Source organism: Paroedura picta, chromosome 4, assembly GCF_049243985.1.
Source record: "Paroedura picta isolate Pp20150507F chromosome 4, Ppicta_v3.0, whole genome shotgun sequence".
Classification (NCBI taxonomy): Eukaryota; Metazoa; Chordata; class Lepidosauria; order Squamata; family Gekkonidae; genus Paroedura; species Paroedura picta.
The window spans coordinates 17452863-17524951 of NC_135372.1; positions in this window are offsets into that span (position 1 = coordinate 17452863).

The window sequence follows — 72089 nt, forward strand, 5'->3', positions numbered from 1 at the left end:
CCATTTAAATTTTTCTCTAACAGGTCTAACACTTCCGAAAAACCAATACAACGCCCACCCGGAACAATATATAAAGCTAAACGATCCGTTCACTGGGCACTTATCCGTACAAAAATCCCTATTGTTTTACCTGTTTTTACAAGGAAATAAAATGTGAAAAAAATATTTCTACATCCCATGGCCTTTCCCAACCATTTAAATTTTTCTCTTACAGGTCTAACACTTCCGAAAAACCAATACAACGCACACCCGGAACAATATATAAAGCTAAACGAACCGTTCACTGGGCACTTATCTGTACGAAAATCCCTATTGATTTACCTGTTTTTACAAGGAAATAAAATGTGAAAAAAATATTTCTACATCCCATGGCCATTCCCAACCATTTAAATTTTTCTCTTACAGGTCTAACACTTCAGAAGAACCAATACAACACCTACCCGGAACAATATATAAAGCTAAACGAACCGTTCACTGGGTAGTTACACGTACGAAAATCCCTATTGATTTACCTGTTTTTACAAGGAAATAAAATGTGAAAAAAATATTTCTACATCCCATGGCCTTTCCCAACCATTTAAATTTTTCTCTTACAGGTCTAACACTTCCGAAACACCAATACAACGCCCACCCGGAACAATATATAAAGCTAAACGAACCGTTCACTGGGCACTTATCTGTACGAAAATCCCTATTGATTTAGCTGTTTTTACAAGGAAATAAAATGTGAAAAAAAATATTTCTACATCCCATGGCCATTCCCAACCATTTAAATTTTTCTCTTACAGGTCTAACACTTCCGAAAAACCTATACAACGCTCACCCGGAACAATATATAAAGCTAAACGAACCGTTCACTGGGCACTTATCTGTACGAAAATCCCTATTGATTTACCTGTTTTTACAAGGAAATAAAATGTGAAAAAAATATTTCTACATCCCATGGCCTTTCCCAACCATTTAAATTTTTCTCTAACAGGTCTAACACTTCCGAAAAACCAATACAACGCCCACCCGGAACAATATATAAAGCTAAACGATCCGTTCACTGGGCACTTATCCGTACAAAAATCCCTATTGTTTTACCTGTTTTTACAAGGAAATAAAATGTGAAAAAAATATTTCTACATCCCATGGCCTTTCCCAACCATTTAAATTTTTCTCTTACAGGTCTAACACTTCCGAAAAACCAATACAACGCACACCCGGAACAATATATAAAGCTAAACGAACCGTTCACTGGGCACTTATCTGTACGAAAATCCCTATTGATTTACCTGTTTTTACAAGGAAATAAAATGTGAAAAAAATATTTCTACATCCCATGGCCATTCCCAACCATTTAAATTTTTCTCTTACAGGTCTAACACTTCCGAAAAACCAATACAACGCCCACCCGGAACAATATATAAAGCTAAACGAACCGTTCACTGGGCACTTATCTGTACGAAAATCCCTATTGATTTACCTGTTTTTACAAGGAAATAAAATGTGAAAAAAATATTTCTACATCCCATGGCCTTTCCCAACCATTTAAATTTTTCTCTAACAGGTCTAACACTTCCGAAAAACCAATACAACGCCCACCCGGAACAATATATAAAGCTAAACGATCCGTTCACTGGGCACTTATCCGTACAAAAATCCCTATTGTTTTACCTGTTTTTACAAGGAAATAAAATGTGAAAAAAATATTTCTACATCCCATGGCCTTTCCCAACCATTTAAATTTTTCTCTTACAGGTCTAACACTTCCGAAAAACCAATACAACGCACACCCGGAACAATATATAAAGCTAAACGAACCGTTCACTGGGCACTTATCTGTACGAAAATCCCTATTGATTTACCTGTTTTTACAAGGAAATAAAATGTGAAAAAAATATTTCTACATCCCATGGCCATTCCCAACCATTTAAATTTTTCTCTTACAGGTCTAACACTTCAGAAGAACCAATACAACACCTACCCGGAACAATATATAAAGCTAAACGAACCGTTCACTGGGTAGTTACACGTACGAAAATCCCTATTGATTTACCTGTTTTTACAAGGAAATAAAATGTGAAAAAAATATTTCTACATCCCATGGCCTTTCCCAACCATTTAAATTTTTCTCTTACAGGTCTAACACTTCCGAAACACCAATACAACGCCCACCCGGAACAATATATAAAGCTAAACGAACCGTTCACTGGGCACTTATCTGTACGAAAATCCCTATTGATTTAGCTGTTTTTACAAGGAAATAAAATGTGAAAAAAAATATTTCTACATCCCATGGCCATTCCCAACCATTTAAATTTTTCTCTTACAGGTCTAACACTTCCGAAAAACCTATACAACGCTCACCCGGAACAATATATAAAGCTAAACGAACCGTTCACTGGGCACTTATCTGTACGAAAATCCCTATTGATTTACCTGTTTTTACAAGGAAATAAAATGTGAAAAAAATATTTCTACATCCCATGGCCTTTCCCAACCATTTAAATTTTTCTCTAACAGGTCTAACACTTCCGAAAAACCAATACAACGCCCACCCGGAACAATATATAAAGCTAAACGATCCGTTCACTGGGCACTTATCCGTACAAAAATCCCTATTGTTTTACCTGTTTTTACAAGGAAATAAAATGTGAAAAAAATATTTCTACATCCCATGGCCTTTCCCAACCATTTAAATTTTTCTCTTACAGGTCTAACACTTCCGAAAAACCAATACAACGCACACCCGGAACAATATATAAAGCTAAACGAACCGTTCACTGGGCACTTATCTGTACGAAAATCCCTATTGATTTACCTGTTTTTACAAGGAAATAAAATGTGAAAAAAATATTTCTACATCCCATGGCCATTCCCAACCATTTAAATTTTTCTCTTACAGGTCTAACACTTCCGAAAAACCAATACAACGCCCACCCGGAACAATATATAAAGCTAAACGAACCGTTCACTGGGTAGTTACACGTACGAAAATCCCTATTGATTTACCTGTTTTTACAAGGAAATAAAATGTGAAAAAAATATTTCTACATCCCATGGCCTTTCCCAACCATTTAAATTTTTCTCTTACAGGTCTAACACTTCCTAAAAACCAATACAACACCCACCTGGAACAATATATAAAGCTAAACGAACCGTTCAATGGACACTTATCCTTACGAAAATCCCTATTGATTTACCTGTATTTACACGGAAATAAAATGTGAAAAAAATATTTCTACATCCCATGGCCTTTCCCAACCATTTAAAATTTTCTCTTACAGGTCTAACACTTCAGAAAAACCAATACAACACCTACCCGGAACAATATATAAAGCTAAACGAACCGTTCACTGGGTAGTTACACGTACGAAAATCCCTATTGATTTACCTGTTTTTACAAGGAAATAAAATGTGAAAAAAATATTTCTACATCCCATGGCCTTTCCCAACCATTTAAATTTTTCTCTAACAGGTCTAACACTTCCGAAAAACCAATACAACGCCCACCCGGAACAATATATAAAGCTAAACGAACCGTTCACTGGGCACTTATCCGTACAAAAATCCCTATTGTTTTACCTGTTTTTACAAGGAAATAAAATGTGAAAAAAATATTTCTACATCCCATGGCCTTTCCCAACCATTTAAATTTTTCTCTAACAGGTCTAACACTTCCGAAAAACCAATACAACGCCCACCCGGAACAATATATAAAGCTAAACGATCCGTTCACTGGGCACTTATCCGTACAAAAATCCCTATTGTTTTACCTGTTTTTACAAGGAAATAAAATGTGAAAAAAATATTTCTACATCCCATGGCCTTTCCCAACCATTTAAATTTTTCTCTTACAGGTCTAACACTTCCGAAAAACCAATACAACGCACACCCGGAACAATATATAAAGCTAAACGAACCGTTCACTGGGCACTTATCTGTACGAAAATCCCTATTGATTTACCTGTTTTTACAAGGAAATAAAATGTGAAAAAAATATTTCTACATCCCATGGCCATTCCCAACCATTTAAATTTTTCTCTTACAGGTCTAACACTTCAGAAGAACCAATACAACACCTACCCGGAACAATATATAAAGCTAAACGAACCGTTCACTGGGTAGTTACACGTACGAAAATCCCTATTGATTTACCTGTTTTTACAAGGAAATAAAATGTGAAAAAAATATTTCTACATCCCATGGCCTTTCCCAACCATTTAAATTTTTCTCTTACAGGTCTAACACTTCCGAAACACCAATACAACGCCCACCCGGAACAATATATAAAGCTAAACGAACCGTTCACTGGGCACTTATCTGTACGAAAATCCCTATTGATTTAGCTGTTTTTACAAGGAAATAAAATGTGAAAAAAAATATTTCTACATCCCATGGCCATTCCCAACCATTTAAATTTTTCTCTTACAGGTCTAACACTTCCGAAAAACCTATACAACGCTCACCCGGAACAATATATAAAGCTAAACGAACCGTTCACTGGGCACTTATCTGTACGAAAATCCCTATTGATTTACCTGTTTTTACAAGGAAATAAAATGTGAAAAAAATATTTCTACATCCCATGGCCTTTCCCAACCATTTAAATTTTTCTCTAACAGGTCTAACACTTCCGAAAAACCAATACAACGCCCACCCGGAACAATATATAAAGCTAAACGATCCGTTCACTGGGCACTTATCCGTACAAAAATCCCTATTGTTTTACCTGTTTTTACAAGGAAATAAAATGTGAAAAAAATATTTCTACATCCCATGGCCTTTCCCAACCATTTAAATTTTTCTCTTACAGGTCTAACACTTCCGAAAAACCAATACAACGCACACCCGGAACAATATATAAAGCTAAACGAACCGTTCACTGGGCACTTATCTGTACGAAAATCCCTATTGATTTACCTGTTTTTACAAGGAAATAAAATGTGAAAAAAATATTTCTACATCCCATGGCCATTCCCAACCATTTAAATTTTTCTCTTACAGGTCTAACACTTCCGAAAAACCAATACAACGCCCACCCGGAACAATATATAAAGCTAAACGAACCGTTCACTGGGTAGTTACACGTACGAAAATCCCTATTGATTTACCTGTTTTTACAAGGAAATAAAATGTGAAAAAAATATTTCTACATCCCATGGCCTTTCCCAACCATTTAAATTTTTCTCTTACAGGTCTAACACTTCCTAAAAACCAATACAACACCCACCTGGAACAATATATAAAGCTAAACGAACCGTTCAATGGACACTTATCCTTACGAAAATCCCTATTGATTTACCTGTATTTACACGGAAATAAAATGTGAAAAAAATATTTCTACATCCCATGGCCTTTCCCAACCATTTAAAATTTTCTCTTACAGGTCTAACACTTCAGAAAAACCAATACAACACCTACCCGGAACAATATATAAAGCTAAACGAACCGTTCACTGGGTAGTTACACGTACGAAAATCCCTATTGATTTACCTGTTTTTACAAGGAAATAAAATGTGAAAAAAATATTTCTACATCCCATGGCCTTTCCCAACCATTTAAATTTTTCTCTAACAGGTCTAACACTTCCGAAAAACCAATACAACGCCCACCCGGAACAATATATAAAGCTAAACGAACCGTTCACTGGGCACTTATCCGTACAAAAATCCCTATTGTTTTACCTGTTTTTACAAGGAAATAAAATGTGAAAAAAATATTTCTACATCCCATGGCCTTTCCCAACCATTTAAATTTTTCTCTTACAGGTCTAACACTTCCGAAAAACCAATACAACACCCACCTGGAACAATATATAAAGCTAAACGAACTGTTCAATGGGCACTTATCCTTACGAAAATCCCTATTGATTTACCAGTTTTTACAAGGAAATAAAATGTGAAAAAAATATTTCTACATCCCATGGCCTTTCCCAGCCATTTAAATTTTTCTCTTACAGGTCTAACACTTCCGAAAAACCAATACAACGCCCACCCGGAACAATATATGAAGCTAAACTAACCGTTTACTGGGTACTTACACGTACGAAAATCCCTATTGATTTACCTGTTTTTACAAGGAAATAAAATGTGGAAAAAATATTTCTACATCCCATGGCCTTTCCCAACCATTTAAATTTTTCTCTTACAGGTCTAACACTTCCGAAAAACCAATACAACGCACACCCGGAACAATATATAAAGCTAAACGAACCGTTCACTGGGCACTTATCTGTACGAAAATCCCTATTGATTTACCTGTTTTTACAAGGAAATAAAATGTGAAAAAAATATTTCTACATCCCATGGCCATTCCCAACCATTTAAATTTTTCTCTTACAGGTCTAACACTTCCGAAAAACCAATACAACGCCCACCCGGAACAATATATAAAGCTAAACGAACCGTTCACTGGGTAGTTACACGTACGAAAATCCCTATTGATTTACCTGTTTTTACAAGGAAATAAAATGTGAAAAAAATATTTCTACATCCCATGGCCTTTCCCAACCATTTAAATTTTTCTCTAACAGGTCTAACACTTCCGAAAAACCAATACAACGCCCACCCGGAACAATATATAAAGCTAAACGAACCGTTCACTGGGTAGTTATCCGTACGAAAATCCCTATTGATTTACCTGTTTTTACAAGGAAATAAAATGTGAAAAAAATATTTCTACATCCCATGGCCTTTCCCAACCATTTAAATTTTTGTCTTACATGTCTAACACTTCCGAAAAACCAATACAACGCCCACCCGGAACAATATATAAAGCTAAACGAACCGTTCACTGGGTACTTACACGTACGTAAATCCCTATTGATTTACCTGTTTTTACAAGGAAATAAAATGTGAAAACAATATTTCTACATCCCATGGCCTTTCCCAACCATTTAAATTTTTCTCTTACAGGTCTAACACTTCCGAAAAACCAATACAACACCCACCTGGAACAATATATAAAGCTAAACGAACCGTTCAATGGACACTTATCCTTACGAAAATCCCTATTGATTTACCTGTATTTACACGGAAATAAAATGTGAATAAAATATTTCTACATCCCATGGCCTTTCCCAACCATTTAAAATTTTCTCTTACAGGTCTAACACTACGGAAAAACCAATACAACGCCTACCCGGAACAATATATAAAGCTAAACGAACCGTTCACTGGGCACTTATCCGTACGAAAATCCCTATTGATTTACCTGTTTTTACAAGGAAATAAAATGTGAAAGAAATATTTCTCCATACCATGGCCTTTCCCAACCATTTAAATTTTTCTCTTACAGGTCTAACACTTCCGAAAAACAAATACAACACCCACCCGGAACAATATATAAAGCTAAACGAACCGTTCACTGGGTATTTATCCATAAGAAAATCCCTATTGATTTACCTGTTTTTACAAGGAAATAAAATGTGAAAAAAATATTTCTACATCCAATGGCCATTCCCAACCATTTAAATTTTTCTCTTACAGGTCTAACACTTCCGAAAAACCAATACAACGCCCACCCGGAACAATATATAAAGCTAAACGAACCGTTCACTGGGTAGTTACACGTACGAAAATCCCTATTGATTTACCTGTTTTTACAAGGAAATAAAATGTGAAAAAAATATTTCTACATCCCATGGCCTTTCCCAACCATTTAAATATTTCTCTTACAGGTCTAACACTTCCGAAAAACCAATACAACGCCCACCCGGAACAATATATAAAGCTAAACGAACCGTTCACTGGGTAGTTACACGTACGAAAATCCCTATTGATTTACCTGTTTTTACAAGGAAATAAAATGTGAAAAAAATATTTCTACATCCCATGGCCTTTCCCAACCATTTAAATATTTCACTTACAGGTCTAACACTTCCGAAAAACCAATACAACGCCCGCCCGGAACAATATATAAAGCTAAATGAACTGTTCACTGGGCACTTATCCGTACGAAAATCCCTATTGATTTACCTGTTTTTACAAGGAAATAAAATGTGAAAAAAATATTTCTACATCCCATGGCCTTTCCCAATCATTTAAATTTTTGTCTTACATGTCTAACACTTCCGAAAAACCAATACAACGCCCACCCGGAACAATATATAAAGCTAAACGAACCGTTCACTGGGCACTTATCTGTACGAAAATCCCTATTGATTTACCTGTTTTTACAAGGAAATAAAATGTGAAAAAAATATTTCTACATCCCATGGCCATTCCCAACCATTTAAAATTTTCTCTTACAGGTCTAACACTTCCGAAAAACCAATACAACGCCCACCCGGAACAATATATAAAGCTAAACGAACCGTTCACTGGGTACTTATACGTACGAAAATCCCTATTGATTTACCTGTTTTTACAAGGAAATAAAATGTGAAAAAAATATTTCTACATCCCATGGCCTTTCCCAATCATTTAAATTTTTGTCTTACATGTCTAACACTTCCGAAAAACCAATACAACGCCCACCCGGAACAATATATAAAGCTAAACGAACCGTTCACTGGGCACTTATCTGTACGAAAATCCCTATTGATTTACCTGTTTTTACAAGGAAATAAAATGTGAAAAAAATATTTCTACATCCCATGGCCTTTCCCAACCATTTAAATTTTTCTCTTACAGGTCTAACACTTCCCAAAAACCAATACAACGCACACCCGGAACAATATATAAAGCTAAACGAACCGTTCACTGGGCACTTATCTGTACGAAAATCCCTATTGATTTACCTGTTTTTACAAGGAAATAAAATGTGAAAAAAATATTTCTACATCCCATGGCCATTCCCAACCATTTAAAATTTTCTCTTACAGGTCTAACACTTCCGAAAAACCAATACAACGCCCACCCGGAACAATATATAAAGCTAAACGAACCGTTCACTGGGTACTTATACGTACGAAAATCCCTATTGATTTACCTGTTTTTACAAGGAAATAAAATGTGAAAAAAATATTTCTACATCCCATGGCCTTTCCCAATCATTTAAATTTTTGTCTTACATGTCTAACACTTCCGAAAAACCAATACAACGCCCACCCGGAACAATATATAAAGCTAAACGAACCGTTCACTGGGCACTTATCTGTACGAAAATCCCTATTGATTTACCTGTTTTTACAAGGAAATAAAATGTGAAAAAAATATTTCTACATCCCATGGCCTTTCCCAACCATTTAAATTTTTCTCTTACAGGTCTAACACTTCCGAAAAACCAATACAACGCCCACCCGGAACAATATATAAAGCTTAACGAACCGTTCACTGGGTACTTACACGTACGTAAATCCCTATTGATTTACCTGTTTTTACAAGGAAATAAAATGTGAAAAAAATATTTCTACATCCCATGGCCATTCCCAACCATTTAAAATTTTCTCTTACAGGTCTAACACTTCCGAAAAACCAATACAACGCCCACCCGGAACAATATATAAAGCTAAACGAACCGTTCACTGGGTACTTATACGTACGAAAATCCCTATTGATTTACCTGTTTTTACAAGGAAATAAAATGTGAAAAAAATATTTCTACATCCCATGGCCTTTCCCAATCATTTAAATTTTTGTCTTACATGTCTAACACTTCCGAAAAACCAATACAACGCCCACCCGGAACAATATATAAAGCTAAACGAACCGTTCACTGGGCACTTATCTGTACGAAAATCCCTATTGATTTACCTGTTTTTACAAGGAAATAAAATGTGAAAAAAATATTTCTACATCCCATGGCCTTTCCCAACCATTTAAATTTTTCTCTTACAGGTCTAACACTTCCCAAAAACCAATACAACGCACACCCGGAACAATATATAAAGCTAAACGAACCGTTCACTGGGCACTTATCTGTACGAAAATCCCTATTGATTTACCTGTTTTTACAAGGAAATAAAATGTGAAAAAAATATTTCTACATCCCATGGCCATTCCCAACCATTTAAAATTTTCTCTTACAGGTCTAACACTTCCGAAAAACCAATACAACGCCCACCCGGAACAATATATAAAGCTAAACGAACCGTTCACTGGGTACTTATACGTACGAAAATCCCTATTGATTTACCTGTTTTTACAAGGAAATAAAATGTGAAAAAAATATTTCTACATCCCATGGCCTTTCCCAATCATTTAAATTTTTGTCTTACATGTCTAACACTTCCGAAAAACCAATACAACGCCCACCCGGAACAATATATAAAGCTAAACGAACCGTTCACTGGGCACTTATCTGTACGAAAATCCCTATTGATTTACCTGTTTTTACAAGGAAATAAAATGTGAAAAAAATATTTCTACATCCCATGGCCTTTCCCAACCATTTAAATTTTTCTCTTACAGGTCTAACACTTCCGAAAAACCAATACAACGCCCACCCGGAACAATATATAAAGCTTAACGAACCGTTCACTGGGTACTTACACGTACGTAAATCCCTATTGATTTACCTGTTTTTACAAGGAAATAAAATGTGAAAAAAATATTTCTACATCCCATGGCCTTTCCCAACCATTTAAATTTTTCTCTTACAGGTCTAACACTTCCGAAAAACCAATACAACACCCACCTGGAACAATATATAAAGCTAAACGAACTGTTCAATGGACACTTATCCTTACGAAAATCCCTATTGATTTACCTGTATTTACACGGAAATAAAATGTAAAAAAAATATTTCTACATCCCATGGCCTTTCCCAACCATTTAAAATTTTCTCTTACAGGTCTAACACTTCAGAAAAACCAATACAACACCTACCCGGAACAATATATAAAGCTAAACGAACCGTTCACTGGGTAGTTACACGTACGAAAATCCCTATTGATTTACCTGTTTTTACAAGGAAATAAAATGTGAAAAAAATATTTCTACATCCCATGGCCTTTCCCAACCATTTAAATTTTTCTCTTACAGGTCTAACACTTCCGAAAAACCAATACAACGCCCACCCGGAACAATATATAAAGCTAAACGAACCGTTCACTGGGCACTTATCTGTACGAAAATCCCTATTGATTTACCTGTTTTTACAAGGAAATAAAATGTGAAAAAAATATTTCTACATCCCATGGCCTTTTCCAACCATTTAAAATTTTCTCTTACAGGTCTAACACTTCCGAAAAACCAATACAACGCCCACCCGGAACAATATATAAAGCTAAACGAACCGTTCACTGGGTACTTATACGTACGAAAATCCCTATTGATTTACCTGTTTTTACAAGGAAATAAAATGTGAAAAAAATATTTCTACATCTCATGGCCTTTCCCAACCATTTAAATTTTTCTCTTACAGGTCTAACACTTCAGAAGAACCAATACAACACCTACCCGGAACAATATATAAAGCTAAACGAACCGTTCACTGGGTAGTTACACGTACGAAAATCCCTATTGATTTACCTGTTTTTACAAGGAAATAAAATGTGAAAAAAATATTTCTACATCCCATGGCCTTTCCCAACCATTTAAATTTTTCTCTTACAGGTCTAACACTTCCGAAAAACCAATACAACGCCCACCCGGAACAATATATAAAGCTAAACGAACCGTTCACTGGGCACTTATCTGTACGAAAATCCCTATTGATTTAGCTGTTTTTACAAGGAAATAAAATGTGAAAAAAAATATTTCTACATCCCATGGCCATTCCCAACCATTTAAATTTTTCTCTTACAGGTCTAACACTTCCGAAAAACCTATACAACGCTCACCCGGAACAATATATAAAGCTAAACGAACCGTTCACTGGGCACTTATCTGTACGAAAATCCCTATTGATTTACCTGTTTTTACAAGGAAATAAAATGTGAAAAAAATATTTCTACATCCCATGGCCTTTCCCAACCATTTAAATTTTTCTCTAACAGGTCTAACACTTCCGAAAAACCAATACAACGCCCACCCGGAACAATATATAAAGCTAAACGAACCGTTCACTGGGCACTTATCCGTACAAAAATCCCTATTGTTTTACCTGTTTTTACAAGGAAATAAAATGTGAAAAAAATATTTCTACATCCCATGGCCTTTCCCAACCATTTAAATTTTTCTCTTACAGGTCTAACACTTCCGAAAAACCAATACAACACCCACCTGGAACAATATATAAAGCTAAACGAACCGTTCAATTGGCACTTATCCTTACGAAAATCCCTATTGATTTACCAGTTTTTACAAGGAAATAAAATGTGAAAAAAATATTTCTACATCCCATGGCCTTTCCCAACCATTTAAATTTTTCTCTTACAGGTCTAACACTTCCGAAAAACCAATACAACGCCCACCCGGAACAATATATGAAGCTAAACTAACCGTTTACTGGGTACTTACACGTACGAAAATCCCTATTGATTTACCTGTTTTTACAAGGAAATAAAATGTGGAAAAAATATTTCTACATCCCATGGCCTTTCCCAACCATTTAAATTTTTCTCTTACAGGTCTAACACTTCCGAAAAACCAATACAACGCACACCCGGAACAATATATAAAGCTAAACGAACGGTTCACTGGGTACTTATCTGTACGAAAATCCCTATTGATTTACCTGTTTTTACAAGGAAATAAAATGTGAAAAAAATATTTCTACATCCCATGGCCATTCCCAACCATTTAAATTTTTCTCTTACAGGTCTAACACTTCCGAAAAACCAATACAACGCCCACCCGGAACAATATATAAAGCTAAACGAACCGTTCACTGGGTAGTTACACGTACGAAAATCCCTATTGATTTACCTGTTTTTACAAGGAAATAAAATGTGAAAAAAATATTTCTACATCCCATGGCCTTTCCCAACCATTTAAATTTTTCTCTTACAGGTCTAACACTTCCGAAAAACCAATACAACGCCCGCCCGGAACAATATATAAAGCAAAACGAACCGTTCACTGGGCACTTATCCGTACGAAAATCCCTATTGATTTACCTGTTTTTACAAGGAAATAAAATGTGAAAAAAATATTTCTACATCCCATGGCCATTCCCAACCATTTAAATTTTTCTCTTACAGGTCTAACACTTCCGAAAAACCAATACAACGCCCACCCGGAACAATATATAAAGCTAAACGAACCGTTCACTGGGTAGTTACACGTACGAAAATCCCTATTGATTTACCTGTTTTTACAAGGAAATAAAATGTGAAAAAAATATTTCTACATCCCATGGCCTTTCCCAACCATTTAAATTTTTCTCTTACAGGTCTAACACTTCCTAAAAACCAATACAACACCCACCTGGAACAATATATAAAGCTAAACGAACCGTTCAATGGACACTTATCCTTACGAAAATCCCTATTGATTTACCTGTATTTACACGGAAATAAAATGTGAAAAAAATATTTCTACATCCCATGGCCTTTCCCAACCATTTAAAATTTTCTCTTACAGGTCTAACACTTCAGAAAAACCAATACAACACCTACCCGGAACAATATATAAAGCTAAACGAACCGTTCACTGGGTAGTTACACGTACGAAAATCCCTATTGATTTACCTGTTTTTACAAGGAAATAAAATGTGAAAAAAATATTTCTACATCCCATGGCCTTTCCCAACCATTTAAATTTTTCTCTAACAGGTCTAACACTTCCGAAAAACCAATACAACGCCCACCCGGAACAATATATAAAGCTAAACGAACCGTTCACTGGGCACTTATCCGTACAAAAATCCCTATTGTTTTACCTGTTTTTACAAGGAAATAAAATGTGAAAAAAATATTTCTACATCCCATGGCCTTTCCCAACCATTTAAATTTTTCTCTAACAGGTCTAACACTTCCGAAAAACCAATACAACGCCCACCCGGAACAATATATAAAGCTAAACGATCCGTTCACTGGGCACTTATCCGTACAAAAATCCCTATTGTTTTACCTGTTTTTACAAGGAAATAAAATGTGAAAAAAATATTTCTACATCCCATGGCCTTTCCCAACCATTTAAATTTTTCTCTTACAGGTCTAACACTTCCGAAAAACCAATACAACGCACACCCGGAACAATATATAAAGCTAAACGAACCGTTCACTGGGCACTTATCTGTACGAAAATCCCTATTGATTTACCTGTTTTTACAAGGAAATAAAATGTGAAAAAAATATTTCTACATCCCATGGCCATTCCCAACCATTTAAATTTTTCTCTTACAGGTCTAACACTTCAGAAGAACCAATACAACACCTACCCGGAACAATATATAAAGCTAAACGAACCGTTCACTGGGTAGTTACACGTACGAAAATCCCTATTGATTTACCTGTTTTTACAAGGAAATAAAATGTGAAAAAAATATTTCTACATCCCATGGCCTTTCCCAACCATTTAAATTTTTCTCTTACAGGTCTAACACTTCCGAAACACCAATACAACGCCCACCCGGAACAATATATAAAGCTAAACGAACCGTTCACTGGGCACTTATCTGTACGAAAATCCCTATTGATTTAGCTGTTTTTACAAGGAAATAAAATGTGAAAAAAAATATTTCTACATCCCATGGCCATTCCCAACCATTTAAATTTTTCTCTTACAGGTCTAACACTTCCGAAAAACCTATACAACGCTCACCCGGAACAATATATAAAGCTAAACGAACCGTTCACTGGGCACTTATCTGTACGAAAATCCCTATTGATTTACCTGTTTTTACAAGGAAATAAAATGTGAAAAAAATATTTCTACATCCCATGGCCTTTCCCAACCATTTAAATTTTTCTCTAACAGGTCTAACACTTCCGAAAAACCAATACAACGCCCACCCGGAACAATATATAAAGCTAAACGATCCGTTCACTGGGCACTTATCCGTACAAAAATCCCTATTGTTTTACCTGTTTTTACAAGGAAATAAAATGTGAAAAAAATATTTCTACATCCCATGGCCTTTCCCAACCATTTAAATTTTTCTCTTACAGGTCTAACACTTCCGAAAAACCAATACAACGCACACCCGGAACAATATATAAAGCTAAACGAACCGTTCACTGGGCACTTATCTGTACGAAAATCCCTATTGATTTACCTGTTTTTACAAGGAAATAAAATGTGAAAAAAATATTTCTACATCCCATGGCCATTCCCAACCATTTAAATTTTTCTCTTACAGGTCTAACACTTCCGAAAAACCAATACAACGCCCACCCGGAACAATATATAAAGCTAAACGAACCGTTCACTGGGTAGTTACACGTACGAAAATCCCTATTGATTTACCTGTTTTTACAAGGAAATAAAATGTGAAAAAAATATTTCTACATCCCATGGCCTTTCCCAACCATTTAAATTTTTCTCTTACAGGTCTAACACTTCCGAAAAACCAATACAACACCCACCTGGAACAATATATAAAGCTAAACGAACTGTTCAATGGACACTTATCCTTACGAAAATCCCTATTGATTTACCTGTATTTACACGGAAATAAAATGTAAAAAAAATATTTCTACATCCCATGGCCTTTCCCAACCATTTAAAATTTTCTCTTACAGGTCTAACACTTCAGAAAAACCAATACAACACCTACCCGGAACAATATATAAAGCTAAACGAACCGTTCACTGGGTAGTTACACGTACGAAAATCCCTATTGATTTACCTGTTTTTACAAGGAAATAAAATGTGAAAAAAATATTTCTACATCCCATGGCCTTTCCCAACCATTTAAATTTTTCTCTTACAGGTCTAACACTTCCGAAAAACCAATACAACGCCCACCCGGAACAATATATAAAGCTAAACGAACCGTTCACTGGGCACTTATCTGTACGAAAATCCCTATTGATTTACCTGTTTTTACAAGGAAATAAAATGTGAAAAAAATATTTCTACATCCCATGGCCTTTTCCAACCATTTAAAATTTTCTCTTACAGGTCTAACACTTCCGAAAAACCAATACAACGCCCACCCGGAACAATATATAAAGCTAAACGAACCGTTCACTGGGTACTTATACGTACGAAAATCCCTATTGATTTACCTGTTTTTACAAGGAAATAAAATGTGAAAAAAATATTTCTACATCTCATGGCCTTTCCCAACCATTTAAATTTTTCTCTTACAGGTCTAACACTTCAGAAGAACCAATACAACACCTACCCGGAACAATATATAAAGCTAAACGAACCGTTCACTGGGTAGTTACACGTACGAAAATCCCTATTGATTTACCTGTTTTTACAAGGAAATAAAATGTGAAAAAAATATTTCTACATCCCATGGCCTTTCCCAACCATTTAAATTTTTCTCTTACAGGTCTAACACTTCCGAAAAACCAATACAACGCCCACCCGGAACAATATATAAAGCTAAACGAACCGTTCACTGGGCACTTATCTGTACGAAAATCCCTATTGATTTAGCTGTTTTTACAAGGAAATAAAATGTGAAAAAAAATATTTCTACATCCCATGGCCATTCCCAACCATTTAAATTTTTCTCTTACAGGTCTAACACTTCCGAAAAACCTATACAACGCTCACCCGGAACAATATATAAAGCTAAACGAACCGTTCACTGGGCACTTATCTGTACGAAAATCCCTATTGATTTACCTGTTTTTACAAGGAAATAAAATGTGAAAAAAATATTTCTACATCCCATGGCCTTTCCCAACCATTTAAATTTTTCTCTAACAGGTCTAACACTTCCGAAAAACCAATACAACGCCCACCCGGAACAATATATAAAGCTAAACGAACCGTTCACTGGGCACTTATCCGTACAAAAATCCCTATTGTTTTACCTGTTTTTACAAGGAAATAAAATGTGAAAAAAATATTTCTACATCCCATGGCCTTTCCCAACCATTTAAATTTTTCTCTTACAGGTCTAACACTTCCGAAAAACCAATACAACACCCACCTGGAACAATATATAAAGCTAAACGAACCGTTCAATTGGCACTTATCCTTACGAAAATCCCTATTGATTTACCAGTTTTTACAAGGAAATAAAATGTGAAAAAAATATTTCTACATCCCATGGCCTTTCCCAACCATTTAAATTTTTCTCTTACAGGTCTAACACTTCCGAAAAACCAATACAACGCCCACCCGGAACAATATATGAAGCTAAACTAACCGTTTACTGGGTACTTACACGTACGAAAATCCCTATTGATTTACCTGTTTTTACAAGGAAATAAAATGTGGAAAAAATATTTCTACATCCCATGGCCTTTCCCAACCATTTAAATTTTTCTCTTACAGGTCTAACACTTCCGAAAAACCAATACAACGCACACCCGGAACAATATATAAAGCTAAACGAACGGTTCACTGGGTACTTATCTGTACGAAAATCCCTATTGATTTACCTGTTTTTACAAGGAAATAAAATGTGAAAAAAATATTTCTACATCCCATGGCCATTCCCAACCATTTAAATTTTTCTCTTACAGGTCTAACACTTCCGAAAAACCAATACAACGCCCACCCGGAACAATATATAAAGCTAAACGAACCGTTCACTGGGTAGTTACACGTACGAAAATCCCTATTGATTTACCTGTTTTTACAAGGAAATAAAATGTGAAAAAAATATTTCTACATCCCATGGCCTTTCCCAACCATTTAAATTTTTCTCTTACAGGTCTAACACTTCCGAAAAACCAATACAACGCCCGCCCGGAACAATATATAAAGCAAAACGAACCGTTCACTGGGCACTTATCCGTACGAAAATCCCTATTGATTTACCTGTTTTTACAAGGAAATAAAATGTGAAAAAAATATTTCTACATCCCATGGCCATTCCCAACCATTTAAATTTTTCTCTTACAGGTCTAACACTTCCGAAAAACCAATACAACGCCCACCCGGAACAATATATAAAGCTAAACGAACCGTTCACTGGGTAGTTACACGTACGAAAATCCCTATTGATTTACCTGTTTTTACAAGGAAATAAAATGTGAAAAAAATATTTCTACATCCCATGGCCTTTCCCAACCATTTAAATTTTTCTCTTACAGGTCTAACACTTCCTAAAAACCAATACAACACCCACCTGGAACAATATATAAAGCTAAACGAACCGTTCAATGGACACTTATCCTTACGAAAATCCCTATTGATTTACCTGTATTTACACGGAAATAAAATGTGAAAAAAATATTTCTACATCCCATGGCCTTTCCCAACCATTTAAAATTTTCTCTTACAGGTCTAACACTTCAGAAAAACCAATACAACACCTACCCGGAACAATATATAAAGCTAAACGAACCGTTCACTGGGTAGTTACACGTACGAAAATCCCTATTGATTTACCTGTTTTTACAAGGAAATAAAATGTGAAAAAAATATTTCTACATCCCATGGCCTTTCCCAACCATTTAAATTTTTCTCTAACAGGTCTAACACTTCCGAAAAACCAATACAACGCCCACCCGGAACAATATATAAAGCTAAACGAACCGTTCACTGGGCACTTATCCGTACAAAAATCCCTATTGTTTTACCTGTTTTTACAAGGAAATAAAATGTGAAAAAAATATTTCTACATCCCATGGCCTTTCCCAACCATTTAAATTTTTCTCTAACAGGTCTAACACTTCCGAAAAACCAATACAACGCCCACCCGGAACAATATATAAAGCTAAACGATCCGTTCACTGGGCACTTATCCGTACAAAAATCCCTATTGTTTTACCTGTTTTTACAAGGAAATAAAATGTGAAAAAAATATTTCTACATCCCATGGCCTTTCCCAACCATTTAAATTTTTCTCTTACAGGTCTAACACTTCCGAAAAACCAATACAACGCACACCCGGAACAATATATAAAGCTAAACGAACCGTTCACTGGGCACTTATCTGTACGAAAATCCCTATTGATTTACCTGTTTTTACAAGGAAATAAAATGTGAAAAAAATATTTCTACATCCCATGGCCATTCCCAACCATTTAAATTTTTCTCTTACAGGTCTAACACTTCAGAAGAACCAATACAACACCTACCCGGAACAATATATAAAGCTAAACGAACCGTTCACTGGGTAGTTACACGTACGAAAATCCCTATTGATTTACCTGTTTTTACAAGGAAATAAAATGTGAAAAAAATATTTCTACATCCCATGGCCTTTCCCAACCATTTAAATTTTTCTCTTACAGGTCTAACACTTCCGAAACACCAATACAACGCCCACCCGGAACAATATATAAAGCTAAACGAACCGTTCACTGGGCACTTATCTGTACGAAAATCCCTATTGATTTAGCTGTTTTTACAAGGAAATAAAATGTGAAAAAAAATATTTCTACATCCCATGGCCATTCCCAACCATTTAAATTTTTCTCTTACAGGTCTAACACTTCCGAAAAACCTATACAACGCTCACCCGGAACAATATATAAAGCTAAACGAACCGTTCACTGGGCACTTATCTGTACGAAAATCCCTATTGATTTACCTGTTTTTACAAGGAAATAAAATGTGAAAAAAATATTTCTACATCCCATGGCCTTTCCCAACCATTTAAATTTTTCTCTAACAGGTCTAACACTTCCGAAAAACCAATACAACGCCCACCCGGAACAATATATAAAGCTAAACGATCCGTTCACTGGGCACTTATCCGTACAAAAATCCCTATTGTTTTACCTGTTTTTACAAGGAAATAAAATGTGAAAAAAATATTTCTACATCCCATGGCCTTTCCCAACCATTTAAATTTTTCTCTTACAGGTCTAACACTTCCGAAAAACCAATACAACGCACACCCGGAACAATATATAAAGCTAAACGAACCGTTCACTGGGCACTTATCTGTACGAAAATCCCTATTGATTTACCTGTTTTTACAAGGAAATAAAATGTGAAAAAAATATTTCTACATCCCATGGCCATTCCCAACCATTTAAATTTTTCTCTTACAGGTCTAACACTTCCGAAAAACCAATACAACGCCCACCCGGAACAATATATAAAGCTAAACGAACCGTTCACTGGGTAGTTACACGTACGAAAATCCCTATTGATTTACCTGTTTTTACAAGGAAATAAAATGTGAAAAAAATATTTCTACATCCCATGGCCTTTCCCAACCATTTAAATTTTTCTCTTACAGGTCTAACACTTCCTAAAAACCAATACAACACCCACCTGGAACAATATATAAAGCTAAACGAACCGTTCAATGGACACTTATCCTTACGAAAATCCCTATTGATTTACCTGTATTTACACGGAAATAAAATGTGAAAAAAATATTTCTACATCCCATGGCCTTTCCCAACCATTTAAAATTTTCTCTTACAGGTCTAACACTTCAGAAAAACCAATACAACACCTACCCGGAACAATATATAAAGCTAAACGAACCGTTCACTGGGTAGTTACACGTACGAAAATCCCTATTGATTTACCTGTTTTTACAAGGAAATAAAATGTGAAAAAAATATTTCTACATCCCATGGCCTTTCCCAACCATTTAAATTTTTCTCTAACAGGTCTAACACTTCCGAAAAACCAATACAACGCCCACCCGGAACAATATATAAAGCTAAACGAACCGTTCACTGGGCACTTATCCGTACAAAAATCCCTATTGTTTTACCTGTTTTTACAAGGAAATAAAATGTGAAAAAAATATTTCTACATCCCATGGCCTTTCCCAACCATTTAAATTTTTCTCTTACAGGTCTAACACTTCCGAAAAACCAATACAACACCCACCTGGAACAATATATAAAGCTAAACGAACTGTTCAATGGGCACTTATCCTTACGAAAATCCCTATTGATTTACCAGTTTTTACAAGGAAATAAAATGTGAAAAAAATATTTCTACATCCCATGGCCTTTCCCAGCCATTTAAATTTTTCTCTTACAGGTCTAACACTTCCGAAAAACCAATACAACGCCCACCCGGAACAATATATGAAGCTAAACTAACCGTTTACTGGGTACTTACACGTACGAAAATCCCTATTGATTTACCTGTTTTTACAAGGAAATAAAATGTGGAAAAAATATTTCTACATCCCATGGCCTTTCCCAACCATTTAAATTTTTCTCTTACAGGTCTAACACTTCCGAAAAACCAATACAACGCACACCCGGAACAATATATAAAGCTAAACGAACCGTTCACTGGGCACTTATCTGTACGAAAATCCCTATTGATTTACCTGTTTTTACAAGGAAATAAAATGTGAAAAAAATATTTCTACATCCCATGGCCATTCCCAACCATTTAAATTTTTCTCTTACAGGTCTAACACTTCCGAAAAACCAATACAACGCCCACCCGGAACAATATATAAAGCTAAACGAACCGTTCACTGGGTAGTTACACGTACGAAAATCCCTATTGATTTACCTGTTTTTACAAGGAAATAAAATGTGAAAAAAATATTTCTACATCCCATGGCCTTTCCCAACCATTTAAATTTTTCTCTAACAGGTCTAACAATTCCGAAAAACCAATACAACGCCCACCCGGAACAATATATAAAGCTAAACGAACCGTTCACTGGGTAGTTATCCGTACGAAAATCCCTATTGATTTACCTGTTTTTACAAGGAAATAAAATGTGAAAAAAATATTTCTACATCCCATGGCCTTTCCCAACCATTTAAATTTTTGTCTTACATGTCTAACACTTCCGAAAAACCAATACAACGCCCACCCGGAACAATATATAAAGCTAAACGAACCGTTCACTGGGTACTTACACGTACGTAAATCCCTATTGATTTACCTGTTTTTACAAGGAAATAAAATGTGAAAACAATATTTCTACATCCCATGGCCTTTCCCAACCATTTAAATTTTTCTCTTACAGGTCTAACACTTCCGAAAAACCAATACAACACCCACCTGGAACAATATATAAAGCTAAACGAACCGTTCAATGGACACTTATCCTTACGAAAATCCCTATTGATTTACCTGTATTTACACGGAAATAAAATGTGAATAAAATATTTCTACATCCCATGGCCTTTCCCAACCATTTAAAATTTTCTCTTACAGGTCTAACACTACGGAAAAACCAATACAACGCCTACCCGGAACAATATATAAAGCTAAACGAACCGTTCACTGGGCACTTATCCGTACGAAAATCCCTATTGATTTACCTGTTTTTACAAGGAAATAAAATGTGAAAGAAATATTTCTCCATACCATGGCCTTTCCCAACCATTTAAATTTTTCTCTTACAGGTCTAACACTTCCGAAAAACAAATACAACACCCACCCGGAACAATATATAAAGCTAAACGAACCGTTCACTGGGTAGTTACACGTACGAAAATCCCTATTGATTTACCTGTTTTTACAAGGAAATAAAATGTGAAAAAAATATTTCTACATCCCATGGCCTTTCCCAACCATTTAAATATTTCTCTTACAGGTCTAACACTTCCGAAAAACCAATACAACGCCCACCCGGAACAATATATAAAGCTAAACGAACCGTTCACTGGGTAGTTACACGTACGAAAATCCCTATTGATTTACCTGTTTTTACAAGGAAATAAAATGTGAAAAAAATATTTCTACATCCCATGGCCTTTCCCAACCATTTAAATATTTCACTTACAGGTCTAACACTTCCGAAAAACCAATACAACGCCCGCCCGGAACAATATATAAAGCTAAATGAACTGTTCACTGGGCACTTATCCGTACGAAAATCCCTATTGATTTACCTGTTTTTACAAGGAAATAAAATGTGAAAAAAATATTTCTACATCCCATGGCCTTTCCCAATCATTTAAATTTTTGTCTTACATGTCTAACACTTCCGAAAAACCAATACAACGCCCACCCGGAACAATATATAAAGCTAAACGAACCGTTCACTGGGCACTTATCTGTACGAAAATCCCTATTGATTTACCTGTTTTTACAAGGAAATAAAATGTGAAAAAAATATTTCTACATCCCATGGCCATTCCCAACCATTTAAAATTTTCTCTTACAGGTCTAACACTTCCGAAAAACCAATACAACGCCCACCCGGAACAATATATAAAGCTAAACGAACCGTTCACTGGGTACTTATACGTACGAAAATCCCTATTGATTTACCTGTTTTTACAAGGAAATAAAATGTGAAAAAAATATTTCTACATCCCATGGCCTTTCCCAATCATTTAAATTTTTGTCTTACATGTCTAACACTTCCGAAAAACCAATACAACGCCCACCCGGAACAATATATAAAGCTAAACGAACCGTTCACTGGGCACTTATCTGTACGAAAATCCCTATTGATTTACCTGTTTTTACAAGGAAATAAAATGTGAAAAAAATATTTCTACATCCCATGGCCTTTCCCAACCATTTAAATTTTTCTCTTACAGGTCTAACACTTCCCAAAAACCAATACAACGCACACCCGGAACAATATATAAAGCTAAACGAACCGTTCACTGGGCACTTATCTGTACGAAAATCCCTATTGATTTACCTGTTTTTACAAGGAAATAAAATGTGAAAAAAATATTTCTACATCCCATGGCCATTCCCAACCATTTAAAATTTTCTCTTACAGGTCTAACACTTCCGAAAAACCAATACAACGCCCACCCGGAACAATATATAAAGCTAAACGAACCGTTCACTGGGTACTTATACGTACGAAAATCCCTATTGATTTACCTGTTTTTACAAGGAAATAAAATGTGAAAAAAATATTTCTACATCCCATGGCCTTTCCCAATCATTTAAATTTTTGTCTTACATGTCTAACACTTCCGAAAAACCAATACAACGCCCACCCGGAACAATATATAAAGCTAAACGAACCGTTCACTGGGCACTTATCTGTACGAAAATCCCTATTGATTTACCTGTTTTTACAAGGAAATAAAATGTGAAAAAAATATTTCTACATCCCATGGCCTTTCCCAACCATTTAAATTTTTCTCTTACAGGTCTAACACTTCCGAAAAACCAATACAACGCCCACCCGGAACAATATATAAAGCTTAACGAACCGTTCACTGGGTACTTACACGTACGTAAATCCCTATTGATTTACCTGTTTTTACAAGGAAATAAAATGTGAAAAAAATATTTCTACATCCCATGGCCTTTCCCAACCATTTAAATTTTTCTCTTACAGGTCTAACACTTCCGAAAAACCAATACAACACCCACCTGGAACAATATATAAAGCTAAACGAACTGTTCAATGGACACTTATCCTTACGAAAATCCCTATTGATTTACCTGTATTTACACGGAAATAAAATGTAAAAAAAATATTTCTACATCCCATGGCCTTTCCCAACCATTTAAAATTTTCTCTTACAGGTCTAACACTTCAGAAAAACCAATACAACACCTACCCGGAACAATATATAAAGCTAAACGAACCGTTCACTGGGTAGTTACACGTACGAAAATCCCTATTGATTTACCTGTTTTTACAAGGAAATAAAATGTGAAAAAAATATTTCTACATCCCATGGCCTTTCCCAACCATTTAAATTTTTCTCTTACAGGTCTAACACTTCCGAAAAACCAATACAACGCCCACCCGGAACAATATATAAAGCTAAACGAACCGTTCACTGGGCACTTATCTGTACGAAAATCCCTATTGATTTACCTGTTTTTACAAGGAAATAAAATGTGAAAAAAATATTTCTACATCCCATGGCCTTTTCCAACCATTTAAAATTTTCTCTTACAGGTCTAACACTTCCGAAAAACCAATACAACGCCCACCCGGAACAATATATAAAGCTAAACGAACCGTTCACTGGGTACTTATACGTACGAAAATCCCTATTGATTTACCTGTTTTTACAAGGAAATAAAATGTGAAAAAAATATTTCTACATCTCATGGCCTTTCCCAACCATTTAAATTTTTCTCTTACAGGTCTAACACTTCAGAAGAACCAATACAACACCTACCCGGAACAATATATAAAGCTAAACGAACCGTTCACTGGGTAGTTACACGTACGAAAATCCCTATTGATTTACCTGTTTTTACAAGGAAATAAAATGTGAAAAAAATATTTCTACATCCCATGGCCTTTCCCAACCATTTAAATTTTTCTCTTACAGGTCTAACACTTCCGAAAAACCAATACAACGCCCACCCGGAACAATATATAAAGCTAAACGAACCGTTCACTGGGCACTTATCTGTACGAAAATCCCTATTGATTTAGCTGTTTTTACAAGGAAATAAAATGTGAAAAAAAATATTTCTACATCCCATGGCCATTCCCAACCATTTAAATTTTTCTCTTACAGGTCTAACACTTCCGAAAAACCTATACAACGCTCACCCGGAACAATATATAAAGCTAAACGAACCGTTCACTGGGCACTTATCTGTACGAAAATCCCTATTGATTTACCTGTTTTTACAAGGAAATAAAATGTGAAAAAAATATTTCTACATCCCATGGCCTTTCCCAACCATTTAAATTTTTCTCTAACAGGTCTAACACTTCCGAAAAACCAATACAACGCCCACCCGGAACAATATATAAAGCTAAACGAACCGTTCACTGGGCACTTATCCGTACAAAAATCCCTATTGTTTTACCTGTTTTTACAAGGAAATAAAATGTGAAAAAAATATTTCTACATCCCATGGCCTTTCCCAACCATTTAAATTTTTCTCTTACAGGTCTAACACTTCCGAAAAACCAATACAACACCCACCTGGAACAATATATAAAGCTAAACGAACCGTTCAATTGGCACTTATCCTTACGAAAATCCCTATTGATTTACCAGTTTTTACAAGGAAATAAAATGTGAAAAAAATATTTCTACATCCCATGGCCTTTCCCAACCATTTAAATTTTTCTCTTACAGGTCTAACACTTCCGAAAAACCAATACAACGCCCACCCGGAACAATATATGAAGCTAAACTAACCGTTTACTGGGTACTTACACGTACGAAAATCCCTATTGATTTACCTGTTTTTACAAGGAAATAAAATGTGGAAAAAATATTTCTACATCCCATGGCCTTTCCCAACCATTTAAATTTTTCTCTTACAGGTCTAACACTTCCGAAAAACCAATACAACGCACACCCGGAACAATATATAAAGCTAAACGAACGGTTCACTGGGTACTTATCTGTACGAAAATCCCTATTGATTTACCTGTTTTTACAAGGAAATAAAATGTGAAAAAAATATTTCTACATCCCATGGCCATTCCCAACCATTTAAATTTTTCTCTTACAGGTCTAACACTTCCGAAAAACCAATACAACGCCCACCCGGAACAATATATAAAGCTAAACGAACCGTTCACTGGGTAGTTACACGTACGAAAATCCCTATTGATTTACCTGTTTTTACAAGGAAATAAAATGTGAAAAAAATATTTCTACATCCCATGGCCTTTCCCAACCATTTAAATTTTTCTCTTACAGGTCTAACACTTCCGAAAAACCAATACAACGCCCGCCCGGAACAATATATAAAGCAAAACGAACCGTTCACTGGGCACTTATCCGTACGAAAATCCCTATTGATTTACCTGTTTTTACAAGGAAATAAAATGTGAAAAAAATATTTCTACATCCCATGGCCTTTCCCAATCATTTAAATTTTTGTCTTACATGTCTAACACTTCCGAAAAACCAATACAACGCCCACCCGGAACAATATATAAAGCTAAACGAACCGTTCACTGGGCATTTATCTGTACGAAAATCCCTATTGATTTACCTGTTTTTACAAGGAAATAAAATGTGAAAAAAATATTTCTACATCCCATGGCCTTTCCCAACCATTTAAATTTTTCTCTAACAGGTCTAACACTTCCGAAAAACCAATAGAACGCCCACCCGGAACAATATATAAAGCTAAACGAACCGTTCACTGGGTAGTTATCCGTACGAAAATCCCTATTGATTTACCTGTTTTTACAAGGAAATAAAATGTGAAAAAAATATTTCTACATCCCATGGCCTTTCCCAACCATTTAAATTTTTGTCTTACATGTCTAACACTTCCGAAAAACCAATACAACGCCCACCCGGAACAATATATAAAGCTAAACGAACCGTTCACTGGGTACTTACACGTACGTAAATCCCTATGGATTTACCTGTTTTTACAAGGAAATAAAATGTGAAAAAAATATTTCTACATCCCATGGCCTTTCCCAACCATTTAAATTTTTCTCTTACAGGTCTAACACTTCCGAAAAACCAATACAACACCCACCTGGAACAATATATAAAGCTAAACGAACCGTTCAATGGACACTTATCCTTACGAAAATCCCTATTGATTTACCTGTATTTACACGGAAATAAAATGTGAATAAAATATTTCTACATCCCATGGCCTTTCCCAACCATTTAAAATTTTCTCTTACAGGTCTAACACTACGGAAAAACCAATACAACGCCTACCCGGAACAATATATAAAGCTAAACGAACCGTTCACTGGGCACTTATCCGTACGAAAATCCCTATTGATTTACCTGTTTTTACAAGGAAATAAATGTGAAAGAAATATTTCTCCATACCATGGCCTTTCCCAACCATTTAAATTTTTCTCTTACAGGTCTAACACTTCCGAAAAACAAATACAACACCCACCCGGAACAATATATAAAGCTAAACGAACCGTTCACTGGGTATTTATCCATAAGAAAATCCCTATTGATTTACCTGTTTTTACAAGGAAATAAAATGTGAAAAAAATATTTCTACATCCAATGGCCATTCCCAACCATTTAAATTTTTCTCTTACAGGTCTAACACTTCCGAAAAACCAATACAACGCCCACCCGGAACAATATATAAAGCTAAACGAACCGTTCACTGGGTAGTTACACGTACGAAAATCCCTATTGATTTACCTGTTTTTACAAGGGAATAAAATGTGAAAAAAATATTTCTACATCCCATGGCCTTTCCCAACCATTTAAATATTTCTCTTACAGGTCTAACACTTCCGAAAAACCAATACAACGCCCACCCGGAACAATATATAAAGCTAAACGAACCGTTCACTGGGTAGTTACACGTACGAAAATCCCTATTGATTTACCTGTTTTTACAAGGAAATAAAATGTGAAAAAAATATTTCTACATCCCATGGCCTTTCCCAACCATTTAAATTTTTCTCTTACAGGTCTAACACTTCCGAAAAACCAATACAACGCCCGCCCGGAACAATATATAAAGCTAAACGAACTGTTCACTGGGCACTTATCCGTACGAAAATCCCTATTGATTTACCTGTTTTTACAAGGAAATAAAATGTGAAAAAAATATTTCTACATCCCATGGCCTTTCCCAATCATTTAAATTTTTGTCTTACATGTCTAACACTTCCGAAAAACCAATACAACGCCCACCCGGAACAATATATAAAGCTAAACGAACCGTTCACTGGGCACTTATCTGTACGAAAATCCCTATTGATTTACCTGTTTTTACAAGGAAATAAAATGTGAAAAAAATATTTCTACATCCCATGGCCATTCCCAACCATTTAAAATTTTCTCTTACAGGTCTAACACTTCCGAAAAACCAATACAACGCCCACCCGGAACAATATATAAAGCTAAACGAACCGTTCACTGGGTACTTATACGTACGAAAATCCCTATTAATTTACCTGTTTTTACAAGGAAATAAAATGTGAAAAAAATATTTCTACATCCCATGGCCTTTCCCAACCATTTAAATTTTTCTCTTACAGGTCTAACACTTCCGAAAAACCAATACAACGCACACCCGGAACAATATATAAAGCTAAACGAACCGTTCACTGGGCACTTATCCGTACGAAAATCCCTATTGATTTACCTGTTTTTACAAGGAAATAAAATGTGAAAAAAATATTTCTACATACCATGGCCTTTCCCATCCATTTAAATTTTTCTCTTACAGGTCTAACACTTCCGAAAAACAAATACAACACCCACCCGGAACAATATATAAAGCTAAACGAACTGTTAACTGGGTACTTATCCGTAAGAAAATCCCTATTGATTTATCTGTTTTTACAAGGAAGTAAAATGTGAAAAAAATATTTCTACATCCCATGGCCTTTCCCAAGCATTTAAATTTTTCTCTTACAGGTCTAACACTTCCGAAAAACCAATACAACGCCCACCCGGAACAATATATAAAGCTAAACGAACTGTTCACTGGGTACTTATCCGTACGAAAATTCCTATTGATTTACCTGTTTTTACAAGGAAATAAGATGTGAAAAAAATATTTCTACATCCCAATGGCCTTTCCCAACCATTTAAATTTTTCTCTTACAGGTCTAACACTTCCGAGAAACCAATACAACGCCCACCCTGAACAATATACAAAGCTAAACGAACCGTTCACTGGGTACTTATCCGTACGAAAATCCCTATTGATTTACCTGTTTTTACAAGGAAATAAAATGTGAAAAAAATATTTCTACATACCATGGCCTTTCCCATCCATTTAAATTTTTCTCTTACAGGTCTAACACTTCCGAAAAACAAATACAACACCCACCCGGAACAATATATAAAGCTAAACGAACCGTTAACTGTGTACTTATCCGTAAGAAAATCCCTATTGATTTATCTGTTTTTACAAGGAAGTAAAATGTGAAAAAAATATTTCTACATCCCATGGCCTTTCCCAACCATTTAAATTTTTGTCTTACATGTCTAACACTTCCGAAAAACCAATACAACGCCCACCCGGAACAATATATAAAGCTAAACGAACCGTTCACTGGGCACTTATCCGTACGAAAATCCCTATTGATTTACCTGTTTTTACAAGGAAATAAAATGTGAAAAAAATATTTCTACATCCCATGGCCTTTCCCAACCATTTAAATTTTTGTCTTACATGTCTAACACTTCCGAAAAACCAATACAACGCCCACCCGGAACAATATATAAAGCTAAACGAACCGTTCACTGGGTACTTATGCGTACGAAAATCCCTATTGATTTACCAGTTTTTACAAGGAAATAAAATATGAAAAAAATATTTCTACATCCCATGGCCTTTCCCAACCATTTAAATTTTTCTCTTACAGGTCTAACACTTCCTAAAAACCAATACAACGCCCACCCGGAACAATATATAAAGCTAAACGAACCGTTCACTGGGTACTTATACGTACGAAAATCCCTATTGATTTACCTGTTTTTACAAGGAAATAAAATGTGAAAAAAATATTTCTACATCCCATGGCCTTTCCCAACCATTTAAATTTTTCTCTTACAGGTCTAACACTTCGGAAAAACCAATACAACGCCTACCCGGAACAATATATAAAGCTAAACGATCCGTTCACTGGGCACTTATCCGTACGAAAATCCCTATTGATTTACCTGTTTTTACAAGGAAATAAAATGTGAAAAAAATATTTCTACATACCATGGCCTTTCCCATCCATTTAAATTTTTCTCTTACAGGTCTAACACTTCTGAAAAACAAATACAACACCCACCCGGAACAATATATAAAGCTAAACGAACCGTTAACTGTGTACTTATCCGTACGAAAATCCCTATTGATTTACCTGTTTTTACAAGGAAATAAAATGTGGAAAAAATATTTCTACATCCCATGGCCTTTCCCAACCATTTAAATATTTCTCTTACAGGTCTAACACTTCCGAAAAACCAATACAAAGCCCACCCGGAACAATATATAAAGCTAAACGAACCGTTCACTGGGCACTTATCCGTACGAAAATCCCTATTGATTTACCTGTTTTTACAAGGAAATAAAATGTGAAAAAAATATTTCTACATCCAATGGCCTTTCCCAACCATTTAAATTTTTCTCTTACAGGTCTAACACTTCTGAGAAACCAATACAACGCCCACCCGGAACAATATATAAAGCTAAACGAACCGTTCACTGGGTACTTATCCGTACGAAAATCCCTATTGATTTACCAGTTTTTACAAGGAAATAAAATATGAAAAAAATATTTCTACATCCCATGGCCTTTCCCAACCATTTAAATTTTTCTCTTACAGGTCTAACCCTTCTGAAAAACCAATACAACGCCCACCCGGAACAATATATAAAGATAAACGAACCGTTCACTGGGCACTTATCCGTACAAAAATCCCTATTGTTTTACCTGTTTTTACAAGGAAATAAAATGTGAAAAAAATATTTCTACATCCCATGGCCTTTCCCAACCATTTAAATTTTTCTCTTACAGGTCTAACACTTCTGAAAAACCAATACAACGCCCACCCGGAACAATATATAAAGCTAAACGAACCGTTCACTGGGTACTTATACGTACGAAAATCCCTATTGATTTACCTGTTTTTACAAGGAAATAAAATGTGAAAAAAATATTTCTACATCCCATGGCCTTTCCCAACCATTTAAATTTTTCTCTTACAGGTCTAACACTTCGGAAAAACCAATACAACGCCTACCCGGAACAATATATAAAGCTAAACGAACCGTTCACTGGGCACTTATCCGTACGAAAATCCCTATTGATTTACCTGTTTTTACAAGGAAATAAAATGTGAAAAAAATATTTCTACATACCATGGCCTTTCCCATCCATTTAAATTTTTCTCTTACAGGTCTAACACTTCCGAAAAACAAATACAACACCCACCCGGAACAATATATAAAGCTAAACGAACCGTTAACTGTGTACTTATCCGTAAGAAAATCCCTATTGATTTATCTGTTTTTACAAGGAAGTAAAATGTGAAAAAAATATTTCTACATCCCATGGCCTTTCCCAACCATTTAAATTTTTGTCTTACATGTCTAACACTTCCGAAAAACCAATACAACGCCCACCCGGAACAATATATAAAGCTAAACGAACCGTTCACTGGGCACTTATCCGTACGAAAATCCCTATTGATTTACCTGTTTTTACAAGGAAATAAAATGTGAAAAAAATATTTCTACATCCCATAGCCTTTCCCAACCATTTAAATTTTTGTCTTACATGTCTAACACTTCCGAAAAACCAATACAACGCCCACCCGGAACAATATATAAAGCTAAACGAACCGTTCACTGGGTACTTATGCGTACGAAAATCCCTATTGATTTACCAGTTTTTACAAGGAAATAAAATATGAAAAAAATATTTCTACATCCCATGGCCTTTCCCAACCATTTAAATTTTTCTCTTACAGGTCTAACACTTCCGAAAAACCAATACAACGCCCACCCGGAACAATATATAAAGCTAAACGAACCGTTCACTGGGTACTTATACGTACGAAAATCCCTATTGATTTACCTGTTTTTACAAGGAAATAAAATGTGAAAAAAATATTTCTACATCCCATGGCCTTTCCCAACCATTTAAATTTTTCTCTTACAGGTCTAACACTTCGGAAAAACCAATACAACGCCTACCCGGAACAATATATAAAGCTAAACGAACCGTTCACTGGGCACTTATCCGTACGAAAATCCCTATTGATTTACCTGTTTTTACAAGGAAATAAAATGTGAAAAAAATATTTCTACATCCCATGGCCATTCCCAACCATATAAAATTTTCTCTTACAGGTCTAACACTTCCGAAAAACCAATACAACGCCCACCCGGAACAATATATAAAGCTAAACGAACCGTTCACTGGGTACTTATACGTACGAAAATCCCTATTGATTTACCTGTTTTTACAAGGAAATAAAATGTGAAAAAAATATTTCTACATCCCATGGCCTTTCCCAACCATTTAAATTTTTCTCTTACAGGTCTAACACTTCGGAAAAACCAATGCAACGCCTACCCGGAACAATATATAAAGCTAAACGAACCGTTCACTGGGCACTTATCCGTACGAAAAACCCTATTGATTTACCTGTTTTTACAAGGAAATAAAATGTGAAAAAAATATTTCTACACACCATGGCCTTTCCCATCCATTTAAATTTTTCTCTTACAGGTCTAACACTTCTGAAAAACAAATACAACACCCACCCGGAACAATATATAAAGCTAAACGAACCGTTAACTGTGTACTTATCCGTAAGAAAATCCCTATTGATTTATCTGTTTTTACAAGGAAGTAAAATGTGAAAAAAATATTTCTACATCCCATGGCCTTTCCCAAGCATTTAAATTTTTCTCTTACAGGTCTAACACTTCCGAAAAACCAATACAACGCCCACCCGGAACAATATATAAAGCTAAACGAACTGTTCACTGGGTACTTATCCGTACGAAAATTCCTATTGATTTACCTGTTTTTACAAGGAAATAAAATGTGGAAAAAATATTTCTACATCCCATGGCCTTTCCCAACCATTTAAATTTTTCTCTTACAGGTCTAACACTTCTGAGAAACCAATACAACGCCCACCCGGAACAATATATAAAGCTAAACGAACCGTTCACTGGGTACTTATCCGTACAAAAATCCCTATTGATTTTCCAGTTTTTACAAGGAAATAAAATATGAAAAAAATATTTCTGCATCCCATGGCCTTTCCCAACCATTTAAATTTTTCTCTTACAGGTCTAACCCTTCTGAAAAACCAATACAACGCCCACCCGGAACAATATATAAAGCTAAACGAACCGTTCACTGGGCACTTATCCGTACAAAAATCCCTATTGTTTTACCTGTTTTTACAAGGAAATAAAATGTGAAAAAAATATTTCTACATCCCATGGCCTTTCCCAACCATTTAAATTTTTCTCTTACAGGTCTAACACTTCTGAAAAACCAATACAACGCCCACCCGGAACAATATATAAAGTTAAACGAACCGTTCACTGGGTACTTATACGTACGAAAATCCCTATTGATTTACCTGTTTTTACAAGGAAATAAAATGTGAAAAAAATATTTCTACATCCCATGGCCTTTCCCAAGCATTTAAATTTTTCTCTTACAGGTCTAACACTTCGGAAAAACCAATACAACGCCTACCCGGAACAATATATAAAGCTAAACGAACCGTTCACTGGGCACTTATCCGTACGAAAATCCCTATTGATTTACCTGTTTTTACAAGGAAATAAAATGTGAAAAAAATATTTCTACATACCATGGCCTTTCCCATCCATTTAAATTTTTCTCTTACAGGTCTAACACTTCCGAAAAACAAATACAACACCCACCCGGAACAATATATAAAGCTAAACGAACCGTTAACTGGGTACTTATCCGTAAGAAAATCCCTATTGATTTATCTGTTTTTACAAGGAAGTAAAATGTGAAAAAAATATTTCTACATCCCATGGCCTTTCCCAAGCATTTAAATTTTTCTCTTACAGGTCTAACACTTCCGAAAAACCAATACAATGCCCACCCGGAACAATATATAAAGCTAAACGAACTGTTCACTGGGTACTTATCCGTACGAAAATTCCTATTGATTTACCTGTTTTTACAAGGAAATAAGATGTGAAAAAAATATTTCTACATCCAATGGCCTTTCCCAACCATTGAAATTTTTCTCTTACAGGTCTAACACTTCTGAGAAACCAATACAACGCCCACCCTGAACAATATACAAAGCTAAACGAACCGTTCACTGGGTACTTATCCGTACGAAAATCCCTATTGATTTACCTGTTTTTACAAGGAAATAAAATGTGAAAAAAATATTTCTACATACCATGGCCTTTCCCATCCATTTAAATTTTTCTCTTACAGGTCTAACACTTCCGAAAAACAAATACAACACCCACCCGGAACAATATATAAAGCTAAACGAACCGTTAACTGTGTACTTATCCGTAAGTAAATCCCTATTGATTTATCTGTTTTTACAAGGAAGTAAAATGTGAAAAAAATATTTCTACATCCCATGGCCTTTTCCAAGCATTTAAATTTTTCTCTTACAGGTCTAACACTTCCGAAAAACCAATACAACGCCCACCCGGAACAATATATAAAGCTAAACGAACTGTTCACTGGGTACTTATCCGTACGAAAATTCCTATTGATTTACCTGTTTTTACAAGGAAATAAAATGTGGAAAAAATATTTCTACATCCCATGGCCTTTCCCAACCATTTAAATATTTCTCTTACAGGTCTAACACTTCCGAAAAACCAATACAAAGCCCACCCGGAACAATATATAAAGCTAAACGAACCGTTCACTGGGCACTTATCCGTACGAAAATCCCTATTGATTTACCTGTTTTTACAAGGAAATAAAATGTGAAAAAAATATTTCTACATCCAATGGCCTTTCCCAACCATTTAAATTTTTCTCTTACAGGTCTAACACTTCTGAGAAACCAATACAACGCCCACCCGGAACAATATATAAAGCTAAACGAACCGTTCACTGGGTACTTATCCGTACGAAAATCCCTATTGATTTACCAGTTTTTACAAGGAAATAAAATATGAAAAAAATATTTCTACATTCCATGGCCTTTCCCAACCATTTAAATTTTTCTCTTACAGGTCTAACCCTTCTGAAAAACCAATACAACGCCCACCCGGAACAATACATAAAGCTAAACGAACCGTTCACTGGGCACTTATCCGTACAAAAATCCCTATTGTTTTACCTGTTTTTACAAGGAAATAAAATGTGAAAAAAATATTTCTACATCCCATGGCCTTTCCCAACCATTTAAATTTTTCTCTTACAGGTCTAACACTTCTGAAAAACCAATACAACGCCCACCCGGAACAATATATAAAGCTAAACGAACCGTTCACTGGGTACTTATACGTACGAAAATCCCTATTGATTTACCTGTTTTTACAAGGAAATAAAATGTGAAAAAAATATTTCTACATCCCATGGCCTTTCCCAACCATTTAAATTTTTCTCTTACAGGTCTAACACTTCGGAAAAACCAATACAACGCCTACCCGGAACAATATATAAAGCTAAACGAACCGTTCACTGGGCACTTATCCGTACGAAAATCCCTATTGATTTACCTGTTTTTACAAGGAAATAAAATGTGAAAAAAATATTTCTACATACCATGGCCTTTCCCATCCATTTAAATTTTTCTCTTACAGGTCTAACACTTCCGAAAAACAAATACAACACCCACCCGGAACAATATATAAAGCTAAACGAACCGTTAACTGTGTACTTATCCGTAAGAAAATCCCTATTGATTTATCTGTTTTTACAAGGAAGTAAAATGTGAAAAAAATATTTCTACATCCCATGGCCTTTCCCAACCATTTAAATTTTTGTCTTACATGTCTAACACTTCCGAAAAACCAATACAACGCCCACCCGGAACAATATATAAAGCTAAACGAACCGTTCACTGGGCACTTATCCGTACGAAAATCCCTATTGATTTACCTGTTTTTACAAGGAAATAAAATGTGAAAAAAATATTTCTACATCCCATAGCCTTTCCCAACCATTTAAATTTTTGTCTTACATGTCTAACACTTCCGAAAAACCAATACAACGCCCACCCGGAACAATATATAAAGCTAAACGAACCGTTCACTGGGTACTTATGCGTACGAAAATCCCTATTGATTTACCAGTTTTTACAAGGAAATAAAATATGAAAAAAATATTTCTACATCCCATGGCCTTTCCCAACCATTTAAATTTTTCTCTTACAGGTCTAACACTTCCGAAAAACCAATACAACGCCCACCCGGAACAATATATAAAGCTAAACGAACCGTTCACTGGGTACTTATACGTACGAAAATCCCTATTGATTTACCTGTTTTTACAAGGAAATAAAATGTGAAAAAAATATTTCTACATCCCATGGCCTTTCCCAACCATTTAAATTTTTCTCTTACAGGTCTAACACTTCGGAAAAACCAATACAACGCCTACCCGGAACAATATATAAAGCTAAACGAACCGTTCACTGGGCACTTATCCGTACGAAAATCCCTATTGATTTACCTGTTTTTACAAGGAAATAAAATGTGAAAAAAATATTTCTACATCCCATGGCCATTCCCAACCATATAAAATTTTCTCTTACAGGTCTAACACTTCCGAAAAACCAATACAACGCCCACCCGGAACAATATATAAAGCTAAACGAACCGTTCACTGGGTACTTATACGTACGAAAATCCCTATTGATTTACCTGTTTTTACAAGGAAATAAAATGTGAAAAAAATATTTCTACATCCCATGGCCTTTCCCAACCATTTAAATTTTTCTCTTACAGGTCTAACACTTCGGAAAAACCAATGCAACGCCTACCCGGAACAATATATAAAGCTAAACGAACCGTTCACTGGGCACTTATCCGTACGAAAATCCCTATTGATTTACCTGTTTTTACAAGGAAATAAAATGTGAAAAAAATATTTCTACATACCATGGCCTTTCCCATCCATTTAAATTTTTCTCTTACAGGTCTAACACTTCTGAAAAACAAATACAACACCCACCCGGAACAATATATAAAGCTAAACGAACCGTTAACTGTGTACTTATCCGTAAGTAAATCCCTATTGATTTATCTGTTTTTACAAGGAAGTAAAATGTGAAAAAAATATTTCTACATCCCATGGCCTTTCCCAAGCATTTAAATTTTTCTCTTACAGGTCTAACACTTCCGAAAAACCAATACAACGCCCACCCGGAACAATATATAAAGCTAAACGAACTGTTCACTGGGTACTTATCCGTACGAAAATTCCTATTGATTTACCTGTTTTTACAAGGAAATAAAATGTGGAAAAAATATTTCTACATCCCATGGCCTTTCCCAACCATTTAAATTTTTCTCTTACAGGTCTAACACTTCTGAGAAACCAATACAACGCCCACCCGGAACAATATATAAAGCTAAACGAACCGTTCACTGGGTACTTATCCGTACAAAAATCCCTATTGATTTTCCAGTTTTTACAAGGAAATAAAATATGAAAAAAATATTTCTGCATCCCATGGCCTTTCCCAACCATTTAAATTTTTCTCTTACAGGTCTAACCCTTCTGAAAAACCAATACAACGCCCACCCGGAACAATATATAAAGCTAAACGAACCGTTCACTGGGCACTTATCCGTACAAAAATCCCTATTGTTTTACCTGTTTTTACAAGGAAATAAAATGTGAAAAAAATATTTCTACATCCCATGGCCTTTCCCAACCATTTAAATTTTTCTCTTACAGGTCTAACACTTCTGAAAAACCAATACAACGCCCACCCGGAACAATATATAAAGCTAAACGAACCGTTCACTGGGTACTTATACGTACGAAAATCCCTATTGATTTACCTGTTTTTACAAGGAAATAAAATGTGAAAAAAATATTTCTACATCCCATGGCCTTTCCCAAGCATTTAAATTTTTCTCTTACAGGTCTAACACTTCGGAAAAACCAATACAACGCCTACCCGGAACAATATATAAAGCTAAACGAACCGTTCACTGGGCACTTATCCGTACGAAAATCCCTATTGATTTACCTGTTTTTACAAGGAAATAAAATGTGAAAAAAATATTTCTACATACCATGGCCTTTCCCATCCATTTAAATTTTTCTCTTACAGGTCTAACACTTCCGAAAAACAAATACAACACCCACCCGGAACAATATATAAAGCTAAACGAACCGTTAACTGGGTACTTATCCGTAAGAAAATCCCTATTGATTTATCTGTTTTTACAAGGAAGTAAAATGTGAAAAAAATATTTCTACATCCCATGGCCTTTCCCAAGCATTTAAATTTTTCTCTTACAGGTCTAACACTTCCGAAAAACCAATACAATGCCCACCCGGAACAATATATAAAGCTAAACGAACTGTTCACTGGGTACTTATCCGTACGAAAATTCCTATTGATTTACCTGTTTTTACAAGGAAATAAGATGTGAAAAAAATATTTCTACATCCAATGGCCTTTACCAACCATTGAAATTTTTCTCTTACAGGTCTAACACTTCTGAGAAACCAATACAACGCCCACCCTGAACAATATACAAAGCTAAACGAACCGTTCACTGGGTACTTATCCGTACGAAAATCCCTATTGATTTACCTGTTTTTACAAGGAAATAAAATGTGAAAAAAATATTTCTACATACCATGGCCTTTCCCATCCATTTAAATTTTTCTCTTACAGGTCTAACACTTCCGAAAAACAAATACAACACCCACCCGGAACAATATATAAAGCTAAACGAACCGTTAACTGTGTACTTATCCGTAAGTAAATCCCTATTGATTTATCTGTTTTTACAAGGAAGTAAAATGTGAAAAAAATATTTCTACATCCCATGGCCTTTTCCAAGCATTTAAATTTTTCTCTTACAGGTCTAACACTTCCGAAAAACCAATACAACGCCCACCCGGAACAATATATAAAGCTAAACGAACCGTTCACTGGGTAGTTACACGTACGAAAATCCCTATTGATTTACCTGTTTTTACAAGGAAATAAAAAGTGGAAAAAATATTTCTACATCCCATGGCCTTTCCCAACCATTTAAATTTTTCTCTTACAGGTCTAACACTTCCGAAAAACCAATACAAAGCCCACCCGGAACAATATATAAAGCTAAACGAACCGTTCACTGGGCACTTATCCGTACGAAAATCCCTATTGATTTACCTGTTTTTACAAGGAAATAAAATGTGAAAAAAATATTTCTACATCCAATGGCCTTTCCCAACCATTTAAATTTTTCTCTTACAGGTCTAACACTTCCGAGAAACCAATACAACGCCCACCCGGAACAATATATAAAGCTAAACGAACCGTTCACTGGGTACTTATCCGTACGAAAATCCCTATTGATTTACCAGTTTTTACAAGGAAATAAAATATGAAAAAAATATTTCTATATCCCATGGCCTTTCCCAACCATTTAAATTTTTCTCTTACAGGTCTAACACTTCTGAAAAACCAATACAACGCCCACCCGGAACAATATATAAAGCTAAACGAACCGTTCACTGGGCACTTATCCGTAGAAAAATCCCTATTGTTTTACCTGTTTTTACAAGGAAATAAAATGTGAAAAAAATATTTCTACATCCCATGGCCTTTCCCAACCATTTAAATTTTTCTCTTACAGGTCTAACACTTCCGAAAAACCAATACAACGCCCACCCGGAACAATATATAAAGCTAAACGAACCGTTCACTGGGCACTTATCCGTACGAAAATCCCTATTGATTTACCTGTTTTTACAAGGAAATAAAATGTGAAAAAAATATTTCTACATACCATGGCCTTTCCCATCCATTTAAATTTTTCTCTTACAGGTCTAACACTTCCGAAAAACAAATACAACACCCACCCGGAACAATATATAAAGCTAAACGAACCGTTAACTGGGTACTTATCCGTAAGAAAATCCCTATTGATTTATCTGTTTTTACAAGGAAGTAAAATGTGAAAAAAATATTTCTACATCCCATGGCCTTTCCCAAGCATTTAAATTTTTCTCTTACAGGTCTAACACTTCCGAAAAACCAATACAACGCCCACCCGGAACAATATATAAAGCTAAACGAACTGTTCACTGGGTACTTATCCGTACGAAAATTCCTATTGATTTACCTGTTTTTACAAGGAAATAAAATGTGAAAAAAATATTTCTACATCCCATGGCCTTTCCCAACCATTTAAATTTTTCTCTTACAGGTCTAACACTTCCGAAAAACCAATACAAAGCCCACCCGGAACAATATATAAAGCTAAACGAACCGTTCACTGGGCACTTATCCGTACGAAAATCCCTATTGATTTACCTGTTTTTACAAGGAAATAAGATGTGAAAAAAATATTTCTACATCCAATGGCCTTTCCCAACCATTTAAATTTTTCTCTTACAGGTCTAACACTTCCGAGAAACCAATACAACGCCCACCCTGAACAATATACAAAGCTAAACGAACCGTTCACTGGGTACTTATCCGTACGAAAATCCCTATTGATTTACCTGTTTTTACAAGGAAATAAAATGTGAAAAAAATAATTCTACATCCCATGGCCTTTCCCAACCATTTAAATTTTTCTCTTACAGGTCTAACACTTCCGAAAAACCAATACAACGCCCACCCGGAACAATATATAAAGCTAAACGAACCGTTCACTGGGTACTTATCCGTACGAAAATCCCTATTGATTTACCTGTTTTTACAAGGAAATAAAATGTGAAAAAAATATTTCTACATCCCATGGCCTTTCCCAACCATTTAAATTTTTCTCTTACAGGTCTAACACTTCCGAAAAACCAATACAACGCCCATCCGGAACAATATATAAAGCTAAACGAACCGTTCACTGGACAGTTATCTGTACGAAAATCCCTATTGATTTACCTGTTTTTACAAGGAAATAAAATGTGAAAAAAATATTTCTACATCCCATGGCCTTTCCCAACCATTTAAATTTTTGTCTTACATGTCTAACACTTCTGAAAAACCAATACAACGCCCACCTGGAACAATATATAAAGCTAAACGAACCGTTCACTGGGCACTTATCTGTACGAAAATCCCTATTGATTTACCTGTTTTTACAAGGAAATAAAATGTGAAAAAAATATTTCTACATCCCATGGCCATTCCCAACCATTTAAAATTTTCTCTTACAGGTCTAACACTTCCGAAAAACCAATACAACGCCCACCCGGAACAATATATAAAGCTAAACGAACCGTTCACTGGGCACTTATCCGTACAAAAATCCCTATTGTTTTACCTGTTTTTACAAGGAAATAAAATGTGAAAAAAATATTTCTACATCCCATGGCCTTTCCCAACCATTTAAATTTTTCTCTTACAGGTCTAACACTTCCGAAAAACCAATACAACGCCCACCCGGAACAATATATAAAGCTAAACGAACCGTTCACTGGGTACTTATACGTACGAAAATCCCTATTGATTTACCTGTTTTTACAAGGAAATAAAATGTGAAAAAAATATTTCTACATCCCATGGCCTTTCCCAACCATTTAAATTTTTCTCTTACAGGTCTAACACTTCGGAAAAACCAATACAACGCCTACCCGGAAAAATATATAAAGCTAAACGAACCGTTCACTGGGCACTTATCCGTACGAAAATCCCTATTGATTTACCTGTTTTTACAAGGAAATAAAATGTGAAAAAAATATTTCTACATACCATGGCCTTTCCCATCCATTTAAATTTTTCTCTTACAGGTCTAACACTTCCGAAAAACAAATACAACACCCACCCGGAACAATATATAAAGCTAAACGAACCGTTAACTGGGTACTTATCCGTAAGAAAATCCCTATTGATTTATCTGTTTTTACAAGGAAGTAAAATGTGAAAAAAATATTTCTACATCCCATGGCCTTTCCCAAGCATTTAAATTTTTCTCTTACAGGTCTAACACTTCCGAAAAACCAATACAACGCCCACCTGGAACAATATATAAAGCTAAACGAACCGTTCAATGGGCACTTATCCTTACGAAAATCCCTATTGATTTACCTGTATTTACAAGGAAATAAAATGTGAAAAAAATATTTCTACATCCCATGGCCTTTCCCAACCATTTAAATTTTTCTCTTACAGGTCTAACACTTCCGAAAAACCAATACAACGCCCACCCGGAACAATATATAAAGCTAAACGAACCGTTTACTGGGTACTTACACGTACGAAAATCCCTATTGATTTACCTGTTTTTACAAGGAAATAAAATGTGGAAAAAATATTTCTACATCCCATGGCCTTTCCCAACCATTTAAATTTTTCTCTTACAGGTCTAACATTTCCGAAAAACCAATACAACGCACACCCGGAACAATATCTAAAGGTAAACCAACCGTTCACTGGGCACTTACCTGTACGAAAATCCCTATTGATTTACCTGTTTTTACAAGGAAATAAAATGTGAAAAAAATATTTCTACATCCCATGGCCATTCCCAACCATTTAAATTTTTCTCTTACAGGTCTAACACTTCCGAAAAAACAATACAACGCCCACCCGGAACAATATATAAAGCTAAACGAACCGTTCACTGTGTAGTTACACGTACGAAAATCCCTATTGATTTACCTGTTTTTACAAGGAAATAAAATGTGAAAAATATATTTCTACATCCCATGGCCTTTCCCAACCATTTAAATTTTTCTCTTACAGGTCTAACACTTCTGAAAAACCAATACAACGCCCACCCGGAACAATATATAAAGCTAAACGAACCGTTCACTGGGCACTTATCCGTACAAAAATCCCTATTGTTTTACCTGTTTTTACAAGGAAATAAAATGTGAAAAAAATATTTCTACATCCCATGGCCTTTCCCAACCATTTAAATTTTTCTCTTACAGGCGTAACACTTCCGAAAAACCAATACAACACCCACCTGTAACAATATATAAAGCTAAACGAACCGTTCAATGGGCATTTATCCTTACGAAAATCCCTATTGATTTACCTGTTTTTACAAGGAAATAAAATGAGAGAAAAATATTTCTACATCCCATGGCCTTTCCCAACCATTTAAATTTTTCTCTTACAGGTCTAACACTTCCGAAAAACCAATACAACGCCCACCCGGAACAATATATAAAGCTAAACGAACCGTTCACTGGGTAGTTACACGTACGAAAATCCCTATTGATTTACCTGTTTTTACAAGGAAATAAAATGTGAAAAAAATATTTCTACATCCCATGGCCATTCCCAACCATTTAAATTTTTCTCTTACAGGTCTAACACTTCCGAAAAAACAAAACAACGCCCACCCGGAACAATATATAAAGCTAAACGAACCGTTCACTGGGTAGTTACACGTACGAAAATCCCTATTGATTTACCTGTTTTTACAAGGAAATAAAATGTGAAAAAAATATTTCTACATCCCATGGCCTTTCCCAACCATTTAAATTTTTCTCTTACAGGTCTAATACTTCCGAAAAACCAATACAACGCCCACCCGGAACAATATATAAAGCTAAACGAACCGTTCACTGGGCACTTATCCGTAAGAAAATCCCTATTGATTTACCTGTTTTTACAAGGAAATAAAATGTGAAAAAAATATTTCTACATCCCATGGCCTTTCCCAACCATTTAAATATTTGTCTTACATGTCTAACACTTCCGAAAAACCAATACAACGCCCACCCGGAACAATATATAAAGCTAAACGAACCGTTCACTTTGCACTTATCTGTACGAAAATCCCTATTGATTTACCTGTTTTTACAAGGAAATAAAATGTGAAAAAAATATTTCTACATCCCATGGCCATTCCCAACCATTTAAAATTTTCTCTTACAGGTCTAACACTTCCGAAAAACCAATACAACGCCCACCCGGAACAATATATAAAGCTAAACGAACCGTTCACTGGGTAGTTACACGTACGAAAATCCCTATTGATTTACCTGTTTTTACAAGGAAATAAAATGTGAAAAATATATTTCTACATCCCATGGCCTTTCCCAACCATTTAAATTTTTCTCTTACAGGTCTAACACTTCTGAAAAACCAATACAACGCCCACCCGGAACAATATATAAAGCTAAACGAACTGTTCACTGGGTACTTATCCGTACGAAAATTCCTATTGATTTACCTGTTTTTACAAGGAAATAAAATGTGAAAAAAATATTTCTACATCCCATGGCCTTTCCCAACCATTTAAATTTTTCTCTTACAGGTCTAACACTTCCGAAAAACCAATACAAAGCCCACCCGGAACAATATATAAAGCTAAACGAACCGTTCACTGGGCACTTATCCGTACGAAAATCCCTATTGATTTACCTGTTTTTACAAGGAAATAAGATGTGAAAAAAATATTTCTACATCCAATGGCCTTTCCCAACCATTTAAATTTTTATCTTACAGGTCTAACACTTCCGAGAAAGCAATACAACGCCCACCCTGAACAATATACAAAGCTAAACGAACCGTTCACTGGGTACTTATCCGTACGAAAATCCCTATTGATTTACCTGTTTTTACAAGGAAATAAAATGTGAAAAAAATATTTCTACATCCCATGGCCTTTCCCAACCATTTAAATTTTTCTCTTACAGGTCTAACACTTCCGAAAAACCAATACAACGCCCACCCGGAACAATATATAAAGCTAAACGAACCGTTCACTGGGTACTTATCCGTACGAAAATCCCTATTGATTTACCTGTTTTTACAAGGAAATAAAATGTGAAAAAAATATTTCTACATCCCATGGCCTTTCCCAACCATTTAAATTTTTCTCTTACAGGTCTAACACTTCCGAAAAACCAATACAACGCCCACCCGGAACAATATATAAAGCTAAACGAACCGTTCACTGGACAGTTATCTGTACGAAAATCCCTATTGATTTACCTGTTTTTACAAGGAAATAAAATGTGAAAAAAATATTTCTACATCCCATGGCCTTTCCCAACCATTTAAATTTTCTCTTACAGGTCTAACACTTCCGAAAAACCAATACAACTCCCACCCGGAAAAATATATAAAGCTAAACAAACTGTTCACTGGGTACTTATCCGTACGAAAATCCCTATTGATTTACCTGTTTTTACAAGGAAATAAAATGTGGAAAAAATATTTCTACATCCCATGGCCTTTCCCAACCATTTAAATTTTTCTCTTACAGGTCTAACACTTCCGAAAAACCAATAAAACGCCCACCCGGAACAATATATAAAGCTAAACGAACCGTTCACTGGGCACTTATCCGTACGAAAATCCCTATTGATTTACCTGTTTTTACAAGGAAATAAAATGTGAAAAAAATATTTCTACATCCCATGGCCATTCCCAACCATTTAAAATTTTCTCTTACAGGTCTAACACTTCCGAAAAACCAATACAACGCCCACCCGGAACAATATATAAAGCTAAACGAACCGTTCACTGGGTACTTATGCGTACGAAAATCCCTATTGATTTACCAGTTTTTACAAGGAAATAAAATATGAAAAAAATATTTCTACATCCCATGGCCTTTCCCAACCTTTTAAATTTTTCTCTTACAGGTCTAACACTTCGGAAAAACCAATACAACGCCCACCCGGAACAATATATAAAGCTAAACGAACCGTTCACTGGGCACTTATCTGTACGAAAATCCCTATTGATTTACCTGTTTTTACAAGGAAATAAAATGTGGAAAAAATATTTCTACATCCCATGGCCTTTCCCAACCATTTAAATTTTTCTCTTACAGGTCTAACACTTCGGAAAAACCAATAAAACGCCCACCCGGAACAATATATAAAGCTAAACGAACCGTTCACTGGGCACTTATCCGTACGAAAATCCCTATTGATTTACCTGTTTTTACAAGGAAATAAAATGTGAAAAAAATATTTCTACATCCAATGGCCTTTCCCAACCATTTAAATTTTTCTCTTACAGGTCTAACACTTCTGAGAAACCAATACAATGCCCACCCGGAACAATATATAAAGCTAAACGAACCGTTCACTGGGTACTTATCCGTACGAAAATCCCTATTGATTTACCTGTTTTTACAAGGAATTAAAATGTGAAAAAAATATTTCTACATCCCATGGCCTTTACCACCCATTTAAATTTTTCTCTTACAGGTCTAACACTTCCGAAAAACCAATACAACGCCCACCCGGAACAATATATAAAGCTAAACGAACCGTTCACTGGGTACTTATCCGTACGAAAATCCCTATTGATTTACCTGTTTTTACAAGGAAATAAAATGTGAAAAAAATATTTCTACATCCCATGGCCTTTCCCAACCATTTAAATTTTCTCTTACAGGTCTAATACTTCCGAAAAACCAATACAACGCCCACCCGGAACAATATATAAAGCTAAACGAACCGTTCACTGGGTAGTTACACGTACGAAAATCCCTATTGATTTACCTGTTTTTACAAGGAAATAAAATGTGAAAAAAATATTTCTACATACCATGGCCTTTCCCAACCATTTAAATTTTTCTCTTACAGGTCTAACACTTCCGAAAAACAAATACAACACCCACCCGGAACAATATATAAAGCTAAACGAACCGTTAACTGGGTACTTATCCGTAAGAAAATCCCTATTGATTTATCTGTTTTTACAAGGAAGTAAAATGTGAAAAAAATATTTCTACATCCCATGGCCTTTCCCAACCATTTAAATTTTTGTCTTACATGTCTAACACTTCCGAAAAACCAATACAACGCCCACCCGGAACAATATATAAAGCTAAACGAACCGTTCACTGGGCACTTATCTGTACGAAAATCCCTATTGATTTACCTGTTTTTACAAGGAAATAAAATGTGAAAAAAATATTTCTACATCCCATGGCCATTCCCAACCATTTAAAATTTTCTCTTACAGGTCTAACACTTCCGAAAAACCAATACAACTCCCACCCGGAACAATATATAAAGCTAAACGAACCGTTCACTGGGTACTTATCCGTACGAAAATCCCTATTGATTTACCTGTTTTTACAAGGAATTAAAATGTGAAAAAAATATTTCTACATCCCATGGCCTTTACCACCCATTTAAATTTTTCTCTTACAGGTCTAACACTTCCGAAAAACCAATACAACGCCCACCCGGAACAATATATAAAGCTAAACGAACCGTTCACTGGGTACTTATCCGTACGAAAATCCCTATTGATTTACCTGTTTTTACAAGGAAATAAAATGTGAAAAAAATATTTCTACATCCCATGGCCTTTCCCAACCATTTAAATTTTCTCTTACAGGTCTAATACTTCCGAAAAACCAATACAACGCCCACCCGAAACAATATATAAAGCTAAACGAACCGTTCACTGGGCACTTATCTGTACGAAAATCCCTATTGATTTACCTGTTTTTACAAGGAAATAAAATGTGAAAAAAATATTTCTACATCCCATGGCCATTCCCAACCATTTAAATTTTTCTCTTACAGGTCTAACACTTCCGAAAAACCAATACAACGCCCACCCGGAACAATATATAAAGCTAAACGAACCGTTCACTGGGTAGTTACACGTACGAAAATCCCTATTGATTTACCTGTTTTTACAAGGAAATAAAATGTGAAAAATATATTTCTACATCCCATGGCCTTTCCCAACCATTTAAATTTTTCTCTTACAGGTCTAACACTTCTGAAAAACCAATACAACGCCCACCCGGAACAATATATAAAGCTAAACGAACTGTTCACTGGGTACTTATCCGTACGAAAATTCCTATTGATTTACCTGTTTTTACAAGGAAATAAAATGTGAAAAAAATATTTCTACATCCCATGGCCTTTCCCAACCATTTAAATTTTTCTCTTACAGGTCTAACACTTCCGAAAAACCAATACAAAGCCCACCCGGAACAATATATAAAGCTAAACGAACCGTTCACTGGGTACTTATCCGTACGAAAATCCCTATTGATTTACCTGTTTTTACAAGGAAATAAAATGTGAAAAAAATATTTCTTATCTGTACGAAAATCCCTATTGATTTACCTGTTTTTACAAGGAAATAAAATGTGAAAAAAATATTTCTACATCCCATGGCCATTCCCAACCATTTAAATTTTTCTCTTACAGGTCTAACACTTCCGAAAAACCAATACAACGCCCACCCGGAACAATATATAAAGCTAAACGAACTGTTCACTGGGTACTTATCCGTACGAAAATTCCTATTGATTTACCTGTTTTTACAAGGAAATAAAATGTGAAAAAAATATTTCTACATCCCATGGCCTTTCCCAACCATTTAAATTTTTCTCTTACAGGCCTAACACTTCCGAAAAACCAATACAACACCCACCTGGAACAATATATAAAGCTAAACGAACCGTTCAATGGGCACTTATCCTTACGAAAATCCCTATGGATTTACCTGTTTTTACAAGGAAATAAAATGTGAAAAAAATATTTCTACATCCCATGGCCTTTCCCAACCATTTAAATTTTTCTCTTACAGGTCTAACACTTCCGAAAAACCAATACAACGCCTACCCGGAACAATATATAAAGCTAAACGAACCGTTCACTGGGTAGTTACACGTATGAAAATCCCTATTGATTTACCTGTTTTTACAAGGAAATAAAATGTGAAAAAAATATTTCTACATCCCATGGCCTTTCCCAACCATTTAAATTTTTCTCTTACAGGTCTAACACTTCCGAAAAACCAATACAACGCCCACCCGGAACAATATATAAAGCTAAACGAACCGTTCACTGGGCACTTATCCGTACGAAAATCCCTATTGATTTACCTGTTTTTACAAGGAAATAAAATGTGAAAAAAATATTTCTACATCCCATGGCTTTTCCCAACCATTTAAATTTTTGTCTTACATGTCTAACACTTCCGAAAAACCAATACAACACCCACCCGGAACAATATATAAAGCTAAACGAACCGTTCACTGGGCACTTATCTGTACGAAAATCCCTATTGATTTACTGTTTTTACAAGGAAATAAAATGTGAAAAAAATATTTCTACATCCCATGGCCATTCCCAACCATTTAAAATTTTCTCTTACAGGTCTAACACTTCCGAAAAACAAATACAACGCCCACCCGGAACAATATATAAATTAAACGAACCGTTCACTGGGTACTTATACGTACGAAAATCCCTATTGATTTACCTGTTTTTACAGGGAAATAAAATGTGAAAAAAATATTTCTACATCCAATGGCCTTTCCCAACCATTTAAATTTTTCTCTTACAGGTCTAACACTTCCGAAAAACCAATACAACGCCCACCCGGAACAATATATAAAGCTAAACGAACCGTTCACTGGGTACTTATCCGTACTAAAATCCCTATTGATTTACCTGTTTTTACAAGGAAATAAAATGTGAAAAAAAATATTTCTACATCCCATGGCCTTTCCCAACCATTTAAATTTTCTCTTACAGGTCTAATACTTCCGAAAAACCAATACAACGCCCACCCGGAACAATATATAAAGTTAAACGAACCGTTCACTGGGCACTTATCTGTACGAAAATCCCTATTGATTTACCTGTTTTTACAAGGAAATAAAATGTGGAAAAAATATTTCTACATCCCATGGCAATTCCCAACCATTTAAATTTTTCTCTTACAGGTCTAACACTTCCGAAAAACCAATACAACGCCCACCCGGAACAATATATAAATTAAACGAACCGTTCACTGGGTACTTATACGTATGAAAATCCCTATTGATTTACCTGTATTTACAAGGAAATAAAATGTGAAAAAAATATTTCTACATCCCATGGCCTTTCCCAACCATTTAAATTTTTCTCTTACAGGTCTAACACTTCCGAAAAACCAATACAACGCCCACCCGGAACAATATATAAAGCTAAACGAACCGTTTACTGGGTACTTACACGTACGAAAATCCCTATAGATTTACCTGTTTTTACAAGGAAATAAAATGTGGAAAAAATATTTCTACATCCCATGGCCTTTCCCAACCATTTAAATTTTTCTCTTACAGGTCTAACACTTCCGAAAAACCAATACAACGCACACCCGGAACAATATATAAAGCTAAACGAACCGTTCACTGGGCACTTATCTGTACGAAAATCCCTATTGATTTACCTGTTTTTACAAGGAAATAAAATGTGAAAAAAATATTTCTACATCCCATGGCCATTCCCAACCATTTAAATTTTTCTCTTACAGGTCTAATACTTCCGAAAAACCAATACAACGCCCACCCGGAACAATATATAAAGCTAAACGAACCGTTCACTGGGTAGTTACACGTACGAAAATCCCTATTGATTTACCTGTTTTTACAAGGAAATAAAATGTGAAAAATATATTTCTACATCCCATGGCCTTTCCCAACCATTTAAATTTTTCTCTTACAGGTCTAACACTTCTGAAAAACCAATACAACGCCCACCCGGAACAATATATAAAGCTAAACGAACCGTTCACTGGGCACTTATCCGTACAAAAATCCCTATTGTTTTACCTGTTTTTACAAGGAAATAAAATGTGAAAAAAATATTTCTACATCCCATGGCCTTTCCCAACCATTTAAATTTTTGTCTTACATGTCTAACACTTCCGAAAAACCAATACAACACCCACCCGGAACAATATATAAAGCTAAACGAACCGTTCACTGGGCACTTATCTGTACGAAAATCCCTATTGATTTACCTGTTTTTACAAGGAAATAAAATGTGAAAAAAATATTTCTACATCCCATGGCCATTCCCAACCATATAAAATTTTCTCTTACAGGTCTAACACTTCCGAAAAACCAATACAACGCCCACCCGGAACAATATATAAATTAAACGAACCGTTCACTGGGTACTTATACGTACGAAAATCCCTATTGATTTACCTGTTTTTACAAGGAAATAAAATGTGGAAAAAATATTTCTACATCCCATGGCCTTTCCCAACCATTTAAATTTTTCTCTTACAGGTCTAACACTTCCGAAAAACCAATACAACGCACACTCGGAACAATATATAAAGCTAAACGAACCGTTCACTGGGCACTTATCCGTACAAAAATCCCTATTGTTTTACCTGTTTTTACAAGGAAATAAAATGTGAAAAAAATATTTCTACATCCCATGGCCTTTCCCAACCATTTAAATTTTTCTCTTACAGGCCTAACACTTCCGAAAAACCAATACAACACCCACCTGGAACAATATATAAAGCTAAACGAACCGTTCAATGGGCACTTATCCTTACGAAAATCCCTATGGATTTACCTGTTTTTACAAGGAAAAAAAATGTGAAAAAAATATTTCTACATCCCATGGCCTTTCCCAACCATTTAAATTTTTCTCTTACAGGTCTAACACTTCCGAAAAACCAATACAACGCCTACCCGGAACAATATATAAAGCTAAACGAACCGTTCACTGGGTAGTTACACGTATGAAAATCCCTATTGATTTACCTGTTTTTACAAGGAAATAAAATGTGAAAAAATTATTTCTACATCCCATGGCCTTTCCCAACCATTTAAATTTTTCTCTTACAGGTCTAACACTTCCGAAAAACCAATACAACGCCCACCCGGAACAATATATAAAGCTAAACGAACCGTTCACTGGGCACTTATCCGTACGAAAATCCCTATTGATTTACCTGTTTTTACAAGGAAATAAAATGTGAAAAAAATATTTCTACATCCCATGGCTTTTCCCAACCATTTAAATTTTTGTCTTACATGTCTAACACTTCCGAAAAACCAATACAACACCCACCCGGAACAATATATAAAGCTAAACGAACCGTTCACTGGGCACTTATCTGTACGAAAATCCCTATTGATTTACTGTTTTTACAAGGAAATAAAATGTGAAAAAAATATTTCTACATCCCATGGCCATTCCCAACCATTTAAAATTTTCTCTTACAGGTCTAACACTTCCGAAAAACAAATACAACGCCCACCCGGAACAATATATAAATTAAACGAACCGTTCACTGGGTACTTATACGTACGAAAATCCCTATTGATTTACCTGTTTTTACAGGGAAATAAAATGTGAAAAAAATATTTCTACATCCCATGGCCTTTCCCAACCATTTAAATTTTTCTCTTACAGGTCTAACACTTCGGAAAAACCAATACAACGCCTACCGGGAACAATATATAAAGCTAAACGAACCGTTCACTGGGTATTTATCCGTACGAAAATCCCTATTGATTTACCTGTTTTTACAAGGAAATAAAATGTGAAAAAAATATTTCTACATACCATGGCCTTTCCCAACCATTTAAATTTTTCTCTTACAGGTCTAACACTTCCGAAAAACCAATACAACGCCCACCCGGAACAATATATAAAGCTAAACGAACCGTTCACTGGGCACTTATCCGTACGAAAATCCCTATTGATTTACGTGTTTTTACAAGGAAATAAAATGTGAAAAAAATATTTCTACATCCAATGGCCTTTCCCAACCATTTAAATTTTTGTCTTACAGGTCTAACACTTCTGAGAAACCAATACAATGCCCACCCGGAACAATATATAAAGCTAAACGAACTGTTCACTGGGTACTTATCCGTACGAAAATCCCTATTGATTTACCTGTTTTTACAAGGAATTAAAATGTGAAAAAAATATTTCTACATCCCATGGCCTTTCCCAACCTTTTAAATTTTTCTCTTACAGGTCTAACACTTCCGAAAAACCAATACAACGCCCACCCGGAACAATATATAAAGCTAAACGAACCGTTCACTGGGTACTTATCCGTACGAAAATCCCTATTGATTTACCTGTTTTTACAAGGAAATAAAAAGTGAAAAAAAATATTTCTACATCCCATGGCCTTTCCCAACCATTTAAATTTTCTCTTACAGGTCTAATACTTCCGAAAAACCAATACAACGCCCACCCGGAACAATATATAAAGTTAAACGAACCGTTCACTGGGCACTTATCTGTACGAAAATCCCTATTGATTTACCTGTTTTTACAAGGAAATAAAATGTGGAAAAAATATTTCTACATCCCATGGCAATTCCCAACCATTTAAATTTTTCTCTTACAGGTCTAACACTTCCGAAAAACCAATACAACGCCCACCCGGAACAATATATAAAGCTAAACGAACCGTTCACTGGGTACTTACACGTACGAAAATCCCTATAGATTTACCTGTTTTTACAAGGAAATAAAATGTGGAAAAAATATTTCTACATCCCATGGGCTTTCCCAACCATTTAAATTTTTCTCTTACAGGTCTAACACTTCCGAAAAACCAATACAACGCACACCCGGAACAATATATAAAGCTAAACCAACCGTTCACTGGGCACTTATCTGTACGAAAATCCCTATTGATTTACCTGTTTTTACAAGGAAATAAAATGTGAAAAAAATATTTCTACATCCCATGGCCATTCCCAACCATTTAAATTTTTCTCTTACAGGTCTAACACTTCTGAAAAACCAATACAACGCCCACCCGGAACAATATATAAAGCTAAACGAACCGTTCACTGGGCACTTATCCGTACAAAAATCCCTATTGTTTTACCTGTTTTTACAAGGAAATAAAATGTGAAAAAAATATTTCTACATCCCATGGCCTTTCCCAACCATTTAAATTTTTGTCTTACATGTCTAACACTTCCGAAAAACCAATACAACACCCACCCGGAACAATATATAAAGCTAAACGAACCGTTCACTGGGCACTTATCTGTACGAAAATCCCTATTGATTTACCTGTTTTTACAAGGAAATAAAATGTGAAAAAAATATTTCTACATCCCATGGCCATTCCCAACCATTTAAAATTTTCTCTTACAGGTCTAACACTTCCGAAAAACCAATACAACGCCCACCCGGAACAATATATAAATTAAACGAACCGTTCACTGGGTACTTATACGTACGAAAATCCCTATTGATTTACCTGTTTTTACAAGGAAATAAAATGTGGAAAAAATATTTCTACATCCCATGACCTTTCCCAACCATTTAAATTTTTCTCTTACAGGTCTAACACTTCCGAAAAACCAATACAATGCACACTCGGAACAATATATAAAGCTAAACCAACCGTTCACTGGGCACTTATCTTTACGAAAATCCCTATTGATTTACCTGTTTTTACAAGGAAATAAAATGTGAAAAAAATATTTCTACATCCCATGGCCATTCCCAACCATTTAAATTTTTCTCTTACAGGTCTAACACTTCCGAAAAACCAATACAACGCCCACCCGGAACAATATATAAAGCTAAACGAACCGTTCACTGGGTAGTTACACGTACGAAAATCCCTATTGATTTACCTGTTTTTACAAGGAAATAAAATGTGAAAAAAATATTTCTACATCCCATGGCCTTTCCCAACCATTTAAATTTTTCTCTTACAGGTCCAACACTTCCAAAAAACCAATACAACGCCCACCCGGAACAATATATAAAGCTAAACGAACCGTTCACTGGGCACTTATCCGTACGAAAATCCCTATTGATTTACCTGTTTTTACAAGGAAATAAAATGTGAAAAAAATATTTCTACATCCCATGGCCTTTCCCAACCATTTAAATTTTTGTCTTACATGTCTAACACTTCAGAAAAACCAATACAACGCCCACCCGGAACAATATATAAAGCTAAACGAACCGTTCACTGGGCACTTATCTGTACGAAAATCCCTATTGATTTACCTGTTTTTACAAGGAAATAAAATGTGAAAAAAATATTTCTACATCCCATGGCCATTCCCAACCATTTAAATTTTTCTCTTACAGGTCTAACACTTCCGAAAAACCAATACAACGCCCACCCGGAACAATATATAAAGCTAAACGAACCGTTCACTGGGTAGTTACACGTACGAAAATCCCTATTGATTTACCTATTTTTACAAGGAAATAAAATGTGAAAAATATATTTCTACAACCCATGGCCTTTCCCAACCATTTAAATTTTTCTCTTACAGGTCTAACACTTCTGAAAAACCAATACAACGCCCACCCGGAACAATATATAAAGCTAAACGAACCGTTCACTGGGCACTTATCCGTACAAAAATCCCTATTGTTTTACCTGTTTTTACAAGGAAATAAAATGTGAAAAAAATATTTCTACATCCCATGGCCTTTCCCAACCATTTAAATTTTTCTCTTACAGGCCTAACACTTCCGAAAAAGCAATACAACACCCACCTGGAACAATATATAAAGCTAAACGAACCGTTCAATGGGCACTTATCCTTACGAAAATCCCTATTGATTTACCTGTTTTTACAAGGAAATAAAATGTGAAAAAAATATTTCTACATCCCATGGCCTTTCCCAACCATTTAAATTTTTCTCTTACAGGTCCAACACTTCCAAAAAACCAATACAACGCCCACCCGGAACAATATATAAAGCTAAACGAACCGTTCACTGGGCACTTATCCGTACGAAAATCCCTATTGATTTACCTGTTTTTACAAGGAAATAAAATGTGGAAAAAATATTTCTACATCCCATGGCCTTTCCCAACCATTTAAAATTTTCTCTTACAGGTCTAACACTTCCGAAAAATCAATACAACGCCCACCCGGAACAATATATAAATTAAACGAACCGTTCACTGGGTACTTATACGTACGAAAATCCCTATTGATTTAACTGTTTTTACAAGGAAATAAAATGTGGAAAAAATATTTCTACATCCCATGGCCTTTCCCAACCATTTAAATTTTTCTCTTACAGGTCTAACACTTCCGAAAAACCAATACAACGCACACTCGGAACAATATATAAAGCTAAACCAACCGTTCACTGGGCACTTATCTTTACGAAAATCCCTATTGATTTACCTTTTTTTACAAGGAAATAAAATGTGAAAAAAATATTTCTACATCCCATGGCCATTCCCAACCATTTAAATTTTTCTCTTACAGGTCTAACACTTCGGAAAAACCAATACAACGCCTACCGGGAACAATATATAAAGCTAAACGAACCGTTCACTGGGTAGTTACACGTACGAAAATCCCTATTGATTTACCTGTTTTTACAAGGAAATAAAATGTGAAAAAAATATTTCTACATCCCATGGCTTTTCCCAACCATTTAAATTTTTCTCTTACAGGTCTAACAGTTCCGAAAAACCAATACAACGCCCACCCGGAACAATATATAAAGCTAAACGAACCGTTCACTGGGCACTTATCCGTACGAAAATCCCTATTGATTTACCTGTTTTTACAAGGAAATAAAATGTGAAAAAAATATTTCTACATCCCATGGCCTTTCCCAACCATTTAAATTTTTGTCTTACATGTCTAACACTTCCGAAAAACCAATACAACACCCACCCGGAACAATATATAAAGCTAAACGAACCGTTCACTGGGCACTTATCTGTACGAAAATCCCTATTGATTTACCTGTTTTTACAAGGAAATAAAATGTGAAAAAAATATTTCTACATCCCATGGCCATTCCCAACCATTTAAAATTTTCTCTTACAGGTCTAACACTTCCGAAAAACCAATACAACGCCCACGCGGAACAATATATAAATTAAACGAACCGTTCACTGGGTACTTATACGTACGAAAATCCCTATTGATTTACCTGTATTTACAGGGAAATAAAATGTGAAAAAAATATTTCTACATCCCATGGCCTTTCCCAACCATTTAAATTTTTCTCTTACAGGTCTAACACTTCGGAAAAACCAATACAACGCCTACCGGGAACAATATATAAAGCTAAACGAACCGTTCACTGGGCACTTATCCGTACGAAAATCCCTATTGATTTACCTGTTTTTACAAGGAAATAAAATGTGAAAAAAATATTTCTACATCCCATGGCCTTTCCCAACCATTTAAATTTTTCTCTTACAGGTCTAACACTTCCGAAAAACAAATACAACACCCACCTGGAACAATATATAAAGCTAAACGAACCGTTCACTGGGAACTTATCCGTAAGAAAATCCCTATTGATTTACCTGTTTTTACAAGGAAATAAAATGTGAAAAAAATATTTCTTATCTGTACGAAAATCCCTATTGATTTACCTGTTTTTACAAGGAAATAAAATGTGAAAAAAATATTTCTACATCCCATGGCCATTCCCAACCATTTAAATTTTTCTCTTACAGGTCTAACACTTCCGAAAAACCAATACAACGCCCACCCGGAACAATATATAAAGCTAAACGAACTGTTCACTGGGTACTTATCCGTACGAAAATTCCTATTGATTTACCTGTTTTTACAAGGAAATAAAATGTGAAAAAAATATTTCTACATCCCATGGCCTTTCCCAACCATTTAAATTTTTCTCTTACAGGCCTAACACTTCCGAAAAACCAATACAACACCCACCTGGAACAATATATAAAGCTAAACGAACCGTTCAATGGGCACTTATCCTTACGAAAATCCCTATGGATTTACCTGTTTTTACAAGGAAATAAAATGTGAAAAAAATATTTCTACATCCCATGGCCTTTCCCAACCATTTAAATTTTTCTCTTACAGGTCTAACACTTCCGAAAAACCAATACAACGCCTACCCGGAACAATATATAAAGCTAAACGAACCGTTCACTGGGTAGTTACACGTATGAAAATCCCTATTGATTTACCTGTTTTTACAAGGAAATAAAATGTGAAAAAAATATTTCTACATCCCATGGCCTTTCCCAACCATTTAAATTTTTCTCTTACAGGTCTAACACTTCCGAAAAACCAATACAACGCCCACCCGGAACAATATATAAAGCTAAACGAACCGTTCACTGGGCACTTATCCGTACGAAAATCCCTATTGATTTACCTGTTTTTACAAGGAAATAAAATGTGAAAAAAATATTTCTACATCCCATGGCTTTTCCCAACCATTTAAATTTTTGTCTTACATGTCTAACACTTCCGAAAAACCAATACAACACCCACCCGGAACAATATATAAAGCTAAACGAACCGTTCACTGGGCACTTATCTGTACGAAAATCCCTATTGATTTACTGTTTTTACAAGGAAATAAAATGTGAAAAAAATATTTCTACATCCCATGGCCATTCCCAACCATTTAAAATTTTCTCTTACAGGTCTAACACTTCCGAAAAACAAATACAACGCCCACCCGGAACAATATATAAATTAAACGAACCGTTCACTGGGTACTTATACGTACGAAAATCCCTATTGATTTACCTGTTTTTACAGGGAAATAAAATGTGAAAAAAATATTTCTACATCCCATGGCCTTTCCCAACCATTTAAATTTTTCTCTTACAGGTCTAACACTTCGGAAAAACCAATACAACGCCTACCGGGAACAATATATAAAGCTAAACGAACCGTTCACTGGGTATTTATCCGTACGAAAATCCCTATTGATTTACCTGTTTTTACAAGGAAATAAAATGTGAAAAAAATATTTCTACATACCATGGCCTTTCCCAACCATTTAAATTTTTCTCTTACAGGTCTAACACTTCCGAAAAACCAATACAACGCCCACCCGGAACAATATATAAAGCTAAACGAACCGTTCACTGGGCACTTATCCGTACGAAAATCCCTATTGATTTACGTGTTTTTACAAGGAAATAAAATGTGAAAAAAATATTTCTACATCCAATGGCCTTTCCCAACCATTTAAATTTTTCTCTTACAGGTCTAACACTTCCGAAAAACCAATACAACGCCCACCCGGAACAATATATAAAGCTAAACGAACCGTTCACTGGGTACTTATCCGTACTAAAATCCCTATTGATTTACCTGTTTTTACAAGGAAATAAAATGTGAAAAAAAATATTTCTACATCCCATGGCCTTTCCCAACCATTTAAATTTTCTCTTACAGGTCTAATACTTCCGAAAAACCAATACAACGCCCACCCGGAACAATATATAAAGTTAAACGAACCGTTCACTGGGCACTTATCTGTACGAAAATCCCTATTGATTTACCTGTTTTTACAAGGAAATAAAATGTGGAAAAAATATTTCTACATCCCATGGCAATTCCCAACCATTTAAATTTTTCTCTTACAGGTCTAACACTTCCGAAAAACCAATACAACGCCCACCCGGAACAATATATAAATTAAACGAACCGTTCACTGGGTACTTATACGTATGAAAATCCCTATTGATTTACCTGTATTTACAAGGAAATAAAATGTGAAAAAAATATTTCTACATCCCATGGCCTTTCCCAACCATTTAAATTTTTCTCTTACAGGTCTAACACTTCCGAAAAACCAATACAACGCCCACCCGGAACAATATATAAAGCTAAACGAACCGTTTACTGGGTACTTACACGTACGAAAATCCCTATAGATTTACCTGTTTTTACAAGGAAATAAAATGTGGAAAAAATATTTCTACATCCCATGGCCTTTCCCAACCATTTAAATTTTTCTCTTACAGGTCTAACACTTCCGAAAAACCAATACAACGCACACCCGGAACAATATATAAAGCTAAACCAACCGTTCACTGGGCACTTATCTGTACGAAAATCCCTATTGATTTACCTGTTTTTACAAGGAAATAAAATGTGAAAAAAATATTTCTACATCCCATGGCCATTCCCAACCATTTAAATTTTTCTCTTACAGGTCTAATACTTCCGAAAAACCAATACAACGCCCACCCGGAACAATATATAAAGCTAAACGAACCGTTCACTGGGTAGTTACACGTACGAAAATCCCTATTGATTTACCTGTTTTTACAAGGAAATAAAATGTGAAAAATATATTTCTACATCCCATGGCCTTTCCCAACCATTTAAATTTTTCTCTTACAGGTCTAACACTTCTGAAAAACCAATACAACGCCCACCCGGAACAATATATAAAGCTAAACGAACCGTTCACTGGGCACTTATCCGTACAAAAATCCCTATTGTTTTACCTGTTTTTACAAGGAAATAAAATGTGAAAAAAATATTTCTACATCCCATGGCCTTTCCCAACCATTTAAATTTTTGTCTTACATGTCTAACACTTCCAAAAAACCAATACAACACCCACCCGGAACAATATATAAAGCTAAACGAACCGTTCACTGGGCACTTATCTGTACGAAAATCCCTATTGATTTACCTGTTTTTACAAGGAAATAAAATGTGAAAAAAATATTTCTACATCCCATGGCCATTCCCAACCATATAAAATTTTCTCTTACAGGTCTAACACTTCCGAAAAACCAATACAACGCCCACCCGGAACAATATATAAATTAAACGAACCGTTCACTGGGTACTTATACGTACGAAAATCCCTATTGATTTACCTGTTTTTACAAGGAAATAAAATGTGGAAAAAATATTTCTACATCCCATGGCCTTTCCCAACCATTTAAATTTTTCTCTTACAGGTCTAACACTTCCGAAAAACCAATACAACGCACACTCGGAACAATATATAAAGCTAAACGAACCGTTCACTGGGCACTTATCCGTACAAAAATCCCTATTGTTTTACCTGTTTTTACAAGGAAATAAAATGTGAAAAAAATATTTCTACATCCCATGGCCTTTCCCAACCATTTAAATTTTTCTCTTACAGGCCTAACACTTCCGAAAAACCAATACAACACCCACCTGGAACAATATATAAAGCTAAACGAACCGTTCAATGGGCACTTATCCTTACGAAAATCCCTATGGATTTACCTGTTTTTACAAGGAAATAAAATGTGAAAAAAATATTTCTACATCCCATGGCCTTTCCCAACCATTTAAATTTTTCTCTTACAGGTCTAACACTTCCGAAAAACCAATACAACGCCTACCCGGAACAATATATAAAGCTAAACGAACCGTTCACTGGGTAGTTACACGTATGAAAATCCCTATTGATTTACCTGTTTTTACAAGGAAATAAAATGTGAAAAAATTATTTCTACATCCCATGGCCTTTCCCAACCATTTAAATTTTTCTCTTACAGGTCTAACACTTCCGAAAAACCAATACAACGCCCACCCGGAACAATATATAAAGCTAAACGAACCGTTCACTGGGCACTTATCCGTACGAAAATCCCTATTGATTTACCTGTTTTTACAAGGAAATAAAATGTGAAAAAAATATTTCTACATCCCATGGCTTTTCCCAACCATTTAAATTTTTGTCTTACATGTCTAACACTTCCGAAAAACCAATACAACACCCACCCGGAACAATATATAAAGCTAAACGAACCGTTCACTGGGCACTTATCTGTACGAAAATCCCTATTGATTTACTGTTTTTACAAGGAAATAAAATGTGAAAAAAATATTTCTACATCCCATGGCCATTCCCAACCATTTAAAATTTTCTCTTACAGGTCTAACACTTCCGAAAAACAAATACAACGCCCACCCGGAACAATATATAAATTAAACGAACCGTTCACTGGGTACTTATACGTACGAAGATCCCTATTGATTTACCTGTTTTTACAGGGAAATAAAATGTGAAAAAAATATTTCTACATCCCATGGCCTTTCCCAACCATTTAAATTTTTCTCTTACAGATCTAACACTTCGGAAAAACCAATACAACGCCTACCGGGAACAATATATAAAGCTAAACGAACCGTTCACTGGGTATTTATCCGTACGAAAATCCCTATTGATTTACCTGTTTTTACAAGGAAATAAAATGTGAAAAAAATATTTCTACATACCATGGCCTTTCCCAACCATTTAAATTTTTCTCTTACAGGTCTAACACTTCCGAAAAACCAATACAACGCCCACCCGGAACAATATATAAAGCTAAACGAACCGTTCACTGGGCACTTATCCGTACGAAAATCCCTATTGATTTACGTGTTTTTACAAGGAAATAAAATGTGAAAAAAATATTTCTACATCCAATGGCCTTTCCCAACCATTTAAATTTTTGTCTTACAGGTCTAACACTTCTGAGAAACCAATACAATGCCCACCCGGAACAATATATAAAGCTAAACGAACTGTTCACTGGGTACTTATCCGTACGAAAATCCCTATTGATTTACCTGTTTTTACAAGGAATTAAAATGTGAAAAAAATATTTCTACATCCCATGGCCTTTCCCAACCTTTTAAATTTTTCTCTTACAGGTCTAACACTTCCGAAAAACCAATACAACGCCCACCCGGAACAATATATAAAGCTAAACGAACCGTTCACTGGGTACTTATCCGTACGAAAATCCCTATTGATTTACCTGTTTTTACAAGGAAATAAAAAGTGAAAAAAAATATTTCTACATCCCATGGCCTTTCCCAACCATTTAAATTTTCTCTTACAGGTCTAATACTTCCGAAAAACCAATACAACGCCCACCCGGAACAATATATAAAGTTAAACGAACCGTTCACTGGGCACTTATCTGTACGAAAATCCCTATTGATTTACCTGTTTTTACAAGGAAATAAAATGTGGAAAAAATATTTCTACATCCCATGGCAATTCCCAACCATTTAAATTTTTCTCTTACAGGTCTAACACTTCCGAAAAACCAATACAACGCCCACCCGGAACAATATATAAAGCTAAACGAACCGTTCACTGGGTACTTACACGTACGAAAATCCCTATAGATTTACCTGTTTTTACAAGGAAATAAAATGTGGAAAAAATATTTCTACATCCCATGGGCTTTCCCAACCATTTAAATTTTTCTCTTACAGGTCTAACACTTCCGAAAAACCAATACAACACCCACCCGGAACAATATATAAAGCTAAACGAACCGTTCACTGGGCACTTATCTGTACGAAAATCCCTATTGATTTACCTGTTTTTACAAGGAAATAAAATGTGAAAAAAATATTTCTACATCCCATGGCCATTCCCAACCATTTAAAATTTTGTCTTACATGTCTAACACTTCCGAAAAACCAATACAACACCCACCCGGAACAATATATAAAGCTAAACGAACCGTTCACTGGGCACTTATCTGTACGAAAATCCCTATTGATTTACCTGTTTTTACAAGGAAATAAAATGTGAAAAAAATATTTCTACATCCCATGGCCATTCCCAACCATTTAAAATTTTCTCTTACATGTCTAACACTTCCGAAAAACCAATACAACACCCACCCGGAACAATATATAAAGCTAAACGAACCGTTCACTGGGCACTTATCTGTACGAAAATCCCTATAGATTTACCTGTTTTTACAAGGAAATAAAATGTGGAAAAAATATTTCTACATCCCATGGGCTTTCCCAACCATTTAAATTTTTCTCTTACAGGTCTAACACTTCCGAAAAACCAATACAACACCCACCCGGTACAATATATAAAGCTAAACGAACCGTTCACTGGGCACTTATCCGTACAAAAATCCCTATTGTTTTACCTGTTTTTACAAGGAAATAAAATGTGAAAAAAATATTTCTACATCCCATGGCCTTTCCCAACCATTTAAATTTTTGTCTTACATGTCTAACACTTCCGAAAAACCAATACAACACCCACCCGGAACAATATATAAAGCTAAACGAACCGTTCACTGGGCACTTATCTGTACGAAAATCCCTATTGATTTACCTGTTTTTACAAGGAAATAAAATGTGAAAAAAATATTTCTACATCCCATGGCCATTCCCAACCATTTAAAATTTTCTCTTACAGGTCTAACACTTCCGAAAAACCAATACAACGCCCACCCGGAACAATATATAAATTAAACGAACCGTTCACTGGGTACTTATACGTACGAAAATCCCTATTGATTTACCTGTTTTTACAAGGAAATAAAATGTGGAAAAAATATTTCTACATCCCATGACCTTTCCCAACCATTTAAATTTTTCTCTTACAGGTCTAACACTTCCGAAAAACCAATACAACGCACACTCGGAACAATATATAAAGCTAAACCAACCGTTCACTGGGCACTTATCTTTACGAAAATCCCTATTGATTTACCTGTTTTTACAAGGAAATAAAATGTGAAAAAAATATTTCTACATCCCATGGCCATTCCCAACCATTTAAATTTTTCTCTTACAGGTCTAACACTTCCGAAAAACCAATACAACGCCCACCCGGAACAATATATAAAGCTAAACGAACCGTTCACTGGGTAGTTACACGTACGAAAATCCCTATTGATTTACCTGTTTTTACAAGGAAATAAAATGTGAAAAAAATATTTCTACATCCCATGGCCTTTCCCAACCATTTAAATTTTTCTCTTACAGGTCCAACACTTCCAAAAAACCAATACAACGCCCACCCGGAACAATATATAAAGCTAAACGAACCGTTCACTGGGCACTTATCCGTACGAAAATCCCTATTGATTTACCTGTTTTTACAAGGAAATAAAATGTGAAAAAAATATTTCTACATCCCATGGCCTTTCCCAACCATTTAAATTTTTGTCTTACATGTCTAACACTTCAGAAAAACCAATACAACGCCCACCCGGAACAATATATAAAGCTAAACGAACCGTTCACTGGGCACTTATCTGTACGAAAATCCCTATTGATTTACCTGTTTTTACAAGGAAATAAAATGTGAAAAAAATATTTCTACATCCCATGGCCATTCCCAACCATTTAAATTTTTCTCTTACAGGTCTAACACTTCCGAAAAACCAATACAACGCCCACCCGGAACAATATATAAAGCTAAACGAACCGTTCACTGGGTAGTTACACGTACGAAAATCCCTATTGATTTACCTATTTTTACAAGGAAATAAAATGTGAAAAATATATTTCTACAACCCATGGCCTTTCCCAACCATTTAAATTTTTCTCTTACAGGTCTAACACTTCTGAAAAACCAATACAACGCCCACCCGGAACAATATATAAAGCTAAACGAACCGTTCACTGGGCACTTATCCGTACAAAAATCCCTATTGTTTTACCTGTTTTTACAAGGAAATAAAATGTGAAAAATATATTTCTAAATCCCATGGCCTTTCCCAACCATTTAAATTTTTCTCTTACAGGCCTAACACTTCCGAAAAAGCAATACAACACCCACCTGGAACAATATATAAAGCTAAACGAACCGTTCAATGGGCACTTATCCTTACGAAAATCCCTATTGATTTACCTGTTTTTACAAGGAAATAAAATGTGAAAAAAATATTTCTACATCCCATGGCCTTTCCCAACCATTTAAATTTTTCTCTTACAGGTCCAACACTTCCAAAAAACCAATACAACGCCCACCCGGAACAATATATAAAGCTAAACGAACCGTTCACTGGGCACTTATCCGTACGAAAATCCCTATTGATTTACCTGTTTTTACAAGGAAATAAAATGTGAAAAAAATATTTCTACATCCCATGGCCTTTCCCAACCATTTAAATTTTTGTCTTACATGTCTAACACTTCAGAAAAACCAATACAACGCCCACCCGGAACAATATATAAAGCTAAACGAACCGTTCACTGGGCACTTATCTGTACGAAAATCCCTATTGATTTACCTGTTTTTACAAGGAAATAAAATGTGAAAAAAATATTTCTACATCCCATGGCCATTCCCAACCATTTAAATTTTTCTCTTACAGGTCTAACACTTCCGAAAAACCAATACAACGCCCACCCGGAACAATATATAAAGCTAAACGAACCGTTCACTGGGTAGTTACATGTACGAAAATCCCTATTGATTTACCTATTTTTACAAGGAAATAAAATGTGAAAAATATATTTCTACATCCCATGGCCTTTCCCAACCATTTAAATTTTTCTCTTACAGGTCTAACACTTCTGAAAAACCAATACAACGCCCACCCGGAACAATATATAAAGCTAAACGAACCTTTCACTGGGCACTTATCCGTACGAAAATCCCTATTGATTTACCTGTTTTTACAAGGAAATAAAATGTGAAAAAAATATTTCTACATCCCATGGCCTTTCCCAACCATTTAAATTTTTGTCTTACATGTCTAACACTTCCGAAAAACCAATACAACACCCACCCGGAACAATATATAAAGCTAAACGAACCGTTCACTGGGCACTTATCTGTACGAAAATCCCTATTGATTTACCTGTTTTTACAAGGAAATAAAATGTGAAAAAAATTTTTCTACATCCCATGACCATTCCCAACCATTTAAAATTTTCTCTTACAGGTCTAACACTTCCGAAAAATCAATACAACGCCCACCCGGAACAATATATAAATTAAACGAACCGTTCACTGGGTACTTATACGTACGAAAATCCCTATTGATTTAACTGTTTTTACAAGGAAATAAAATGTGGAAAAAATATTTCTACATCCCATGGCCTTTCCCAACCATTTAAATTTTTCTCTTACAGGTCTAACACTTCCGAAAAACCAATACAACGCACACTCGGAACAATATATAAAGCTAAACCAACCGTTCACTGGGCACTTATCTTTACGAAAATCCCTATTGATTTACCTTTTTTTACAAGGAAATAAAATGTGAAAAAAATATTTCTACATCCCATGGCCATTCCCAACCATTTAAATTTTTCTCTTACAGGTCTAACACTTCCGAAAAACCAATACAACGCACACTCGGAACAATATATAAAGCTAAACCAACCGTTCACTGGGCACTTATCTTTACGAAAATCCCTATTGATTTACCTTTTTTTACAAGGAAATAAAATGTGAAAAAAATATTTCTACATCCCATGGCCATTCCCAACCATTTAAATTTTTCTCTTACAGGTCTAACACTTCGGAAAAACCAATACAACGCCTACCGGGAACAATATATAAAGCTAAACGAACCGTTCACTGGGTAGTTACACGTACGAAAATCCCTATTGATTTACCTGTTTTTACAAGGAAATAAAATGTGAAAAAAATATTTCTACATCCCATGGCTTTTCCCAACCATTTAAATTTTTCTCTTACAGGTCTAACAGTTCCGAAAAACCAATACAACGCCCACCCGGAACAATATATAAAGCTAAACGAACCGTTCACTGGGCACTTATCCGTACGAAAATCCCTATTGATTTACCTGTTTTTACAAGGAAATAAAATGTGAAAAAAATATTTCTACATCCCATGGCCTTTCCCAACCATTTAAATTTTTGTCTTACATGTCTAACACTTCCGAAAAACCAATACAACACCCACCCGGAACAATATATAAAGCTAAACGAACCGTTCACTGGGCACTTATCTGTACGAAAATCCCTATTGATTTACCTGTTTTTACAAGGAAATAAAATGTGAAAAAAATATTTCTACATCCCATGGCCATTCCCAACCATTTAAAATTTTCTCTTACAGGTCTAACACTTCCGAAAAACCAATACAACGCCCACGCGGAACAATATATAAATTAAACGAACCGTTCACTGGGTACTTATACGTACGAAAATCCCTATTGATTTACCTGTATTTACAGGGAAATAAAATGTGAAAAAAATATTTCTACATCCCATGGCCTTTCCCAACCATTTAAATTTTTCTCTTACAGGTCTAACACTTCGGAAAAACCAATACAACGCCTACCGGGAACAATATATAAAGCTAAACGAACCGTTCACTGGGCACTTATCCGTACGAAAATCCCTATTGATTTACCTGTTTTTACAAGGAAATAAAATGTGAAAAAAATATTTCTACATCCCATGGCCTTTCCCAACCATTTAAATTTTTCTCTTACAGGTCTAACACTTCCGAAAAACAAATACAACACCCACCTGGAACAATATATAAAGCTAAACGAACCGTTCACTGGGAACTTATCCGTAAGAAAATCCCTATTGATTTATCTGTTTTTACAAGGAAGTAAAATGTGAAAAAAATATTTCTACATCCCATGGCCTTTCCCAACCATTTAAATTTTTCTCTTACAGGCCTAACACTTCCGAAAAACCAATACAACACCCACCCGGAACAATATATAAATTAAACGAACCGTTCACTGGGTACTTATACGTACGAAAATCCCTATTGATTTACCTGTTTTTACAAGGAAATAAAATGTGAAAAAAATATTTCTACATACCATGGCCTTTCCCAACCATTTAAATTTTTCTCTTACAGGTCTAACACTTCGGAAAAACCAATACAACGCCTACCGGGAACAATATATAAAGCTAAACGAACCGTTCACTGGGCACTTATCCTTACGAAAATCCCTATTGATTTACCTGTTTTTACAAGGAAATAAAATGTGAAAAAAATATTTCTACATACCATGGCCTTTCCCAAGCATTTAAATTTTTCTCTTACAGGTCTAACACTTCCGAAAAACAAATACAACGCCCACCCGGAACAATATATAAAGCTAAACGAACCGTTCACTGGGAACTTATCCGTAAGAAAATCCCTATTGATTTATCTGTTTTTACAAGGAAGTAAAATGTGAAAAAAATATTTCTACATCCCATGACCATTCCCAACCATTTAAAATTTTCTCTTACAGGTCTAACACTTCCGAAAAACCAATACAACGCCCACCCGGAACAATATATAAATTAAACGAACCGTTCACTGGGTACTTATACGTACGAAAATCCCTATTGATTTAACTGTTTTTACAAGGAAATAAAATGTGGAAAAAATATTTCTACATCCCATGGCCTTTCCCAACCATTTAAATTTTTCTCTTACAGGTCTAACACTTCGGAAAAACCAATACAACGCCTACCGGGAACAATATATAAAGCTAAACGAACCGTTCACTGGGCACTTATCCTTACGAAAATCCCTATTGATTTACCTGTTTTTACAAGGAAATAAAATGTGAAAAAAATATTTCTACATACCATGGCCTTTCCCAACCATTTAAATTTTTCTCTTACAGGTCTAACACTTCCGAAAAACAAATACAACGCCCACCCGGAACAATATATAAAGCTAAACGAACCGTTCACTGGGAACTTATCCGTAAGAAAATCCCTATTGATTTATCTGTTTTTACAAGGAAGTAAAATGTGAAAAAAATATTTCTACATCCCATGACCATTCCCAACCATTTAAAATTTTCTCTTACAGGTCTAACACTTCCGAAAAACCAATACAACGCCCACCCGGAACAATATATAAATTAAACGAACCGTTCACTGGGTACTTATACGTACGAAAATCCCTATTGATTTAACTGTTTTTACAAGGAAATAAAATGTGGAAAAAATATTTCTACATCCCATGGCCTTTCCCAACCATTTAAATTTTTCTCTTACAGGTCTAACACTTCCGAAAAACCAATACAACGCACACTCGGAACAATATATAAAGCTAAACCAACCGTTCACTGGGCACTTATCTTTACGAAAATCCCTATTGATTTACCTGTTTTTACAAGGAAATAAAATGTGAAAAAAATATTTCTACATCCCATGGCCTTTCCCAAGCATTTAAATTTTTCTCTTACAGGTCTAACACTTCGGAAAAACCAATACAACGCCTACCGGGAACAATATATAAAGCTAAACGAACCGTTCACTGGGCACTTATCCTTACGAAAATCCCTATTGATTTACCTGTTTTTACAAGGAAATAAAATGTGAAAAAAATATTTCTACATACCATGGCCTTTCCCAACCATTTAAATTTTTCTCTTACAGGTCTAACACTTCCGAAAAACAAATACAACGCCCACCCGGAACAATATATAAAGCTAAACGAACCGTTCACTGGGAACTTATCCGTAAGAAAATCCCTATTGATTTATCTGTTTTTACAAGGAAGTAAAATGTGAAAAAAATATTTCTACATCCCATGACCATTCCCAACCATTTAAAATTTTCTCTTACAGGTCTAACACTTCCGAAAAACCAATACAACGCCCACCCGGAACAATATATAAATTAAACGAACCGTTCACTGGGTACTTATACGTACGAAAATCCCTATTGATTTAACTGTTTTTACAAGGAAATAAAATGTGGAAAAAATATTTCTACATCCCATGGCCTTTCCCAACCATTTAAATTTTTCTCTTACAGGTCTAACACTTCCGAAAAACCAATACAACGCACACTCGGAACAATATATAAAGCTAAACCAACCGTTCACTGGGCACTTATCTTTACGAAAATCCCTATTGATTTACCTGTTTTTACAAGGAAATAAAATGTGAAAAAAATATTTCTACATCCCATGGCCTTTCCCAACCATTTAAATTTTTCTCTTACAGGCCTAACACTTCCGAAAAACCAATACAACGCCCACCCGGAACAATATATAAAGCTAAACGAACCGTTCACTGGGCACTTATCTGTACGAAAATCCCTATTGATTTACATGTTTTTACAAGGAAATAAAATGTGAAAAAAATATTTCTACATCCCATGGCCATTCCCAACCATTTAAATTTTTCTCTTACAGGTCTAACACTTCCGAAAAACCGATACAACGCCCACCCGGAACAATATATAAAGCTAAACGAACCGTTCACTGGGCAGTTATCCGTACGAAAATCCCTATTGATTTACCTGTTTTTACAAGGAAATAAAATGTGAAAAAAATATTTCTACATCCCATGGCCTTTCCCAACCATTTAAATTTTTGTCTTACATGTCTAACACTTCCGAAAAACCAATACAACGCCCACCCGGAACAATATATAAAGCTAAATGAACCGTTCACTGGGTACTTACGTGTACGAAAATCCCTATTGATTTACCTGTTTTTACAAGGAAATAAAATATGAAAAAAATATTTCTACATCCCATGGCCTTTCCCAACCATTTAAATTTTTCTCTTACAGGTCTAACACTTCTGAAAAACCAATACAACGCCCACCCGGAACAATATATAAAGCTAAACGAACCGTTCACTGGGCACTTATCCGTACGAAAATCCCTATTGTTTTACCTGTTTTTACAAGAAAATAAAATGTGAAAAAAATATTTCTACATCCCATGGCCTTTCCCAACCATTTAAATTTTTCCCTTACAGGTCTAACACTTCCGAAAAACCAATACAACACCCACCTGGAACAATATATAAAGCTAAACGAACCGTTCAATGGGCACTTATCCTTACAAAATTCCCTATTGATTTACCTGTTTTTACAAGGAAATAAAATGTGAAAAAAATATTTCTACATCCCATGGCCTTTCCCATCCATTTCAATTTTTCTCTTACAGGTCTAACACTTCCGAAAAACCAATACAACACCCACCTGGAACAATATATAAAGCTAAACGAACCGTTCAATGGGCACTTATCCTTACGAAAATCCCTATTGATTTACCTGTTTTTACAAGGAAATAAAATGTGAAAAAAATATTTCTACATCCCATGGCCTTTCCCAACCATTTAAATTTTTCTCTTACAGGTCTAACACTTCCGAAAAACCAATACAACGCCCACCCGGAACAATATATAAAGCTAAACGAACCGTTCACTGGGCACTTATCTGTACGAAAATCCCTATTGATTTACATGTTTTTACAAGGAAATAAAATGTGAAAAAAATATTTCTACATCCCATGGCCATTCCCAACCATTTAAATTTTTCTCTTACAGGTCTAACACTTCCGAAAAACCAATACAACGCCCACCCGGAAAAATATATAAAGCTAAACGAACCGTTCACTGGGCACTTATCCGTATGAAAATCCCTATTGATTTACCTGTTTTTACAAGGAAATAAAATGTGAAAAAAATATTTCTACATCCCATGGCCTTTCCCAACCATTTAAATTTTTCTCTAACAGGTCTAACACTTCCGAAAAACCAATACAACGCCCACCCGGAACAATATATAAAGCTAAACGAACCGTTCACTGGGCACTTATCCATACGAAAATCCCTATTGATTTACCTGTTTTTACAAGGAAATAAAA